Here is a 72,089-nt window from a genome sequence, read left to right as displayed (position 1 = left end):
TATGGTAGCTCTGTTTTTAGTTTTTTAAGGAACCTCCATACTGTTCTCCATAGTGGCTGTATCAATGTACATTCCCACCAACAGTGCAAGAGGGTTTCCTCTTCTCTACACCCTCTCCAGCATTTATTGTTTGTAGACTTTTTGGTGATGGCCATTCTGACTGGTGTGAGGTGGTACCTCATTGTAGTTTTGATTTTCATTTCTCCAGTAATTAGTGATGTTGAACATCTTTTCTTATGCCTCTTGGCCATCTGTATGTCTTCTTTGGAGAAATGTCTATTTAGATCTTTGCTCATTTCTTGATTGGGTTGTTTGTTTTTTTGATATTGAGCTGCATGAGCTATTTGTATATTTTGGAGATTAATCCCTTGTCGGTTTCATCATTTGCAAATATTTTCTCCCATTCTGTGGGTTGTCTTTTCGTTTTGTTAATGGTTACCTTTGCTTTGCAAAAGCTTAGTTTAATTAGGTCCCATTCATTACTCTAGGAGGTGAATCCAAAAAGATATTGCTGCGATTGATGTCAAAGAGTGTTCTGCCTATGTTTTCCTCTAAGAGTTTTATAGTAGCCAGTCTTACATTTAGGTTTTAATCCATGTTGCATCTATTTTTGTGTATGGTGTTAGAGAATGTTCCAATTTCATTCTTTTACATGTAGCTGTCCAGTTTTCCCAGTACCAGCTTTCAAGGAGACTGTCTTGTCTCCATTGTATATTCTTGCCTCCTTTGTTGTAGATTAATTGGTCATAGGTGTGTGGGTTTATTTCTCGGCTTTCTATCCTGTTCCATTGATCTGTAGTGACTTGGACTCTAAATCCACAACAAGGAGCAGAGAAAACAATACTCAAAATTGGGTATTTTTAGAAATATGGGGATCCTTTATATATGTCATCTGATGATATATTTACTAGTAGAACTAAGAGCTTCTTATTAGGGTATATGTGAACTTGTAGAGAGATGTTAAAGCTGCATGTTTATTAGCACCTATTAGTATTTGTTATTGCTAATATATCAATAGAAGAGAGCATATTTTCTGTGACTGTACTGAATCCGTTCTCTGACTTTTACTTTTTAATGCTGGGAGAAAAATTAGATACTTATATTTATATGAAGTATACTGAGTCCTAATAGATTTGAGTTCACAATCCAGTTTAGCCATTGACTATCTAAAAATGGGCAAAGTAAGACAATATCTCAGTTTTCTCATATGTTAATCTCAAATTCATTCTGTCTATCTCATAAAAAATACAATAGATAATTTATGGAAGGCATATAAACGCATTGTCTGTCACAGAAGTGCTTCCTAAAATATTATTATTATGCTTGGAGTTGTGGAAATTACAAAGGATATGAATATTGGAATAATAAAGTTGAGAAAAGAAATAAGTAACAGAGGATCTCATATGGCATGTTACCAATGTCCAAAACAAAGAATGCTAAGCAAGATGTTATGTAGACAATAAAGAATCTGATTCAACTATAAAAATTAAGGCAAGTGAATAAAGAACATAGTCAATTTGAAATTGTATTTATGTGTAGAGAGATGGTGGACAGAACAGGATAGGAGCACATAGACTAAGTAAATCATTGCCAATGTATTAGTCCTCAGAGGAGAGGGCTAAACTAGTGCCAATCTTTGTGATTCTTTCTGTCTGTTTACCTGAGTTCCATAAAAACTACAAAAGAAATATGATTAAGTTGCTGTGAGAAAAAAGGATATGAAAAGTGATTGGCAAGGGAATATTTAAACATATTTTTGAAAATCTATTATTTCATAAAAGGATGAATTCAATATTATATCTAAGTTATTGGTCCTGAAAAACTCTTTTCAAAAGTCTAGGGCTTCCCTGGTGGCGCAGTGGTTGACAGTCCGCCTGCCAGTGCAGGGGACACGGGTTCGCGCCCCGGTCCGGGAAGATCCCACCTGCCGCGGAGCGGCTGGGCCCGTGAGCCATGGCCGCTGGGCCTGCGCGTCCGGAGCCTGTGCTCTGCAACTGGAGAGGCCACAACAGTGAGAGGCCCGTGTACCGCAAAAAAAAAAACAAAACTCTATAACAAGAGAATTGCAGTTGATTGTTCATGAATGAAAAATCTATAGGCCAGTTATCTAGATGTTCAGGATCTGACCTGCTTCAGGTTCTAATGATATTTTTGGAATTTGAATGCCTAGGTCTAAAAAGTTTGAAAAGGGCACAATGTTCAGCTAAAGATACGTTCTGATAAAATGAATATATTTGAGCAATTGTAATTCATTGCTTTAAAATGGTTCTTATCTAACAAATCCTATGAATGACTCTGAACTAAAATAGAATTCCTGCCAAGAACATGATTTTATTGAACTTCTCTGTCACAACCTGTACTATTTTTTCCAAAGTATTTGACTTAGAACATTATAACATTATAGACAGATACTTTTTAGGTCAGTGAATTCTTCTTTGATTATTAAATGATAAATATATTTTAAAAGTGGATGATTACTAAAATTATTTTGGAAGGTTTTCATTTTTTAGATGCCTACTGTCCAGGTTTTTTCATCCGTGGCACTGTTGACATTTGGGCCAGAAGTTCTTTGTTGTGGAAGGCTTTTTCACTTACTGAAAGGTGTCTAGCAGCACCCCTGTCCTCAAAGCACTAAATGACAGCAGCACATACCAGATGTGACAATCAAAAATGTCTCCAGATACTGCCCAATGTTCCCTTAAGGGCAAAATTGTTTCTGTCCCTGCTGAACACCACTGCTATAGTGATTAGACTCTCAGGTAAACATTTTCAACTGTATGGGAGAAGAAAGTCCAAATACAGATGGGATTTCAAATTTCAGAAAACAGGTAGTATAGAGTTGAAGGAACAATGTGATCGATGTTTTCTTAATTTCTGTAAACTAAGCTTCTTAAGTGACCAATTTTAGGCCAGTCCTGACCTTAAAATGGGGAATGAGGGAGAAAAGGGTTGAAGTGGCATCTGATTTTAGACGCATAATCTGTGAATTATAAGACATTAATTTGAATCATTCACCTCTCATTCTGGGTGATATACTCACCTTGAAGGAGGAGCTGCTGAAACCTGAGATGAGATGGTCCCCTGGGAAGAAAAGATGTCCTTTGACTCTCACTACTGGCTGCTGTGGGGCCCTCCTCCTTTGCTCCAGCCAGAGAAAATTCAGCAAAATTAATAACTTTTTTGAGTTGTTATGACAGAGTTTCTTAGAAGTAATAAGTAAAGCTCAGATGAAAAAATTACTTCAGAAAAAGAAAAACAAACCCTGTAAGAATTTTAAAAATATCAGATGTAGGAGAAACTCAACTTTCAGAACATTTCTTTCTTACAAAGATAAATATTGAGCACCTACAATATGCCAGGAACTGAAAAATGTGGAATGCAGCAAAGAATAAATAAGAAAAACAATCTATTTGTAATGCATACATTTTTCAATAGAGACATACCAAAAAATAACGAAATTGTATACAGTCAGCCTTCTGTAACCTCAGATTCCTCAACCACAGATTCAACCAACCGGATTTTGCACTAAATTTGTGATTGGTGGTTTTGAGGAATCTGTGGACTTGGATCCTGAGGATATGGTGGGACAACTATGGGACTTGGGCATCTGCAGATTTTGGAATTCCTGGCGGGTCCTGGAACTGATATCCCACTGATACCTAGGGATGACTGTGGTACCTCAGAAGGTCATACTTGCTATGTAGAGAAGGAAAAATAAGGAGTGATAGGGTAAGCCTTTGCAGAGCTTTAATAAAATCACTCACTGAAGAGTTGATATCTACACAGACACTAAAAGGAAGCGGAGGAGAACATCAGGCACCAGCAGGGGCAGAAGCTCCGAGTGGGCGTGTGCCTGGGACTCTCCAGAGAACCACAGGGAAGGCAGAATTGCTGGACTGGACAGTCTGTGAGTGAGGATAGTAGATGATTATTAGGTCAGAGAGGTAACCGTGTGGTGCTGTGAAGGTCATTGTAAGGATAGTGGGCTTTACTCTGAGTGAGATGGGGAGAAATAGAAGGTTCTGAACAGAGCTTAGGCATGATCTGATTTATATCTTGTAGGTTCATCCTGGCTTTTACCCTGTTGATTACAAATGGAAGATGTGTCAAGGTTAGAAACAGGACTACTCTTGATACTCAAGAGGTATAGCAAGAAACAGGTGAAGCATTAAGGAGGCTTAAACCTGAGTTGTAGCAGTGGAGGTGATGAGAAATTTATGAATTCTGGCTATATTTTGAAAGCAAAATCATTTTATTTGCTGATAGATTGGATGGAGGAATGAGAGAAAGGACACTCCAAGGTTTTTGGCTTTAGTAACTAGTAGGTGGAGTTGACATTGTGGTATTAAGGAAGATTGCAGATGGGGCATACTGTAAGAGGGAGAGGTGGTGTCCACCTTTGAATCGTATTAGAGATGCTTACTAAACTTCCAAATGGGGTTTTCAGGGAGATTGTTCAAATGAGTCTGGATGTCAGCATATAAACACTTAAGCCAGGGTCTGGATGGTATAGACGTAAGAGAGCACGTATAGATGGAGGAGGAGGTTTTCGAGTATGGAGCCCTAGGACCCTCCGCCATCAAAGGGCAGACAGTAAGGAGGACAGCCAGAGCGTGTGGTCTCTTCGAAATCAAGTGAAGGCAGTGCCTCAGTGCCATAGGAGTGGTACACTGTTTCAAATACTGGTAATAGTTCAAATAAGATAAAGAATGAGAATTCATCTTTAGGTTTAGCATTTAGAAGTCTTTGGTGAGCACACATTAACAGAATCTATGTTTTGATGCCAGCGAAAGCCTGACAAAAGTAGGTTTATAAGAGAATAAGAAGAATTTATTATATAAATTGACTTGAGGATTTTGCTGTTAAGGAGAACAGAGGAATGGAGTAGTTGCTGAAAGAGATATGAACTAATGGGAGTGCTTTGTCAAGACAGAAAAAAGAGTGTGATTCAATACTGATGGAAGAAACCTAGTGGACCGAGAAAAATTGATTATGTGGGAGAATTGTGGAATTTTGTTTTTAAGTAAATGTGGCGTGAAAGGGTGTGGACGTTCTCTGCTCATTGTTTCTATTTTACTGGTAATAATAATAACAATAATAATAATAAAGCAACTTTCTTAGTGCAGAATAAAATGTTGAATGCCTGAGGAGAGTGGAGGTAAGAATTAGTCATCTAGAAAAGGAGGAAAGTGACTGACCAAAGAAACGTAATATTACGAGCAGCATTAATAGTCGCATGAATATAATAGTCACAGTTCTGTATTATTCTCCAGCTACATTCAGTTTCAGGGAAACAGGCTTGGAGTAAGTGACAATTTGCATTAAAGCAAAACAAAAGGAATGGCATCATTTTCTTGACAAAGCCAGGAAGGGCAAGGAAGTTAAGGGAATGTGGAAGGGAGGATTACAGTAATTGACTATGAATTTTAAAATGAGGAAAGAAAGAAGCGAGGACATGTGGCTGTCTGTTGTATACTGAGTTCAACTTTGGGGTCATATGTTCATTTTCTATTGACTACTTATATTTAATTGACTGGATCAGATTTTCTTTCTTTGTATATATATTTATTTTTATTGAACACTGGCCGCTGTGGAGACTGTGGACTCTGTTTTCTTCTTTTGAGCATCTTGATTCTTATTCACATGGCTGGTTAAACACTTTGAATTTGTGTAACCATAGATTTATACTTTTAATGTGAATCTGTGTAAAGCTCAAGGTATTGCCTGAGCTGCTCAGGACGCACTCACCAGAGTCTGTCTTCCATAATACCTGATTAAATCTTTATTTTAAGCTTTGTTAAAATCTAGTAGAGTGCGCTCTAGGAAATCCTTACTTCCCTAGTAAGGATTTTCTCTTGTCTTAATTGCTTTCAGAGGAGTTAAGGAGGTTTCTCCAACCTGGCAGGGACAGAATCCATGTCCCCAAGACTGCTCTTTGTTCTAGTGTCTCTGTTCTGTCGTTAACCCAGAGCAGCTACTATCAGGAAAGCCTTACAGAGTTTCCCCCGGTGCATTTAGAGCCCAGCCCTGAGCCACAGCTGTGGCCCCATTACAAACATTAATTATTAGAATCTAATTCTTGTTACTTGAGTGGGAGTAAGATTGTATTTCGTTATGGTTTTTTATAAAAAATTCATTGATTAATCTGTTTTTATTTGGGTTTTTTCTTACTGATTTTTGGGCCATTAATATTTTACATTTCATGATAATTGTCCAAACGTGAATTAATTTTTTTCATTGTCTACTTGTATTCAAATATATGAGTTAGAGTACGTGTTAGAATTAATGTTCATGGATAAAGAAGAGAAATACTTCTATAAAAATAATTCTAGTCAATCAATAACCATCTGCTTTTATTTAGCTTCCTTTTGTTTTAAGTAAACATACTCTTTTTATTAAAATATTAATCTACATTTAGAGTTTAACCCTTGTGTGTTAGTTCTAGTTACTTCCAAAAACTTTTATCATTAAGTCAGGGGAACAATAAAAATAAATGGTCTAAAAATGCATTCACAGATTTTAAAGATTCATATTTAAATACTATAAAAATGCCAGTTAAAACCAACTCACCCATTATATAATTTTAGCCCTTGAAAAAATATGGATGGGGTATGTTTGAAGAGTGTGTTTTTTTTTAAAACATAGCCTCAATCAAAAATTTATCTGCCTTTATAAAAAAATTATCTGCCTTTATAATATATTAGTCTCTCTATGTCAAATAAAAAGTATTGTCCTAAAACAGATCCTAATAAATCTGAATGATTGTTTTGTTTCCTTCACCAGGTGATTGCACAGTAACTCTTCTCGTTATATTATATTGAAAGATGCAAGCTTAAAATGTAGTTTATTGTAAGCATGCATATTGATATCATCAATAATAAGCAGATAGTTCTATAACACAGTGACTTGTGACTCATTTCCCATGCAGTCAGTCATGAACGTTTGAAATATGATCTCTAGACTTAGAAAAATAAAGAAAACATAATTTCTACTGATTTTCTTTCTCTCTGACTGTAACTTGTATTCATCCATCAAGTTTTTAGGTATCACAAAGCAGCTTCTGGCTAAGTTCGTGATTCCCACATCACTGCATTATGAATGTCTTCAGGCTTCCTCATCCATTCTGTACTGTTAGAATTAGGTTTTCATAACCCTCACTTTTATGACTAATTAAAGATTTATCTAGCAAATCAGGAACAAGATAGCATTTGTCTCTCTCCCTTTCTTTCTCTCACTTTTCCCTTTTTTCCCCTTCTTCTTTCCTTTCTTATTATCCAGTCTCCCACAAGGAAGTTGATTTTCCCTTTGTAGGAAGGTTAAGCTTGCCTGGATTCATTATTGTTCCTTAAAAAGCCCAAGCTTCGTAAGACTCTTGATATTCCAGGAGGATTAGATCTCTAGTCATCTGTCTAGCTAATTAATCTGACAGAATAATAGAATAATATTAACCTGTAATAAGTGCTCTAAAGAAACAAAAGAAAGAAGGAATAATAGAATTTATCTGTTCACAAGAAGGCCAAATAGTTACAGCCTGGGAATAAGCTCCTTCCTTAAGCCTCCAAGGTTCCAGGAAGACTGGAGGGGCCTAACCTTGCAGGTGTTTACATTTCAAGGTTCTTGGAAACCTCAATATGTCCTAAAAGAGCAGACACTTGGGGATATCTGTTTTTAAAGCAATTTTGATTGTACACTAAAGGTCTGGGTTAAGGAGGATATATTTTCAGGAACTGGCGGGCATGACTGCCCCTTGATAAGCAGAAAAAATCGTATTTTCCTCATCTCTCACCTAACATGGTGTCCAACTCCTCAGGTAAGACGATTAGCTTGGCTCCAGATTCTGTAGATTAATGTGGTTTCCCATTTCGTGGTGGTGAAAGCCATAGTGTCAACCATAAATCTTTTCCACTAAAATTAGAGATATATTGGAAAGTTACCAAGATTTTAGGGTAGCCAGATGCAATCCACAGTTAACTGTAGACAGAACAATCTCTGCTTCTGTCATCTTAGCTATAGAACCACTGCACTCTTTTTTTTTTTTTTTATGTAAGTGCTGAGAAGATTTTAGATTTGGGTAGAGAAGAGAATCAGGGACTATGGCTCTACTTGCATTTAACAAGCAGATGTGGCTCCCAAGCCTTGTTATTCCAATAGCTTTGCTTTAGTTTGGCTGTAAAGATACTGGAAGCCCAAAGAGCTGCAAATAAAAATGCCCATCAACCTGAAATCAGTCATTAAGAGATCATCCTATGCAATTCATTTGCTCCTCTCATCACTAGTAAATGGAAATTGGGATATTAAAGTTACCCATTGGTAGAACTTTAAACTGTAAAAGGAAACTGCTACCAACTGTGGCAGCATCAAACTATGTATGGGGTTAATAATGTATGTCAAAATAAAAGTTACGACAGCAATCCCATAACAGATAGGGCAGTCAAGTGATGAGTTTGATACCGTCGAGTGTGAGCTACCAAGTTGAAAGTATAAAGAGGTGTGTCTTAAATGTAATTAGAATCTGATAAGAAAAGGATGCACATTGTTAGCTCAAGATTAGTCACTAATTTTTCAAATCGTAGTTAAGAATATAAGAGAGGAAATAAATGTAGCGCTCTAAAAGCTAATAATTCACTCTTTACATAGCAGGTTAGTCAGGACACACAAACATTAAGACCCCTATGCAAGATCAGACCCTGCTTCTTTTAAATGGGAGATTTTAGTTAAGTCAAATCACATTCTGTGTCTCACTTTAATAATCTGTAAAAGGATATATTAGGACTTTTCCCTTACAGACCTAACTTGGAGATGACCTTGAAGATGAAATGAGAGAATGTGAGTGAAAGTTTTTCATGTGTGAAATACCATAAAGTTGAGCTATTTTGGTGTTATATTTTTTATTATTTATGTTAATATTATTACTGCTAGTATACTGTATAATTCTTTATTGACACATTATCCTCTAAAGTATGATGAGTTAGGAAGATTCTGTTCCTCTTTAATTAAGAATTTACTAGAGTCCTTTTCAGTAGAAAAGGGAGGAAAATTAATCATGAAATAATCAATTAAGCCATCAGACAGGCTTTGGCCTGCAATTAAAAATATTGATATTCGGGCAATTGCTGCCATTGAAAGCAGAAAAAAAGAAGAGGAGAAGAAGAAGGAGAAGAAATTTATCCACAAATACAGTCATCAGGCTAAGATCGAACTCTGTAATTGAACGGAAGGTACTACAGGCCTGAGCCCTATGATAAACTTGCAGTTGAGCTTAAAAGAGGGCATATAAATAATTAGCTTCAAACTTATGAGAAAACTACATTTTCAAATGGAAAAAATGAACTGGTTGAATTAGCCTCAGTTGTAGAACATATTAAAATGTATTATAGTCTTTCATACTTACAGGATACGTTCATGAAAATCTTGAAGCAGATTAACATTTTAAGAATGGAAACATATCCCTTTTTAAAGCTAACATTTGCAAAGTGAAGCACAGAGTTCCAGATGGTGAGTCGTGGTCCAACAAAAGACCACAAGAGAAATTGAAGTAGAGAAGTTTATTACTCACGGGTCCTGGAGGAAGTACATAGCACACCTCAGGGCGTCACACAGCGAGGTCAAGGCAGGGAAGAGAGTGGGCAGAGAGAGACAGGACCTGGGGCACATTCCTTTATTGGGTTCACAAGTGAAGTGCATTGGGGTTCCTGGGCTAAGGCTGGGTCGGTCAATTCAAACCAAAAACAATGTGGTTTTCGTAATCTCGTGAGGGTCTTATCTAAGTGGTGTATAAGGAGAAGGCCCTGGGAAGTGGGGAAGGCTGTTTATTACAAGGGCTGTTGGGAAAGTCATTTAAGAAACGTACATTTCTTGTGCCTCTGTGGCCTGTTTCCTAGGGTTTGGGCTTGCATGAGGGGGCTTGTGTCAGTTTAAGGTCCTCACAGTCTGCTTGATCAAACAAAGTGGATGCCAAAGCAGCAGTACCATGGAGTAATTTAGCTGAACTCTAGACAAAACAAAACCCAGGTTCAAACTTGATGACATGAGCAATTCTGGCTAATGGATTAGAAAAGATTTCATAAAGCAAAAGGATTTCTACAATAATTGATGTTAAAGTCAAATATGCTTTCTGGGCTTCCCTGGTGGCGCAGTGGTTGAGAGTCTGCCTGCTGATGCAGGAGACACGGGTTCGTGCCCCGGTCCGGGAAGATCCCACATGCCGCGGAGCGGCTGGGCCCGTGAGCCATGGCCGCTGAGCCTGCGCGTCCGGAGCCTGTGCTCCGCAACGGGAGAGGCCACAACAGTGAGAGGCCCGCATACCGCAAAAAAAAAAAAAAAAAAAAATGCTTTCTGATGAAGGAAAATTTAAAACTTGCTATAGAACTTGCTAACAGGCAGGAATTTAACAATACTGTTGGAGACTTCTCTAGTGAGGTAGGATAACAATGGTGACGCAGGATACCTGTTGGGAAACACTGTGAGACAAAAATACAACTGGCATGTTCTTTCATGAGACACCGCTTAGCCTTCCAAGAGAGCATGTTAACACAAAATGCTGAAGACCTATGTATGATCCAAGCTAACAATGCCTCCAGAGAGCAATCTGGTAATTTTTTGACTCCTGGGTACCTACAGAGTGCTTCCAGAAAGCACTGAGTGTCTACGGCCTTAGTTGGGAAGTATGTGAACCAAAATGCTATACTGTTCCACCAGGACCTGCCACTAACAATTGAAGTTACAGTGCAGAAGCAAAAGTATGTAAATCATTAACAGTGATAATCAAACAGATTATCCAGATGGATATTAAGGCAAGTACAATGATGTGTGCTGCAAGGGGTATATATAAGTAAAATCTCTACTCATCCCTCAGTGTTGCTATGAACAACTTCTCTAAAAAATAAAGTCTAAATTTTAAAAATACATATTGAGTTGTTTCTCACTGGAATTGACTCAGTGATCCAGTGTAGAATATTTGTGATGCAAGATGAGCCCAAGGCACTTCAAACAGTGTTTCCCTAAATATGATTTATTTCAACTGATTTTGTTATAAATATTATTTTGTCAGTATTTACATGTGTCCTTTTCTAACAAATATTTAGAGAGCTGGTTAAATATAAACTATATGACTAAGCAACTGCTTTGACACCAACATTCTGGTGTACACTGCAGATGGTGTTCAGACTGAACCAATATTTTAATAACTTATAATAAGTGAATAGCCTGAAACGCATGTACAAACAGAAGTGTCACATTTCTGAGATCCAAAAATTAAGACTAAGTGCCCATTAAACTATTTATTGAAACTCTTTAATATTTATATCCATATTGTTAAAGCTCCAGGTCCAGAACAATTGTTGGAAAACCAAAGAGGTTTCATAATATGATTTGGCAATGGAGGGAAGCCTCTTGCACTCTTGGTGGGAATGTAAATTGGTACAGCCACTATGGAGAACAGTATGGAGGTTCCTTAAAAAACTAAATATAGAACTACCATATGACCCAGCAATCCCACTACTGGGCGTATACCCAGAGAAAACGATAATTCAAAATGACACACGTGGGCTTCCCTGGTGGTGCAGTGGTTGAGAATCTCCCCAGGGAACACGGATTCGAGCCCTGGTCTGGGAAGATCCCACATGCCGTGGAGCAGCTGGGCCTGTTAGCCACAACTACTGAGCCTGCGCGTCTGGAGCCTGTGCTCCGCAACAAGAGAGGCTACAGCAGTGAGAGGCCTGTGCACCGCAAGGAAGAGTGGCCCCTGCTCGTTGCAACTAGAGAAAGCTTTCGCGCAGAAACGAAGACCCAACACAGCCAAAAATAAATAATTAATTAAAAAAAAAAAAAGACACATGCACCCCAATGTTCATTGCAGCACTATTTACAATAGCCAGGTCATGGAAGCAATCTAAATGCCCATTGACAGACGAATGGATAAAGAAGATGTGGTACATATATACAATGGAATATTAGCCATAAAAAGGAACAAAATTGGGTCATTTGTGGAGACGTGGATGGATCTAGAGACTGTCATACAGAGTGAAGTAAGTCAGAAAGAGAAAAACAAATATCGTATATTAATGCATATATGTGGAATCTAGAAAAAAGGTACAGATAGATGAACCTGTTTGCAAGGCAGAAATAGAGACACAGATGTAGAGAACAAACGTATGGACACCAAGGGGGGAAAGTGGGGTGGTGGTGGTGGTGGTAGTGGAATGAATTGGGCGATTGGGATTGACGTATATACACTAATATGTATAAAATAGATAACAGCCTGCTGTACAAAAAAAATGAAATCCAAAAAAAATAATTTGGCAACAGCCATAATTAAGAGGCAAGCTGCTTTTTTATTGTCTACTCCTTAAAAAATATCAGTTTTTATAGAATGTAATCAATGGGAATACAAAGGTCATCCAAACAGCATCTTGAATAATGAGAAGGTCAAAGAAGCACAATCCTCAATCTTTAATATTTCAAATATAAAGCATTTAGGGAATTGGAACATTTGACTTCAGATGTTCTCTGTTCGTGACAATGTTATAAGTGAGGGAGGAAAGTAGAAGCACAGTATCCTGACAAAGATTGTAACAACAGTGGAAAAGGGAACATTTCCTATGCCAGTTTATCCTGGATCTTTTAAAAATGTTCAGATAGAGCACAAATGAAAATTAGAACCCCAAATATTTTATTCAAAGTAAATTGTAGTTAATATGTCAGACAAAAACAAATACCTTCGTATGCATGGGCAGCATTTTTCAACTTCTTATTTTGAACTAATTTTAGATTTATAGAAGAGTCACAAAAATGTAGAGCTTTCCTATATACCCATCATCCAGCTTCTCCTTATGGCAGCTTTTTACATAACAATAGAATCTTTATCATAACTGAAGAATTAATTTTGGTACAATAATATTAATTAAAGGGTAGAAGATTTTGGATTTTACCAGCTTGTCCACATTACAGTTTGTTGTAATTTCCTCCTAGTTAACTCTATTTTTTTTTTAACATCTTTATTGGAGTATAATTGCTTTACAATGGTGTGTTAGTTTCTGCCTTATTACACAGTGAATCAGCTATACATATATCCCCATATCTCCGCCCTCTTGCATCTCCCTCCCACCCTCCCTATTCCACCCCTCTAGGTGGTCAAAAAGCACTGAGCTGATCTCCCTGTGCTATGTGGCTGCTTCCCACTAGCTATCTATTTTACATTTGGTAGTGTATATATGTCCAGGTCACGCTCTCACTTCATCCCAGCTTACCGTTCCCACTCCCCTTGTCCTCAAGTCCATTCTCTATGTCTGTGTCTTTATTCCTATCCTGCCCCTAGGTTCTTCAGAACCATTTTTTTTTTTTTTTAGATTCTATATATATGTGTTAGCATATGGTATTTGTTTTTCTCTTTCTGACTTACTTCACTCTGTATGACAGACTCTAGATCCATCCACCTCACTACAAATAACTCATTTTCGTTTCTTTTTGTGGCTAATATTCCATTGTATATATGTGCCACATCTTCTTTACCCATTCATCTGTCAGTGGACACTTAGGTTGCTTCCGTGTCCTAGCTATTGTAAATAGAGCTGCAATGAACATTGTGGTCCATGACTCTTTTTAAATTATGGTTTTCTTAGGGAATATGCCCAGCAGTGGGATTGCTGGGTCATATGGTAGTTCTATTTTTAGTTTATTAAGGACCCTCCATACTGTTCTCCATAGTGGCTGTATCAATTTACATTCCCACCAACAGTGCAAGAGGGTTCCCTTTTCGCCATACCCTCTCCAGCATTTATTGTTTGTAGATTTTTTTGATGATGGCCATTCTGACTGGTGTGAGATGATACTGCATTTCAGTTTTGATTTGCATTTCTCTAATGATTAGTGATGCTGAGCATTCTTTCATGTGTTTGTTGGCAATCATTATATCTTCTTTGGAGAAATATCTATTTAGGTCTTCTGCCTATTTTTGGATTGGGTTGTTTGTTTTTTTGATATTGAGTTGCATGAGCTGCTTGTAAATTTTGGAGATTAATCTTTTGTCAGTTGCTTCATTTGCAAATATTTTCTCCCATTCTGAGGGTCATCTTTTTGTCTTGTTTATGTTTTCCTTTGCTGTGCAGAAGCTTTTAATTTTCATTGGGTCCCATTTGTTTATTTCAGCTTTTATATCCTTTTCTCTAGGAGGTGGGTCAAAAAAGGATCTTGCTGTGATTTATGTCATACAGTGTTCTGCCTATGTTTTCCTCTAAGAGTTTGACTTTATAATTTCTTTCATCAGTGTCTTATAGTTTTGTGCATACAGGTCTTTGGTTTTCTTAGGTAGGTTTATTCCTAGGTATTTTATTCTTGTTGTTGTAGTGGTAAATGGGAGTGTTTCCTTAATTTCTCTTTCAGATTTTTCATCATTAGTGTATAGGAATGCCAGAAATTTCTGTGCATTCATTTTGTATCCTGCTACTTTACCAAATTCATTGATTAGCTCTAGTAGTTTTCTGGTAGCATTTCTAGGATTCTCGATGTATAGTGTCATGTCATCTGCAAACAGAGACAGCTTTACTACTTCTTTTCTGATTTGGTTTACTTTTCTTTCTTTTTCTTCTCTGATTGCTGTGGCTAAAACTTCCAAAACTATATTGAATAAGAGTGGTGAGAGTGGACAACCTTGTCTTGTTCCTGATCTTAGTGGAAATGGTTTCAGTTTTTCACCATTGAGAATGATGTTGGCTGTGTGTTTGTCATATATGGCCTTTATTGTGTTGAGGTAAGTTCCCTGTATGCCTACTTTCTGGAGGATTTTTATCATAAATGGGTGTTGAATTTTGTTGAAAGCTTTTTCTGCATCTATTGAGACGACCATATGGTTTTTCTCCTTCAATTTGTTAATATGGTTTATCACAGTGATTGATTTGAGTATATTGAAGAATCCTTGCATTCCTGGGATAAACCCCACTTGATCATGATGTATGATCCTTTTAATGTGCTGTTGAATTCTGTTTGCTAGTATTTTGTTGAGGACTTTTGCATCTGTGTTCAACAGTGATATTGGTCTGTAGTTTTCTTTTTTGTGGCATCTTTGTCTGGTTTGGTATCAGGGTGATGGTGGCCTCGTAGAATGAGTTTGGGAGTGTTTCTTCTGCTGCTATATTTTGGAGGAGTTTGAGAAGGATAGGTGTTAGCGCTTCTCTAAATGTTTGATAGAATTCGCCTGTGAAGCCATCTAGTCCTGGGTTTTTGTTTGTTGGAAGATTTTCAATCACAGTCTCAATTTCAGTGCTTGTGATCGGTCTGTTTATATTTTCTATTCCTTGTCCAGTCTTGGAAGGTTGTGCTTTTCTAAGAATTTGTCCATTTCTTCCAGTTTGTGCATTTTATTGGCATGTAGTTGCTTGTACTAATCTCTCATGATCCTTTGTATTTCTGCAGTGTCAGTTGTTCCTTCTCCTTTTTCATTTCTAACACTATTGATTTGAGTCTTCTCCCTTTTTTTCTTGTTGAGTCTGGCTAATGGTTTATCAATTTTGTTTATCTTCTCAAAGAACCAGTTTTTAGTTTTATTGATCTTTGCTATTGTTTCCTTCATTTCTCTTTCTTTTATCTGATCTGATCTTTATGATTTCTATCCTTCTGCTAACTTTGGGGTGTTTTGTTCTTCTTTCTGTAATTGCTTTAGGTGTAAGGTTGGGGGTTTTATTTGAGATGTTGCTTGTGTCTTGAGGTAGGATTGTATTGCTATAGACTTCCCTCTTAGAACTGCTTTTGTTGCATCCCATAGGTTTTGGGTCGTCATGTTTTCATTGTCGTTTGTTTCTAGGTATTTTTTGATTTCCTCTTTGATTTCTTCAGTGATCTCTTGCTTATTTAGTAGTGTGTTGTTTAGCCTCCATGTGTTTGTGTTTTTTACAGATTTTTTCCGGTAATTGATATCTAGTCTCATAGCGTTGTGATCAGGAAAGATACTTGATATGATTTCAGTTTTCTTTAATTTACCAAGGCTTGATTTGTGACCCAAAATATGATCTATCTTGGAGAATATCCCATGAGCACTTGAGAAGAAAGTGCATTGTGTTGTTTTTGGATGGAATGTCCTATAAATATGAATTAAGTCCATCTACTTTAATGTATCATTTAAAGCTTGTGTTTCCTTATTTACCTTTTGGATGATCTGTCCATTGGTGAAAGTGGTGTGTTAAAGTCCATTACTATGATTGTGTTACTGTTGATTTCCCCTTTTATGGCTGTTAGCATTTGCCTTATGTGTTGAGGTGTTCCTATGTTGGGTGCATAAATATTTATAATTGTTATATCCTCTTCTTGGATTGATCCCTTGATCATTATGTAGTGTCCTTCTTTGTCTCTTCTAATAGTCTTTATTTTAAAGTCTCTTTTGCCTGGTACGAGAATTGCTACTCCAGCTTTCTTTTGATTTCCATTTGCATGGTATATCTTTTTCCATCCTCTCACTTTCAGTCTGTATGTGTCCCTAGGTCTGAAGTGGCTCTCTTTTGGACAGCATATATACGGGTCTTGTTTTTGTATTCATTCAGCCAGTCTATGTCTTTTGGTTGGAACATTTAATCCACTTACATTTAAGGTAATTATCGATCTGTATGTTCCTATTACCATTTTCTTAATGGTTTTGGGTTTGTTATTGTAGGTCTTTTCCTTCTCTTGTGTTTCTTGCCTAGAGAAGTTCCTTTAGCATTTGTTGTAAAACTGGTTTGGTGGTGCTGAATTCTCTTAGCTTTTGCTTGTCTGTAAAGGTTTTAATTTCTCCATCGAATCTGAATGAAATCCTTGCTGGGTAGAGTAATCTTGGTTGTAGGTTTTTCACTTTCATCGCCTGAGTCCTGTCACTCCCTTCTAGCTTGCAAAGTTTCTGCTGAAAGATCAGCTCTTAACCTTATGGGGGTTCCCTTGTATGGTGTTTTTCCTTTGCTGCTTTAAATATTTTTTCTTTGTATTTAATTTTTGGTAGTTTGACTAATATGTGGCTTGGCATGTTTCTCCTTGGATTTATCCTGTATAGGACTGTCTGCGCTTCCTGGACTTGATTGACTATTTCCTTTCCCATATTAGGGAAGTTTTCAACTATAATCTCTTCAAATATTTTCTCAGTCCCTTTCTCTTTCTCTTCTTCTTCTGGGATCTCTATAGTTCGAATGTTCATGCATTTAATGTTGTCTGAGAGGTCTCTAAGACTGTCCTCAATTCTTTTCATTCTTTTTTCTTTATTCTGCTCTGCAGTAGTTATTTCCACTGTTTTATCTTCCAGGTCACTTATCCGTTCTTCCACCTCAGTTATTCTGCTATTGATTTCTTCTAGAGAATTTTTAATTTCCTTCATTGTGTTGTACATCATTGTTTGCTCTTTAGTTCTTCTAGGTCCTTGTTAAACGTTTCTTTTATTTATTCTCTTTCCAAGATTTTGGATCATCTTTACTGTCATTACTCTGAATTCTTTTTCATGTAGACTGTCTATTTCCTCTTCATTTGTTTGGTCTGGTGGGTTTTTACCTTGCTCCTTCATCTGCTGTGTATTTTTCTGTCTTCTCATTTTGCTTAACTTACTGTGTTTGGGGTCTCCTTTTCTCAGGCTGCAGATTCATAGTTACCATTGTTTTTGATGTTTGCCCCCAGTGGGTAAGGTTGGTTCAGTGTGTTTAGTAGGCCTCCTGGTGGAGGGGACTAGTGCCTGTGTTCTGGTGGATGAGACTGTACGTTGTCTTTCTGGTGTGGAGGACCACGTCTGGTGGTGTGTTTTGGGGTGTCTCTGACCTTACTATGATTTTAGGCAACCTCTCTGCTAATGGGTGGGGTTTTGTTCCTGTCTTGCTAGTTGTTTGGCATAGGGTGTTCATCACTGTAGCTTGCTGGTCGTTGACTGGAGCTGGGTCTTAACGTTGAGCTGGAGATACCTGGGAGAGATTTCACTGCTTGATATTACGTGGAGCCAGTAGGTCTCTGGTCTACCAACGTCCTAAACTTGGTCTCCCTCCTCAGAGGCATGGGCCTGACCCCCGGCTGGCGCACCAAGACCCTGTCAGCCAAACGGCTCAGAACAAAATGGAGAATAAAAGAAAGAAAAAGAATAAAGTTATTAAAACAAATTTTAACTATAAAAAAATTAAAAAGTAATTAAAAAAGAAAAGAAAGAGAGCAACCAAACCAAAAAACAAGTCCACCAATGATAACAAGTGCTATAAACTATACTTAAAAAAAAAAGGACAGAACCCTAGGATAAATGGTAAAAGCAAAGCTAGACAGACAATATCACACAAAGAAGCATACTCATACACACTCAGAAAAAGAGAAAAAGGAAAAAAGAAAAAAATATATATGTATTCATAAAAAAAAAAAGAGAGCAACCAAATCAATAAACACATGTACCAGTGATAGTAAACTGTAAATACTAAACTAAGGTAAACATAAAACCAGAAACAAATTAAATCCCAACTGCAAACCCCAAGTCTGCAGTTGCTCCCAAAGTCTACCACCTCAATTTTGGGATGATTCATTCTTTATTCAGGTATTCCACAGAAGCAGGGTACATCAAGTTGATTATGGAGGTTTAACCCACTGCTCCTGAGGCTGCTGGGAGGGATTTCCCTTTCTCTTCCTTGTTCGCACAGCTCCTGGGTTCAGCTTTGGATTTGGCCCCGCCTCTGAGTGTAGGTTGCCTGAGGGCGTCTTTTGGGCAGTCTGATATCTTCTGCCAGCGTTCAGTAGGTATTCTGTAGGAATTGTTCCATATGTAGATGTATTTCTGATGTATTTGTGGGGAGGAAGGTGATCTCCACGTCTTACTCCTCTGCCATCTTGAAGGTCTCTTGCAATTCTTCCTCTCTTGTCCAGGCACCACAGATAGAGATCTAGGAGAGCCGACTTTAGGAAGAATTCTCACCCTTTGCTGTTTTCCCGGGCTGCTGTCTAGAGGATCCAGAGTGAGTGGGGTGTCCCAGTGAGTCGTATCCTGCTTGCTTTTTGCTCCTGGGGGCTCTCGGTGTCGTCCTTTGGTTCCCTCTTCTGGTACCAGGACTGTTAAAAGATAAAGTGCCCCTCCTAGCTAACTCTTAATTTATAACTCTTTATTTATTTATTTTTTTATTATTTTGACTCTTGACGATAACTGGTGAGATGTTTTGTGGAATGTATCTCAACTTGTGTTTGAATTTTTCATGATTAAAATTAAGGTTATGCATTATTGGGAAGGATATCAGAGAGGTGATATACTCTTCTCATTGTTTTAAATTAGGGAGTATAATGATGTCAACATTCATTACTGGTAATATTAACCATAACTACTTGGATCTTCCAGCATTCTCTGATTGTCAAGTTAGTATTTTTCCCTTTGTAATTACTAAATGTTTTGAGGGAGATCCTTTGAGATAATGCCAATATCCTGTTTCTGCTCAAAATCTCACCCACTAATCTAGTATTCGTAGTAGTGTTCTAATGTGTTTTTCTGTATCCCTCATTCCTTCTACGTTTAATCATTGGAATCCATCTATAAGGAAAAGTTATTATCCCCCAGTTATTTGTCTTCAGCATTGATTTAAATTGATATAGATTTATGGATATTTATTTTGTTTTTAGATTATCCAATACTGTTGTTACTTATTTTGTGGCTCAAGCCATTCCAACTTTGGGCATTGGGAACTATTCTTTTTCTTTTTTTCCAGTTTTATTGAGATGTAATTAACATATGATATCTGTGCCCTTTCAATATACCTTTACCAACCCACTCACCACACACCCCAACACAAACTTATTTATTTCATAACATCTTCTATCAGTACAAGAGGCTCCAGGCTCATCTTGTACTTCCGTTGCTGTAGTTCTGGATCTTTTTTTTTAATTGCAGTGTGATATTTAGAAACTGAGGTTTGAGAGCTACAGTGCTTGTTGCTACTGCAGTGTCACTGCTTCTTACCTTTCTTGTGAATAGAGCTAGGAAATACATGTATATGTACTAACTCATACATACATGCACACACACACACCTCTGTTTGTACGTATATTTTAATAATATATTCAGGAGTCTGTATTGACACCTCTACCTCAAATTCAACATCCCAGTGTTCATTCTACCTTTTGCCCTTTTCCTTATTTGTAACTTCCTTTTCCTGCAGCGAGAAATGTTAGATTTCTTATAGAAATCTTATCTATACTGTATTTACTTATATTTTCCAACCTATTTTAAAAATAAAGTAGTTTCAAAAATTCCTCAACCAGGGCTTCCCTGGTGGCACAGTGGTTGAGAGTCCACCTGCTGATGCAGGGGATGCGGGTTCGTGCCCCGGTCCGGGAGGATCCCACATGCTGCGGAGCGGCTGGGCCCGTGAGCCATGGCTGCTGAGCCTGTGCGTCTGGAGCCTGTGCTGCGCAACGGGAGAGGCCACAGTGGTGAGAGGCCCGCATACCAGAAAAAAAAAAAAAAAAAAAAATTCCTCAACCATACCTGTTTGAAACAGATTTGCTGACTAGAATACAGAGTTTCTGTGCAGTTCATTTTGTCTTTTCCTTTACAATATCCAATCGAAACATTATTTTCCCATTATAGAGGTTAGCTTCTTTCTTTCCCATACTCTTCAATTTAGTTTCTGATTTATTGGAAAACAGTTTGAATCATTTGTCACAGTTAATGTTCCATTTTCTCCCCCACATCCTATTGATATTTTACAATTTAAAATAGAATAAATCTCATTTTTTGTGGTGCATTTTTCTGTCAGTGTTGACAAATTCAGAGAGTCATGTAGTCATGAGCACAGTTTTGTGCAGAGGGATGTATTGACTCTCAAGTCCCCTGTGCTACCTTTCTATGCATGACACCTATCCTCCCAGTCCTTGGCAATCACTGATTTGTCCATTTCCTGAGCTCTGCCCTTCCTAGAGTGTCATAGAAATGGAATCACATGACATGAATCCTTAGATAGCCTTTCAGTTAGAGAAATGCATTGAGGATTCATGTGCATGTCATTGCATGTCTCAACTGCTGCTCCCTTTTTGTTGTTCAAGTATCATTTCCTTGTATAACATGCCATGGTTTGTATACCAGTTGAGGGACATTTGAGTTGTTACCAGTTTGGGAAAGTTATGAATAAAGTTGCTATTCTATTTAGTCATATTTGAATCTTTACACTCTTTAAATATTTATTTGTGTTGTGATGGTAAAACTGCATTCTAAATGTCTTTTTATTTAAATGAAAGAGAAAATTTCTAAGGAGTTTCTTTCACTTATTTTATTAATACATGGTTGTGCACTGGCTTCAGAGCTACTCTAATCAAAGTTTGCAGACAAACTTTCTGTGTCACTTTAACATCTTTTATGTCAAGATAATTTAAGAAGCAACTAAGGTTTGACCTTCTGTGGTTGTAAATATTTTAATTTTCTCAAGAAATATTGACCATGTTTTAAAAGATTATTGAAAATAATATTTATAATGATTTTATTATCTCAAACACTAAAGTTAGTTTTTAATTATTTAGCTACTGCATAAAAGTCCAAATTCTTTATACAGTTCCGTATTTGTATTTAAAGTAGTTCAGATTCCTTGTGTATATTTTGAATTAAATATTTCTGAAAGTTAAATTACTTTATAAAACCTATTTCATTCCAATTCCCCAAACTATTTTGGGAACAGGAAAGATAAGCTTTCTCTTCAAAAACTTAGTCACTATCTATCCTTTTCCTCCTAAAAGGCATTTGAGAAAATAAAAAAGATTTTTAAAAAGCTGGTTACTGTTTCACAATGGAGCCGTCTAATAACTTTAAAAATTACACCGATTGAATGGTTACAAGACCAAGAACTAAGGAAAGATAATTTTAATAATCCTTCCTTTATCTAGTCACACTGGTGCTTTTTATTCCATAAATGAAATTTTACATTCATTAACATTGTAATACGTAAAATAAATGCCTTTGTGGAAACTAACATTTCTCAGCTTCAGTTAAACTTCAGCATTACTTCTGTGTTAAGGACGTTGACAGAAAAGATAAATCAATTGTGTGTGTCTGTACACACACACACACACACACATATTTTTTTACCGACTTCATAGTTCTTCGTATTGCTCTCGTTCATTTTCATGTGGTAAAAATTTTATTAAATTTATGTGTTTTTTGGCATTTTCACTTTTAAAATGGGTAGATCTATTATAAGTTTTGGTTCTAGTTAATGTTATTTAAAAATAATTAATTATAGTGTGTTTATTTGTTAGATATAAACAAAAATAAGTAAAAGTTTTCAGATGATACCAGATGACCCATAGATCCTTTTAATTTTGTATAAAGTGAAATAATAGCCCATTATCTAATGGAGACTTACTGAACACTGGAGAATTTCTAATTTGTCATTTTCAAAATTAGGCAAATTATTTAAAGATCTATTACTGTTGAATTGTCTTTGAGTGTTGGGGTAATACTACATGAATTCTGTAAGTGTCCCAAAGATTTATAATACAATCATCTAAATTCTTATAAATGATAAAGTTAGATATATTAAGCACAATTTAGCCTAGGAATTTCCCCTTAAATCTATGTATTTACATATACATATATGTATTGGCTTGGCCAAAAAGTTCGTTCGGGTTTTTCTGTACGATGTTATGGAAAAACCCGAACGAACTTTTTGGCAAACTCAATATATAAATATTTCAGTTCAGCTAAAATTAAACAATGTTCAAAACCCCTATAATCTAAGAAATACAGTATATGTCTGTTTTTGAATAACTGACACCAAGTAATGGGGATAAAGATAATTGCCCACTGACAAGAGATTAGAATAATCCATTTACTCTAAAACACTATTAAATCATGAGTTCATATCATAATTATGAGTTCAGTCATAATGGAAAACTCACTTTACATTCAGCCAGGCTATCTCTCAGTGTTTTTCTTTTTAAATATATTATTGTCAGTATTTAAAGCAAACACTAATATTATTGGTATTCTTAAGATATTTAGTCTGTAATAATCTCCCCACATAATTCATTATTGTGAATAATGAGTTCCAGAAATTATAATCAGCAGTCACATGCTGACATACCTGGGTGGTGTGCTTAATTAATTTCATTGGATGCTCGGTGTGAGTAACAAAAGTAACTCTACTTGATTGGAAACACTATCAAATTTTGTAGTGTTCACATTACTCTTTTCTTTATCTAATAATAGAGAAAAATGAAGATAGAAGATTAATTCTGCCATCTGAAAATAGTATTTTTATATTAAATGGCTCTAAATATTGTAAGATAAGCTAATAGAAATGATTTCCCAAATTTTCATAAACTCACTTGATGTTCTTCTAAAAATGGCATATATTGAGAATAAGCAATGTAAAAAAAATGCATAAGTTTCCTTTACACTCTAGTCTCAGAGTTTTGTTTTTTTGCTATTCTTTTCTGCCTCTTTAATTGCACTGGTAGGTGGTCTCTGTCATTTCAATTGCTTTCATATAAAAAATACCAAATTACAGTTGTCAAATTGTTATAATTATAGAGTATTTGTGAAAGACCCTTGTCGGCAGCATCTTGGATCTTTTGTTCTTAGCCCAAATGAGTTACAACTTAGAATGTCTCATTCTCGTCATCTTAAAAACATTTTGCCAAATTTCTTAATAACTGACTGAAATGGTCTAAAATTTATGTGTTCTTTCTCTGCTGAACTCTTTCAGCTTCATTAATTTAAAAACTATCTTTTCTTATTTCTAAGAACATTAAAAACATCTTGACAATGCTAAAAAATCTGATTGTAGATTCTTAGGTAAGAAAAATATACATTTTGGAATGAAGATTATAGTCTTAAGGTTTTTTTTTTTAAATTTCCTGAGTTTCACAGAGTGAGCAAAGATGACTTTTATTTTTTTACACTATCATATAGTCCCCAAATTCAGTGATTATATGTTCCTATGTTGGAAATTTTTACTGTATGGCTAGCGTCTTTCCTAAATAAGAGCATAACATGGCATCCTTAACCTTTAAAAATCAACAAAAAACCTTACTCCTCAGTTCAGTCAATCATTTGCTTTCATTACTGATTTACAGTTCTTTGTAATTTGATTTTCAATTGTAGGTTTCTGATATTTTGATGCAATTCCAGTGTTCGTGACTTTTCTGTAACTTCTATTGCCAACACTCTAAAATCCATGACCGTCCCCCTTCCGCCTTGGAGCGGTAGAGAAAGGTATTTATTGTCCTTGTCTAAGAAGTCGGTCTTCAGTGGAGAGGCAGCCGTAGTGGCAGCCTCTGAGCAGTCATGCAGTATACGTAAAGGTTTCCTTTAGGATCAGAATGAAACTTAGGATATGAATGATCTTCATTTCAATATCTGAAATTACATAATGTTACCCTCCTTTTAATTAAAAAAAACGCCTCATTTTTAAAGTAAAAAAAAAATTTTTTACGTTGAAGGAGGAAACTTATTGGCACAGCTATTTTGTTTTTCCTTGTTAACAGGATAAAGCAGTGATTTTTAAGCAGTAGAAGCTTGTCTCTCCCAAACTAGTTTCATTATAGGATTAGAGGTATGTGGCATCACGTTAGAGAGGTTTTGGGGGACAAAGGAGGATGGGCAGGTAGTACTGAGTAAAAGCCTATCGCTGGTTGGGATATGAATCTTTTTCTGTGGCTGACAAAATATACACCTTTTACTAGTTCACTTTGAGTCTACCTTAAATCCTGCAAGCTCACTTCAGTCCCAGTGTCTATTGAACAAGCAGTAACTATGTCACAGTTTCAAGGCATGTCTCAAAGCTGGAAACTTGCTGAATTTCAAAACGAACTCATCATCTAGATCTGCCGAATTCCTCCAACTTGGTCTATTTTTCTTTATCCTTTTGCTTTATTTTCTCTCATCTCTTCTTCACTGAGTTTCTTGGGGGCAAATATGAATTCCATCTATAATATACATCTTCTACAGAGCTGGAAAGCACAGCTCTCAGTGTTGCGTGTGTGCATGTATGGATACTTTTCCCATTTGGAAGGTGATGTATGATATTCATAACTATAGGCTATATTAATAAATTGTACAAGAATGTAACTTTCTTATTTTAAAAAATGAGTCTTTAGCCCACAAATGTAGCAAAGACTTAGTATCAGCCAACTAAGTGACTTGATCCTTTTTCCTGAGATTACATCTATATTTTCAGATTAAAAAAATAAAGGCATTGGGGGAAGAGACACTAAGACCAGGACCTGGCATCTGCTGAGACTTATGTAGTTTCATCCCCTCTTTGATCTGGGTCCAGTCAGGTTATTGTTTTCTTCCCTCCAGATACAGTCTTCTTTACATCCCTTGTCTTCCAGTTTTCTCTTTTACTTTCTGTCTCTGTCTCTCCTTCTCCCTCTTCCTCCCCCTCTCTCCCGTTTTGTGTGCCACATACCACTTAAGTTCATAGGAATGAAAATGACTGAAGCAGAACTACCTTAAACAACATGAATGTACTTCACAAACATAATAGTGAACAAAGGAAGCCAGACACAACAGACTGTGTACTGTATGATTCCAATTACACAATTTTCCAAAATAGGCAAAAGTAACTTACGGTGTCAGAAGTCACAATGGCAGTTAACTTGAGGAGAGGTTATTAACAGAAGAGAAAATGAGGGGTGCTTCTGAGATCATGGTCCCTGTTGATTTGGATTCTGGTCACCTTGGTTTGTTTATTTTTTGAAATTCATTTAAATATACAGATGGATATTGACAATACATACACATATATATACATATATATATATACACACAAGTCATACATACATACACATATATATACACAAGTCAAACTATCAAAATTATTTATATCTTCTAACTAGCAGGTGGTGATTTTAATCAGAGGACCAAGTCCTCCACATTTTCTACAAAGCATTTAAATCCACAGGGAAGGAGTGGGGAGGCAGGCATCTTACCCTGTATTCCAGTCAGCAATCCAGGGCTTGTTTGCTACATTAGCAATTCACTCTTGCTACATTTAGGCAGATTTACTAATACGTGAAACCTTGTATTCGATGCTCTTACCGTCTCTAATCTTCACCTCTAATATCTGTTTTTCTTAATTTTCTCTTATCTAGTGTTGCTTAATATTAGACACATGAGTTGAGAATGAACACATTTCATCACATGGTGTCATGAATCTGCCTTTTTACATTCTCCATTCCACATCCTTTTCCTGTTTTGTTTTAGTGTTCCAAGTGGAAGTATATAATCATAATATAGATCCTTACAAGATTCCAAATTTAAAACGTATGCAGCAACAGTAGTGTACCTAATCTGGCGTTGATTATATTTCCTGATATCTGACAAGTCTTCTCAATTTTTTTTAGGTTTTGGTGGTAATGATGGAAGGAAACTTGTCAGTAACAACTCAGTAAAAGAGAGAATAATTAATTCTCAATTTAATTTATGAGCAATCAGGACCACGTTTGGGGTATATATTATTTGCTGGGGAAATTGAAGAAGACATTGTCTCAAAGGGCGTTGTTAACAAGGCTATCCGATTCTTAACTCTTTAATTAAGAAATCAGAATGGTCTTTTCATATTGGCTTCCTCATAAAAGGAGTTGAAAGCCCTCTTTTTAATTATCAGGGAATTATGTGGCAAATCTCTTTTCTCAGTAAGTTTTGGAAGAACTCACTGGAGGCTCAGGTTTTCTTTGGCAGAAGATTTAATAATGAATTCGGTTTCTTCAAGAGATATCAGACTAGACAAATTTTCGATTCCTTCTTCTGGTCAGCTCAGTAAAGTGTATTTGTCATCCAAATGTATCAGCAAACTTTTTGCCAGCATTTTCTTATATCTCCTGCCACGGGGCTCACTCTTCTGAGGAATCACCCCATCCCCACACTACTTTCTATAGGGCTCTCTATACTTAGCTGCTTTGGGCAACTGTTTTTGTATTACTATTATTTTTTTAATATGTTTTATCTTCTCTGAGATTAACTGAAAATGGGTTTGCCATTTGTTTGTCATTTCACTTTTGCACAACATGCAAGATGAGAAGGATATTTCTGTCTCTAACCACTCTGTTCACGACAAAGGTTTTCCCTGTTCGTTTTGGGAATAAAATTAAGGAAAAAATTTTCCTTACCCAAATCTCTTCAGTGTTTTTTCTCTAAAATAGTGCCCACAGTTACCACAAATTCAGGTTATTTGTGAAAGTACCATTTCCCAGATTCAAGAATTTGCCTTGAACAAAGAAGTAAATATGTGTGAGAGATAGTATTAAAAATTGGGGAAACAAGAATGAGAGTAGGAAATAGCAGTAATAAAACAACAAACCTGAGAGTATTGAAAGCATGAGCTGGGAAATGGGAGAAAGAAAAAGAAAGTTAATGTGGCAAAGTTTTTGCTCAGAATGGCTGTGGCAGTGGATTTAATGCTTCGTAAGGTGCTTCTTCAGTCAACTCAGGAATTTAAGATGACTGTAGACCAGTTTCCCAAGAGAAGTTAATCCCTTTACAAGAAAATTTCTATTCTTTTAAAATAGACTGTTTATCCTAGATATACTAATATCTGATTACTTGGAGCTACTATGCCTTCACCTCTTTTTCCCTGTCTTTCTGTGCCATTTTGATGATTCTCCCTTTGTTTCCTTATCACCTCTGTTTCTTCCCAATTTCCAGGACAGAAGCTCTCATTTATTTTATTTTACGTTTTTAAAAATTGAAGCGTAGTTAATTCATAATGTTGTGTTAGTTTCTGGTGTACAGCAAAGTGATTCAGATTATATGTATGTATATTCATATTGTTTTCCACTGTAGTTTATTACAAGGTATCGAATATAGTTCCCTGTGCTATGCAGTAGGACCTGGTAGTTTATCTTTTTTATATGTAGTAGTTTGTAGCTGCTAATCCCAAACTCCTAATTTATCCCTCCTCCTCTTTTCCCTTTGGTAACCGTTAAGTTTGTTTTCTGTGTTTGTGCATCTTTTTCTGTTTTGTAAATAAAAATTCTCATTTATACTTCAGAGTTCATTTAAAATTATGTTACGTGTCATTGTACTATTCATATTTTTGCCATATTTCTAAGAAAAAATCATGAAAAGCTTAGTATCCTGTGAATAAATCACAAGTATCACTGACAGGCGAGTGATTTATTTTGGGCTTTGAGCCCTGTTTTGCTATTTAGAATATAATACCAAGAAAACTGTCATTTATGTGAATGCTCGCACTGCTTTTACCTACAAGGTAGAGTGCTCATCAAGTAGAACTGATTCTTTGGGGGTGGCAAAAATACGCCTCTGAAAAGATACATCAGCAAAGTACAATTACAGTGCCAGCAGTTTTCATGCTCTGTACTAAGTACTGGATTGCTTTGTTATGCTGTATTTCCCTCCTGATGGTGTGGACATTGATGGGATAAAGCGTGTTGTTTTAAAACACTACCAACATAAATTTTTCTAAAATGAGATTTAACATGAACTCTACTACACTGTCTAGCACGATTACTGTATTTACCAAATATAGTAATGTGGTAAGATATTACTTATAATATGGTAAGATTTACCAAATGTACTAATTCATCAACAAAAGAGAAATATTGAAATATTCATTTCAAACAGAAAGGTTTATGTTTTATTTATTCAATTAAACTCTTATTCTCTTTTCTTTTCTCTGGAAAAAGAACAAGCCTAGAGGCATAAAAGAGGAAGCTAAGATTATAAATTCCAAAATATAATTCCAAGTACAAATTCTCAATACCATATTCACATCAGAAAATATGATTTCTCTGAAGTGTGCTGTCAAAATGCAAACTTCAGAAGCTACGTATTCCTTATATCTGCTTTGGATGTTATTTCAGGACATTCAGAATAATCCCTTCTTATCTTTGGAACTCAAATAGAAGCTCGTACATTTTTCCTTTTCTATACAAAGAAATGTTAAGGAAAGGTTATATTTTGAACATGTTTTAAATAAAAATATTTTAAAAAGAAAACCTAATGAAATTCACCCATTTATGTATCTATAACTGTCATCACAATGAAAAGACAGTAGTTAATTTTATCCTTGTGCATCTATGAATATATATTCTGATAAAAATCCGTTTTTGAAGAAAATAGACATGGATAGGGCCCATATTGGTCTTTTATAATTATTTCTGCCTACAAATAATTAGGCAGATTATTTAAGATTCTTCATGATTCCAAAAAGGAGTGGCACATAAAAGTTACTACTGGTGATTAACTTGATGTCTGGCAAAATCTCACATTATTGCTATCTCATCTATTTCCTATAATACTCTGACAAAGGACAATGTGAAAACCTAAAATAGCATTATAAACTAGGACTTAAAGGAAATGATACAATAGTACCAGAAGAGTTTTCCTAATTTCAATGCCAATCAATTGTGTTAAATAAATAAATGGAAGAGCCCTTTATCTCTGTGAAAATTGAGGTTTATACTAAGCAGAAAACTTGTCTCATTTCCTCTGCCTTGTAGTGTATACTTAAATGACTGTTCTTTTATGCATCAAATTAGTTATCCTTCCCATTAGAAACTCTCATCCTCCATATCTTTTTATAAGACATTTTTTAAAAAGAAGTTTTAGGTTTACAACAAGAAATAAGTACAGAGATTTCCATATCCTCCCTGCTGCCACACATGCATAGCCTCCCCCATTATCAACATTAGTCACTCACATGTTATTTTATGATATTTTATTTACCAAGGATAAACCTACATTGACATATCATGATCACCCAAAGTTCGTAGTTTACCTTATGGTTCACCCTTGGTGTTGTACACTCCATGCATTTGTACAAATATATTATCACATATATACGTCTTTATGATACACAGATTATTTTCACTGCTCTAAAAATCGTCTGTGCTTTGCCTATTCCTCTTCCCTTCCCCCTTTCCCTCACAACCACTGATCTTTCCCGTTGTTGCCATAGTTTTGCCTTTTTCAGAATGTCTTGTGGTTGAAGTCATAAGGTATTTAGCCTTTTCAGATTAGCTTCTTTCATCTAGTAATATGCATTTAAGCTTTTTCTATGTCTTTTCATGGCCTAATAGCTTATTTATTTTCAGTGCTAAATAGTATTCCATTGTCTGGATGTAACACAGTCCATCCATTTACCCACTGAAGCACGTCCTTTTTTTTATTATTATTATTAAAGTATAGCATATGTATAATACAACCCCCCACCCCCCAAAAAAATACAGTTCCAAGAATTTTTACAAAATGGGCTTATCCACGTAACCAAAACACAGATAAAAAATTGTAACATTAGGAAAACTGACTGTTTCCTTGTGAGAATACCTTCTGGTGACCATTGTGATCATCACCCTCCCTCAAAAGTAAGCCACTGTTCTGATTTCTAACAATATAAATCAGTTTCCTCTATTTTTTAACTTTATAGAAATGGAATCATACAGTATATATTAATTTGTACATGCTTCTTTCACTCAACAAGGTATTTGTGAGATTTACCGTTGTTATTGCATATAATTGTAGTTTGTTCATTCTCAGTGTTGGATATAGTATTCCATTATGAATCTGTCACAGTTTGTCCATCCTGCCATTGACAGAGATTTGGGTTGTTTCCAGTTTGGGCTGTTATTTTCAGATCCATATATTTCAGAGATCATAACTAAAAGTTCTGTTGAGTAGATACTGAAGGGTAAAAGTGCTGGGTTGCAGGGAATGTATATGTTCAATTTCATTGATAGTGTGTACTTCCATAGTAATTGTACCAGTTTACGCTTCCAGTGGCAGTGTATGAAAGTTCCAGTAGTGCAGGTTATTAATATTTTATTTTTTTATTGAAGTATAGTTGATTTACAATGTTCTGTTAATTTCTGCTGTACAGCAAAGTGATCCAGTTATAATATATATATATTCTTTTAAAAATTATTTTCCTTTATGGTTTATCACCGGATATTGAGTATAGTTCCCTGTGCTGTACAGTGGGACCTTGTTGTTTATCCATTCTATATATAATGGTTTGCATATGTTAACACCAAACTCCCAGTCCATCCGTCTCTCACACCCCCCTTCCTCTATGGCAAAAACAAGTCTTCTTTTTATCTGTGAGTCTGTTTCTGTTTCATAGATAGGTTGATTTGTGTCATAGTTTAGACTCCACATGTACGTGGTATCATATCGTATTTATCTTTCTCTTTCTGACTTACTTCACTTATGATAATCTTTAGGTTCATCCATGTTGCTGCAAATGGCATTATTTTGTTCTTTTTTTGTGGCTGAGTAGTAGTATTCCATTGTATATATGTACCACGTCTCCTTTATCCATTCATCTGTTGATGGACATTTAGGTTGTTCCCATGTCTTGGTTATTGTGAATAGTGCTGCTATGAGCATAGGGGTGCCTGTATCTGTTTTAGTTGTAGTTTTGTCCGAATATATGCCCAAGAGTGGGATTACTAGATTATATGGCAACTCAATTTTTAGTTTTTTTGAGGAACCTCCATACTGTTTTCCATAGTACCCACTGAAGCACATGTTGATTGCTTCCAAGTTTGGGCAGTTGTGAACAAAGCACTATAAACATCCATGTGCAGGTTTTTGTGTGGACACATGTTTTTAGTTCTTTTGGTTATATACCAAGGAGCATGATTGCTGGATCATATGGTAAGATTATGTTTAGTTTTGTAAGAAACCACTTCCAAAGTGGCTTTACCATTTAGCACTAGCAGTGAATGAGAGTTCCTAGTACCCCACATCTTTGCCATCATTTGGTGTTGCCAGTGTTGCAGGTTTTGGCCATTCCAATAGGTGTGTAGTGGTATTTCATTGTTGTCTCCATTTATTGAAAGACTAAAATTCTTATTAAATAACAGGGTGGAGATTAGATGTTTGGGCTGGTAGTGATGCATTTTTGAATCTTGACAGGTGAAATGCTCACTAAGAAGTAATACCAGAGGGAGTGGAATGATGGAGAGAACTGGTAGTTGAGCAGTTTGGGGACAACAATTAACACATTTGGTGCACTGCAAATGAATAGCACAATATTTAAGAATATTTGTTTATTTAGAAATCAAAAAGGCCTGAACTATGGTTGATTTTCTTTTACTTTTTAATTATATTGAAGTATAGTTGATATACAGTGTTGTGTTAATTACTGCTTTACAGCAAAGTGACTCAGTTACACATATATACACATTGTTTTTCATATTCTTTTCCATTATGGTTTATCACAGGATATAATTCCCTGAGGTATACAGTAGGGCCTTGTTATTTATTCATTCTATATATAATAGTTTGCATCTGCTGATCCCAACCTCCCAATCCTTCCCTCCCCGGCTCCCTCTTTCCCTTGGCCACCATAAGTCTTCTCTATACCTGTGAGTCTGTTTCTGCTTTGTAGGTGCGTCTATTTGTGTTGTATTTTGGATTCCACATATAAGTGATATCATACGGTTATTTGTCTTTCTGACGTACTTCGCTTAGTATGATAATCTCTAGGTTAACAATTTTCAAATTGTTGTGTATTTGGTCAAGTGTTTTAATCTTTATATGCCTCAGCTTCCTTATTTTTAAATCACAGTAATTAAATTCTTTCTCATGTGGTTGTTGCTTAGAAGAGGTACACAAAACGTTTAGTCCAGTGTCTTGTATGTGCTGAACACTCACTACATGGTGGCTTTTTTATTTACTTTTTTATTCTGTTTCAATCCAAGTACTTTAAATGTTACCAGTCACTGACATGTGGGCTATGAGCTGGGCATATTCATGTTCAGTTATGAGCTGAACAATCCAAGAAAGGAGTTCTACCAGGACCCATGTAGATAGAAATAGACTTGAAGGATATGCAAGTTCGTGCTATACAAAATCCTGAATGTGGGGAGATACCTCCTATTTTGAGGAAACACTTTTCTAATGGAACCTATAGAAATACTACCAAAAAAGGTACAGGAAAATTCACACAGGATGTGTACATCTCTGATAATGTATTGAAAGAACAAGGGAAAAAGAACAAGGATGGCAGTATTCTCAAGGATGTAGGGATACATTACCTCTCAAAATCTCAGCCCAAAACCATCAGAACAGAACAGGAAGAAAATAAATATTAAAAAAATTAAAAAAAAGAAAAGCTGAGATGAAAAGCTTCAACGAGAGATAAGGAAATACAAAAATAAAATAGCAAAATATAAATCCACAAAATAATGTTGATACTAAGGACAGTTAAAATTGTGAGGTGAAAGAAAAACCATAGAAATTCCTCTGAAAGCAAAATCATGAAAAGATAAAAGTAAGGGAGGAGATGACAAATTCTATTAATTCATGCTTTCTTTAAACATATATTGAGTGTCTATTTCAGGAATGAAAGCACATCCATAAACCAATTGGTCACAAATAACCTTCATCCTGAAGTACTTTTATTAAAGTGGGAGAAACAGATAATAAACTATCCATAATAAATACCTCATACGGAATACAAAAAGAGCTTAGAAAGTAACATTTGAGCAAATTCCATTAAATCTAAAAAGAGAGGTAGCATATGATTATCTAAGCGAAGAACTTTCAAACATAGGCTATAACAAATAAAAAGACCTTGAGTTGGGAATATTTCTGATATGTTTAAAGAAAAGCACGATGCTTGTATCTAGTTTGAGAGGAGGAGGGAAAGAGTGAAAGAGCTGTGGTTGTTTTAAGACCTTGAAGGCCATTGCAAGGACTTTAACTTTCACTCTGTGTGACTAGAGTTTATGTGAAAGTCTAAAAAAGAGGAATGAAATGAAGGACATCTGGCTGTTGTGGCAAAAATAGGTTAGAGAGGTAAGATGACGTAAGGGTGGAAGCAGTATTATAGGAAAGAGATGCTGATGGTTGGACCAGTGCAGTAGCTTTGGGAGAATATAAGTGGTCAGAATCCAGAAATCGTTTTTAAATAAAACCAATACAATTACTTGACAAAATGTGCATGAAAGGTGAAAGGGAGAGAAATAGGAGTCAAACCACTGTCAACTGATACGGAAAAGATACTGTGTGGAGCAATTTGAAGGGGAGGATTGGTTCAGTTTTGGCCTTATTGATTTGTGGAAACTTTAAGACATCCTAGTAGAGGTATGGAGTTGGATATACAAGGTTGTAGCTCATGTTTGGCTGTAGACATATATTTGTGCATCAAGAGTAAATGGGTGATATTATAAACCATGAGGCTAGATGACATCATCTAGGAGTGAGTATAGATAGAAAATGAAGGTCCATATAAGCAAGTTGGATAGCAAAGGTGACTGGCAAACAGTGATGAATTAGGGGTTGACAGTTTTATTTTTTTCCAGCGTTTAAAAAATATTGTTCTAGCTTCTAGCTTCCATTGTGTCTAGTGAGATGTCAGTAGTAATTTGGGTCATTTGAATCATTGTTCACTGCATGTGATGTGTTATTTTTCTCTCATTTTCAATAGTTTCCATTCATTTTGGTTTTCAGTGTTTGACTGTCATGTGCTTAGGTTTGGTTCCTTTTTATTAATTCTCTTTGGTATTCACTGAGGTTTTGAACTTATAATTTTATGTCTCTCACTAAATTTTGGAATCTTTTGAGCGTGCTTTTCATTTAAAAAATTATTATTTGGTTCTTTTTAAAGAGTTTATATTTCTCTGCTGAAATTTTCTCTTTTTAAAATTTAAGCATATGTTTCTTAATGTCCTTGAGCATAGTTATAATAGTTCTTATCTAGTAATTTTTTTTGTATGTTAAATCATTTTGGAAGGTAGTCTCAAACATTTCAAAAGATATGCTATATAAAGTCTGGATTCTAAAAATTATCTTTTTTTAATTGGTATGCAGCTAATCTGGCTAAAATCAAACTGTTAAAGCTCTGTTTTCAGTGTCTGGTAAGGCAAATTTCAAATTGGTGATTTTTATCTTAGCCAGGGTACTTGGAATCTGCCCTGTTCACCCCTGGTTCAAAGGTTAGTTAAACATTTGGATAGAGTTCCTTTCCGGAAATTTTCACCTTATTCTCCAGTGTATGTGTTTGGCCCTGTTTTTTCAAGTACAAGACTTCAGTGTTTAACTATGTTATGTGGCCCCACTAGGGTCTGCCGTGATGATAAAATCTATAGAAACAGGAAACTCATACTGCCATTCACAGCCCCAAGTGTTGACTCCTTTCCAGTATCTGTTTGCTTTGTTCATTCTCCATGGACTCCACTGCCTTTTGCTCTTATTTTTTAGCATGTAGATTTGTCATATGTTAGAAGCTTGGATTGATCAGAATTATTTGGCCACACTGAAAGTAAATGTTTAATTATTTTCCTTTCAAATCTTGTTTTTAACTGTGAAATGAAAGCCTTATGCCCCTAATGAGGGCATTAAAGCCTCATCAGAAATCTTGCCAATGACACAGTATACACTGCAGTTTTTATTAATAACACTTGGTGATAAAAGAGAGAAAAAAAGGTTTGGCCTTCCAATGCAACATACCCCTCATTATCCATTTCATCATTGACTTATTCATTCAACATAGTTACATTTATGAGCCACACATTTATCTATGTACTTAGGATAGAACTGTTAAAAATATAACATCTGTCCTTATGGAGTTTATGTTGTAGGAGAATGACAGAAAGATAAAACAGTAGGCAATAAGTAAGAAAATTGTCTAGCATGGTAGAAGGTGAAAAATGCCATGTAAAATAGGGGGGCCTAGAAACAAAAATGTGAGAAATAGTAGTACTTCAGAGTTTGCAGCTGTAAGTAAGGTGCTACTTCATTGAGAAGTAGAGTTTTGAGCACAATCATAAAGGAGACAAGTGAATTGCTACCCAAGTGGATATCTGGCTTCCAAGAAGGGGCCATGCTCTTTGTAAGAGAGGCCTCTAGAACCTGCAAGGAGCTCAGTGTATCTGGAACAGGAGGTGAGTAGCAGGAATTGAAGACAAAGGCATAACAGGGTGAGAAATTACATAGGGCCTGTTTGCACACTGTACGGAAATTAGTTTTCGGAGTGAATGAAAAGAGTAGCCATTAGAAGGGTTCAGGCCTTGGGCTGACATTATCTTAGACAAATGATCAGACTGGCTGCTTTATTAAAAATAGACCATAGAAAGAAACTTAGTGTGAGGTTATCAGAGTAATCCAAGTTATCCATGTTGGGGAGTCATACCAGGCTACTGCATGGTACAAGTAGGAAGCAAGTCCAAACTATAGATATATTTGAAAAGCAGACACAAAAGGATTTCATGGTGGATCAATATGTGTGGGGTGTAAGAAGGGTAGAGGGGTCAAGATGACTCCAAAATTACTGGCCTGAGCAGCTAAGATTATTAAAATAAGGAAGCTTATTAAGGGACGTGACGATGGAGTAGGTGTGAGGGGGGATGATCAAGAGTTCAGTTTTTTTTTTGTTGTTGTTGTTGTTGTTGTTGTTTTTTGCAGTACGCGGGCCTCTCACTGTTGTGGCCTCTCCCGTTGCGGAGCACAGGCTCCGGACACGCAGGCTCAGCGGCCATGGCTCATGGGCCCAGCTGCTCCGTGGCATGTGGGATCGTCCCAGACCGGGGCACGAACCTGTGTCCCCTGCATCGGCAGGCGGACTCTCAACCATTGCACCACCAGGGAAGCCCAAGAGTTCAGTTTTGACCAGGCTGAGTTTGAGAGGTCTTATTCGGCATCAAAGTGGAGAGGTTGAATAGCAGTAGATATGTGAATCTGGACTAAAAATCTAGATATATGAATCATACAATGGTGTGAACTAGAGATATAAATTTGAGAGTTATGTACAAATATACACTATTCCAAGCCATGAGGGTGGATGCCAAGGGAGTGAGTGTAGTCACAGTCTAGAGGAGACCCCCTGTGCTCTGGAGCTCTCCAACATTAACTCATGGCATCTTCAAGTTTTCTCTGCATAAATCTATGACTCTATCAGACAGAACATGAAAAATCACTGATTTGCGTAAGATCCTCATTTTACTTATGAAGGGTAAGTTTATCAAATGATTTATCCAGTGTCAAAACTAATTGGTGATAGAGCCAAGACTAAATGCCTCAGTTATCTGACTAATAATTAAAAGACTATTTGTAAAACAAGAGGGAATAAGGCAGCAAGTGTTTCTTCAAAGACCCAAAGAATAGATGTCTCTGTTTATTAAATAATTAATTATAGAGTCCTGTGCTTAATTAAGCACAGACTTTGCAAGCCTTGCTAAAAGACACTTACCTATAACTCCGTCTTAAGAAAATTCAAAACTATCCAGTTGAGGGAGTGTGGAGTGTCTTGTGTGTATTCAGCGCCTTTCACCACACTTCCTTTACCATTTCTTATCAGTAACAGAATAAAAGAGAAAATAAAATTATATTGTCATTTCAGAGAAAATAATATACACAAAGGAATAGTCAGTGATGGTCTATTTGAATTTTATAGGAATATTTGCTGAATTTCTGGTAGACGCATGCTTGAAGTCCTAAATTCTCCTTTTATATATTAGATGGAAACATTCTGCTATAAATACTTTATTTTTGAATATTTTTGAATAAAGCTATCCAGATAAAATAATATTTTACAATTATATGGAAACTTTTATATTAAAGGATATTTTCCTAACTTTGTACACAACATCATTTCACATACTGCTGGATTTCAGCTGCTATTAGGACACTTGGCATTACCACCAGGCAATAATTCTCAGAGTGTAAAAAAAAAAAAGGTAATACCACATCCTATTTAGTGAACTGGGATCCTAAATACATGGAGCATATTTACTTTTAACCCTCAAGCAGTATGCACCCAATGAAATGTGAGCAATAATGTTATTTTCAGGAGTAGATATCTGTGTCTAGAAGAGTGAGTTTGAAAGTAGAAATGGACATTTTTCATTCTCAATTGGATGACTGTGTCATACTTTCTAAGTGCAAGACAGATTTCCTCTGCCTTTCTTATTCATGCAATGTGCTTCAGTTTATAGAGTTTCAAGATCAACATTAAGCTACTAAGGAAATAATGCAGCAATGGATGACCAAATAGCCATGGTGAACGGTTGAGTGGAATCATCCCCGCTCATTTCACTAAGATTCTACTGGGAATTGTTATGACATCTCTGACCTACCAATATTTTCCATAATTTCAGCAATGAATCCTTCAGTATTGCTTGATTTTATTAGTGTTCCTGCATTAGATATATCAATTGGTGGGAACAAAGACAAGTTTAAATGATAAACCCAAGGTAGAAAAGGAGAACTTTTACTTACTGTCTCCAGTCTGCCTTCTTGAAGCTTACAGATTCCTCTACCTAGGGTCCATACCTGTGGTTGGAAATAAAAGGTCACTACATTTATTCTCTCCCCAACTAATCAACCCGAGTATTAAGTTATTTTTTTTTTTTTTTTTTCATGTGTGAAAAGTTATCATGACATTTTTTTTTTTTAAGTTATTTTTATCTTAAGTTTGATCTATAATATATTTATCCTTCATGAGAACCCATTCTTTCAACATGTTCTCATTGTTTCACTCCACCTTTCCTAAGGCACCATTTCTATTCTGATTTTTTAATATGGTTCATTACTTACGTATCCAAGTTTTTGTGCAGCTGGCCCCTTTTTGGTTATCAGGTTTCACACTAAATTGCAAACAAAGGGATTGGAGAAAAACAGGGATTGTTTGTTAACACTAGTGTTCTGGGGGTCTCTATAGCATTAAGTAATTTTTAACAATTTAGTCATTTTTTGTCTTACATAGCACTTGATCAGAGCCCAGTTTTAAAAAGTCAAGAATAATGTTTCTTCTACACTTCCAAGTGTGATTCGTAGACAGTAGGTGCTGTCAACCAAAGTGGGATTGAAGTACACGACACGACTAAGCTTCTTCCTTGAATACTTCTCACACAGTCCTTCTAGGAGGAAAATATTATTTTCCAGATAAAATAAGTGAGGATAATAAAATATAAATAAGTTGCTTTTCTTTTAAAAAGTATATAGCATAGGTAATATAAAGAAACAATGGAGTCTGGGTCTTTAACTCATATTTTGCCCTTTGCCCTTATTCCTTTTTTTTTTTAAATGCTGTTGCCACTTGCCTTTTTCACCATAGATTATTCTGAATGTTTTCATTTAATCCTGTCATTTATATTGTGAACGTGTTTTTGAAACTTAGCATTGTGTGTGTGTGTGTGTGTGTGAGAGAGAGAGACAGACAATAGATTGGTCACGTGTACCTTTAATTTTTGTTAGTTTCTTTAATATTAATAAAAATTTAGATATCTCTTAGTTAAAAATCCTCATAATGGGTTAAGTGGGTGAAATTACTTGTCCAGGGTAATTTTACTAAGATATTTACTGGCATAGACAAGAGTTTCCTTTTTGTATTCTACTGTATGTTTCTTTATGCTTCCCTATGATGAGTTCATTTTTGAATATTAGAGTGATAAATTACTCTGTGTTTCAAATCTAAAAGAAGAATGTGAATAAAAACAAATTTATTTTCTGTTCAAAACAGTAAGAGCAAATTCAGAATGGGAAAAGAAAATGTGGGAGAGAGCTAAAATATAAGAAAAATCAGCAGATCATAGTCATCTGAATGACAGAAACATACGTTAAAAATATAAAGTACATAAAGCTTTTACATTTACTTTTAGAGAAACTTTTAGTTTGTTATTTCTAACTTCTCTGAATTTCTCTGAGATTTTATTTTGCCACTATCATAACATTCATATATCTTTAATGTAGAGTTGTATATATTTATTAAATTCCCTTAGCTGACCAAGTTGCCTTCAAGTCAACTTGTATATCAAGTGGCTCACCACGTTATACAGCTGTTCTTTGTATAAAGTAGGAATTCAATATTGCCTGACATTGTTGTTAATAAATATTTTAGAAAATGAATGAGGGAATAAGGGAGTGAATTTATCCATAGGCTAATAGTTCCTGCCAAGTGTCGTTAGAGGTAAGTGGTTAATACTGCTGATGGAGGTACCATTACTGATTTATGATTGCCAACCTCAGCTGGGGCCCCAGAGACACTGGGTGATTCTGTGTAAATTTCTACCACTCCCTTCAAATTCATTATCCAATTTACCAACCCTGTGTTACGTAGTGAATATTAAAGTCAGTAAACCGGAACTTCCTTAACTTTCTTACTTTCCCTCCATAGTCACAGTTCCAAGATACTGTATTTCATTGTGTGTGTGCATATACTTCAATTTAGTTATTGTGTTGTTAATAGACAATTGCCCATTGTCCTTATGTTCATATCTCACATAGGTATAACACAGTTGTAGTATGGACATTCTTATATCTTCCCCAGTGTTTTTTTTTTTTTTTTCCTGTACGTGGGCCTCTCACTGTTGTGGGCTCTCCCGTTGCGGAGCAGAGGCTCCGGATGTGCAAGCTCAGTGGCCATGGCTCACGGGCCCAGCCACTCCGCGGCATGTGGGATCTTCCCGGACCGGGGCATGAACCCGCGTCCCCTGCATCGGCAGGCAGACTCTCAACCACTGCTGCACCAGGGAAGCCCTTCCCCAGTGTTCTTGGGCAAGAGTTTAACTAGGTCATACACCTAGCAGTTGGATTTCTGGGTCAGAGGATGTGCACAGCTTCAACTTTATGAAATAATGCCACATTGTTTTCCAAAATTGTTGAAGCAATTTGCATTCCCGCCAATGGAATGTGAATGATCAAATTACTGTTTGTCTTTGCCAGTAGTTGATGGTGTCTCTAATAATTTGTGAATTTTACCAATCTGGTGTTGTGGAAGTTACTTTATCTGCTTTAAGTGTACAGTCCCCTGATTGCTAATGAAGGGCGACATTGTTAAAAAATCCTACCTATTGAGAATTCTGATTTCATCCTTTGTGGAGAGACTGTCCATAATTTTCTTGTGTCTTTTATTGCTATGCAGACGTTCTTTATATAATCTTGATACTTAGCCTCTGTCAGTTTTAAATGTTGTAAATATATTTTTCCAATTTGTCTTTTGTGTATTCATTTACTTTAGGGTGCTTTTGATGAATAACATTCTTTATTTTAATGTAGTTCAGTGTTTAATAATTATTTTCCATTATCAAATTATCTATAACTTGTGAAATGATGCCCTGCATTAATTTCTGCAGCTATAAATTACTCTTGATGTTGGATAAGGCAGTTAATTCTCACTTTTACACTTAATGGCAATTAATGTAATTTAGTGACAGTTATTAATTCCACTTTGTCCGTTTAGTGATCACAAAATTTTCTTCTTATTCTCAATTAAAATTATTCCTTTTCCACTTGGATTTCTATTATTAATCCCCTTTAAGTTCCTTAGATTCCTAAAATTAAACTACCATAAACATGACATATCTTTCTGTATTTTGTTTGCTGATATTTTGTTCCAGAGTTTTTCATCTATTGTGGCAATGAGATTGAGCACCAGGTTTTGTCAGGGTTATGCTGGCTTCATAAAATGGGTTTCTTTCTCTTCCTTTCTCTCTCGCTCTCTCTTTTCTATTATCTGAAAAAAAAAAAAGAGGTTAGTTTACTTCTTAAATATGTAGAAGAATTCAACAGGGAAATATCTGAGGCAAGTGTTTTCTTGGTAGGAAAGTCTCGGTTTTTAAAATAATTTATAGGTTTGGGTTTCTTTATAATTTTTTTTTGTTTTTTTTTGCTGTACGCGGGCCTTTCACCGTTGTGGCCTCTCCTGTTGCGGAGCACAGGCGCCGGACGCACAGGCTCAGCGGCCATGGCTCACGGGCCCAGCCGCTCTGCGGCATGTGGGATCCTCCCGGACCGGGACACGAACCCATGTCCCCTACATCGGCAGGCGGACTCTCAACCACTGCACCACCAGGGAAGCCCCTATAATTATCTTTTTGATCTTTTTCATTTACTCTATGTAAGTTTGAATGCATTTTATTTTACTAGAGATTTATCTATATGTTCAAATTAGATGACATAGTTATTTAAAATGGACTCAAAATTTTTAATGTCTAGAGTCAAAAACAGTATTTTTTTTTATTCCTTATGTGGTATATTCTTTCCTTTTCATTGTTCAGGCCTAATAACAGCTTATGAATTGTATTAATTTATTCAAAGAATCATCTTACATGATCCTATTTGTTGTATATCCTATTTGTTGTATATTTGTTTTCTATTTCCTGAATTTCTACTCTTATCTGTATTGTTTCTTTACTTCCACCTTCTTTAACTTTAATTTGTTATTTTTTCCTAATTTCATGAGAAGGTTGCTTAACCAATTTATTATTAACCTTTCTTCTTTTATAATATGTAGATTTTAAGCAGCAAGACCTGAAGCACATGTTTTCTTTGCAAGAAAGTTGGCTTTTGTTTTTGTTTTTCCACCATAGGTTTTAGTTTCTTTACAGTACAACATCTTTTAGGCTATGTATTCCCATCTATGTATACTTTGGCTATATCCATCATATCTTGAGATATCTTACTTTTTTATTGAATGAAAGTTTCTGTGAATTTTATATTCAAAAGTTTCACACAGATGATTTCATATAATTCCATGAATCCCTTTTTTTCCCTACCCCTATGTTGTCCCTCCCCCCATTTCCTCTCTCCATTGGTAACCACTAGCTTGTTCTCTATATCTGTGAGTCTGTTTCTTTCTTGTTTTATTCACTAGTTGTATTTTTTAGATTCCACATATAAGTGATAGCATACAGTATTTTTCTGTATGATGTATTTCACTTAGCATAATGTCCTTCAAGTCCATCCATGTTGCTGCAAATGACAGATTTCATTCCTTTTTCATGGCTGAGTAGTATTCCATTGTGTGTGTATGTGTGTGTGTGTGTGTACCACTTCTTTATCCATTCATCTGTTGATGGACACTTAAGTTGCTTCCATACCTTGGGGCAATTGTAAATAATGCTTCTGTGAACATTGGGGTGCAGGTATCGTTTTGCATTAGTGATTTTTAATTTTTTTTTTTGAATATATACCCAGCAGTGGAATTGCTGGGTCACATGTTAGTTCTGTTTTTAGTATTTTGAGAAACCTCCATACTGTTCCATAGTGGGTGCACCAATTTACACTCCTGCCAACAGTGTACGAGGGTTCCCTTTTCTCCACATCCTTGCCAACATTTGTATTTTTTTTTTTTTTTTTTTTTTTTGTGGTATGCAGGCCTCTCACTCTTGTGGCCTCTCCCATTGCAGAGCACAGGCTCTGGACACGCAGGCTCAGCAGCCATGGCTCACGGGCCCAGCTGCTCCGCGGCATGTGGGATCTTCCCAGACTGGGGCACGAACCCGTGTCCCCTGCATCGGCAGGCAGACTCTCAACCACTGCACCAACAGGGAAGCCCTGTAAAGGTTTTAATTTCTCCATTGACTGTGAATGAGATCCTTGCTGGGTAGACTAATCTTAGTTTTAGGTTTTTCCCTTTCATCACTTTAAATATGTCCTGTCACTCCCATCTGGCTTGCGGAGTTTCTTCTGGAAGATCAGCTCTTAACCTTATGGGGATTCTCTTGTATGTTAATTGCTGGTTATCCCTTGCTGCTTTTAATCTTTTTTCTTTGTATTTAATTTTTGTTAGTTTGGTTAATATGTGTCTTAGTGTGTTTCTCCTTGATTTATCCTGTATGGGGCTCTCTGTGCTTCCTGGACTTGATTAACTATTTCTTTTCCCATTCTAGGGAAGTTTTCATCTATAATCTGTTCAAATATTTTCTCAGTCCCTTTCTTTTTCTCTTCTTCTGGGACCCCTATAATTCGAATGTTGGTGTAGTTAACATTGTCCCAGAGGTCTCTGAGACTGTCCTCAATTCTTTTCATTATTTTTTCTTTATTCTGCTCTGTGGTAGTTATTTCCACTATTTTATCTTCCAGGTCACTTACCTGTTCTTCTGCCTCAGTTATTCTGCTATTGATTTCTAGAGAATTTTTAATTTCATTTATTGTTTTGTTCATCATTGTTTTTCTGCTCTTTACTTCTTCTCGGTCCTTGTTAAACATTTTTTGTATTTTCTCCATTCTGTTTCCAGGTTTTTGGATCATCTTTACCGTCATTACTCTGAATTCTTTTTCAGGTAGACTGCCTATTTCCTCTTCATTTGTTAGGTCTGGTGGGTTTTTATCTTGCTCCTTCATCTGCTGTGTGTTTCTCTGTCTTCTCATTTTGCTTCACTTACTGTGTTTGGGGTCTCCTTTTCGTAGGCTGCACATTCATAGTTTCCATTGTTTTTGGTGTCTGCCCCCATTGGCTAAGGTTGGTTCAGTGGATTGTGTAGGCTTCCTGGTGGAGGGGACTGTTGTCTCTGTTCTGTTGGATAAGGCTGGAACTTGTCTTGTCTTTCCGGTGGGCAGGACCATGTCCAGTGTTGTGTTTTGGGGTGTTTGTGACCTTATTTTGATTTTAGGCAACCCCTCTGCTAGTTGGTGCAGTTGTGTTCCTGTTTTGCTAGTTGTGTGGCATATGGTGTCCAACACTGTAGCTTGCTGGTCATTGAGTGGAGCTGGGTCTTAGCGTTCAGATGGAGATCTCTGGGACTGCTTTCACCATTTGATATTACATGGAGCTGGGAGGTGTCTAGTGGACCAGTGTTCTGAACTCTGCTCTCCCACCTCAGAGGCACAGGCCTGACTCCCAGCCGGAGCCCCAAGACCGGGTCAGCCACACGGTTCAGAAGAAAAGGGAGGGAAAAAAGAAAGAAAGAAAGAAAAAATAAAATAAAGTTATCAAAATAAAAAAAATTATTAAAATTAATAAGTAATAAAGAAGAGAGCAAGCAAGCCAAAAAACAAATCCACCAATGATAACAAGTGCCAAAAACTATACTAAAAACAAACAAAAAAAGGACAGACAGAACCCTAGGACAAATGGTAAAAGCAAAGCTATACAGACAAAATCACACAAAGAAATATACACACTCATAAAAAGAGAAAAAATATATATTTATACATTAAAGAAAAGGAGGAAGAAAGCAACCAAATCAATAAACAAATCTACCAATGATAATAAACTCCAAATACTAAACTAAGGTAAACATAAAACCAGAAACAAATTTGACACAGAAAGCAAACCCCAAGTCTACAGTTGCTCCCAAAGTCCACCGCCTCAATTTTCGTATGATTCGTTGTCTCTTCAGGTATTCCAGAGATGCAGGGTACACCACGTTCACTGTGGAGATTTAACCTGCTGCTTCTGAGGCTGCTGGGAGAGATTTCCCTTTCTCTTCTTTGTTCACACAGCTCCAGGGGCTCAGCTTTGGATTTGGCCCCGCCTCTGCATGTAGGTCGCCTGAGCGCATCTGTTTTTCGCTCAGACAGGACGTGGTTAAAGGAGCAGATGATTCGGGGGTTCTGGCTCACTCAGGCCGTGGGGAGGGAGGGGTACGCAGTGCGGGGCAAGCCTGCGACAGCAGAGGCCGTCATGACGTTGTAACACCCTGAGGCGCGCCGTGTGTTCTCCCGGGGAAGTTGTCCCTGGATCACGGGACCCTGGCAGTGGCGGGCTGCACAGGCTCCCGGGAGGGGAGGTGTGGATAGTGACCTGTGGTTGCACACGGGCTTCTTGGTGGCTGCAGCAGCAGCCTTAGCATTTCACGCCCGTCTCTGGGGTCCGTGCTGAGAGCCGCGGCTCGCGCCCATCCCTGGAGCTCATTTAGGCGGTGCTCTGCATCCCCTCTCCTCATGCACCCCTGAACAATGGTCTCTTGCCTCTTCGGCAGGTCCAGACTTTTTCCTGGACTCCCTCCCGGCCAGCTGTGGTGCACTAGCCCCCTTCAGGCTGCGTTCACACACCAACACCAGTCCTTCCCTGGGATCTGACCTCCGAAGCCCGAGCCTCAGCTCCCAGCCCCCGCCCGCCCCGACGGGTGAGCAGGCAAGCCTCTCGGGCTGGTGAGTGCCGGTCGGCCCTGATCCTCTGTGCGGGAATCTCTCCGCTTTGCCCTCCGCACCCCTGTTGCTGTGCTCTCCTCCACGGCTCCGAAGCTTCCCCCACGCCACCCCCCATCCCCGCCTGCGAAGGGGCTTCCTAGTGTGTGAAAACCTTTCCTCCTTCACAGCTCCCTCCCACTGGTGCAGGTCCCGTCCCTATCCTTTTGTCTCTGTTTATTCTTTTCTCTTTTGCCCTACCCAGGTACGTGGGGAGTTTCTTGCCTTTTGGGAGGTCTGAGGTCTTCTGCCAGCATTCAGTAGGTGTTCTGTAGGAGTTGTTCCATGTGTAGATGTATTTCTGGTGTATTTGTGGGGAGGAAGGTGATCTCCACGTCTTACTCCTCTGCCATCTTGAAGGTCTCCCCCCTGTATTGTATTTTTAAGTTTCCTTTTGTGGAAGGACCAAGAGGGTTCTCACAAATACAGTGTAGTCTTTGCGGTAGAGATTGGGAGAGACCAGCAGCATAGACTGAAGGTAGGCCTGTGACCTGCACTGACCGCTTACCATAGTTGTAGCAGAAATCGGAGATAGGTTAGAGGACATAACATGAGGTCCATAAAGCATCTGGTACTGTGCTTTGTTTGCTGTGCTCAGAACTTCTCATATTTCACATTAAACCTACTCTGTCACTAACTCTTAAGATGATGGTTGGAACTTATCTCTTAAAAACTTGTTATCTAGGAGACGGTGAGGCATAGGCTAAGATCTTTTCCTTTACAGCTGCTTCTGGGAATATAACTGATATTCATCATCTCCCTCTTCTACTACCCATTCTATGTTTCCCTCACCCTCAGCTAACACTTCAGCTTATCTGTTGAGGTGACCCGAACTTTCATTTCTAAGAAGTGTAAGCCTTTGGTTTCCCTGCCCTTTACCAGGTTGCAGTTGAAACTTCACTGTTATCCCTAAATGTGAAATCAGTAAGAGATGACTTAGTGAATCTTCCAAGTTTCAGACTTATTCTACTTTCCCCATATATCATCACATCTAAATCTTTATGATACCTAGTTTGATACCCCAAATAGCATAGATGTCCTTTGATGGTTTATTGGCATGAGAGGTCCAGATTGAATAAGTGGCAGTTATATGGATGTTCATATGTTCATCATCTGAATTTCAGGTTCATCAGAATCCTTTACTTGTAATCTGGTTAAGGTGCCACAATCTGGAAAACAGGATCTCTGAGCCAAAATATCCTCTAGTTGTAAGGACAGGAGACACAAAACCTATAATTGAGTCAGTGGAATGATGGTAGAAGAGTCCAATCCTATTTCTACCCTTCAATTTCTATATCCATATTTCTAGCTGTTTGCAACTCAGCAATCTACACTGACCATTGTTTTATCTTAAAGAACAAAGCCCTAAAATTAAATGCCAGTCCCATGCTGGCATCTTACTTGATCCATCAATAACCCATTCCAGTATTTTATGAAGCTGACCGTTTTAAGGCAATGCAGGATATGATACAGCCAATGGTTCTGAATATCCTACATCCTTTACGTAAAATCTTAGGCACAAAAATGTTAGATACCAAATTCCATGCTTATAAATCAGGCATTCTGAACACCAGTGGATAGTGATGCTGCCTGAAGCACTGTGAGTAGGAAAGGCTATAATTTGTGTCTGTAATTAGTGTCACTTCCATGAAAGACCAATGGCTTTGCTCCCCAGGGTTGAAGAGGTCCAGTATATTCTTCTTGACATCAAATAGCTATGTGGTCTCCAACTGTGATAGTATTATAGCAAGGACTCAGATCTGCTCTCCATTGATGGAGGGTCAGACATTCAGTAGAGGCAGATGCTACCTCAGCTTCAGAAAAGAGAAAGTGCATACTTTTGGTCTCAAGCTTGGCCCCAGTTGTTGGCACCATGGCTGCTCTATTCTTTATTCCATTAGGGTGGCTGAGGGCAGAATTTCTTTGACATTCTTTTATCAAGTCATCCTGTCCACTTGGTTTCTTAGTGTCTCCCTTACACTCTCTCATGAGTATTGACATGAGACAAAGTTTCACACATGAGTCCCTATATGCATCTATTTTTCATACTTCTTGGTCTTTAATTTTCCTAATTCCACTCTTTCAGGCCCTTGATCAGTTAGCCATGGCACCCTGTATATCCTTATTTCAGGCCAGTATTCCTCCACAGAAAGTATACATGAAAGAGTACTGCTGTATGTAGCCTGGGCGCTTTTCTCTCATCATTCACCATTAGAGCCCTCTTGAATGGGACCTCAGCAGGACAGTAGTCAGTTTTTGACTTACACTAACATATCATATTGAACTATTTCTAAACCAGTTCTAAGATTTTTCTCATTTATCGGCTGGTCACAGGGAAGCATTTATAAGGCTTCAGTGGTAGTTGAGGGAGATATTTCAGTGCAACAGAGGCAGATGAAGTATAGGCAAGGGCTATACTTAACGCTTGGATTAAAGCCACTTAGTCATGATGTACTATTCTGTTTCTTTATTGCTGGATGCAATTAGCTAACATATTATGTTTTTATTATTTATTTATTTTTGGCTGTTTTGGGTCGTCTTTGCTGCACACGTGCTTTAGTTGCAGTGAGCGGGGGCTACTCTTCGTTGCGGTGCGCAGGCTTCTCATTGCGGTGGCTTCTCTTGTTGCGGAGCATGCGCTCTAGGCACGCGGTGTTCAGTAGTTGTGTCTCGCAGGCTCTAGAGAGCAGGCTCAGTAGTTGTGGCACATGGCATGTGCCATGGCATGTGGCTCCGCGGCATGTGGGATCTTCCCGGGCTAGGGCTCGAACCCGTGTCCCCTGCATTGGCAGGCAGGTTCTCAACCACTGCGCCACCAGGGAAGTCCTGAGCTAACATATTATTGAATAATTTTAGCCTGTAGAATTATTTTTCTGTCTCCTTTTGTTATCAGGATAATGCAGCTTCATACAGTGAATTAAGGAGTGTTCTGTTATCTTTTATATTCTGAAGAGTTTGTGTAGAATTATTACTATTCTTTTTTTTCCTTAAATATTTGGCAGCAGTTATATGGCCTCGAGTTTTCTTTGTTGGAAAGGTTTTAACTGCAAATTCAGTTTCTTTAAAAAATAAAGGGCAGTTTAGCCTCTTCATTTCTTCTTAGTGAACTACAGCAGTTTTCTCAAGTAATTTGGCTGTTTCTTCCGTTTATTGTCCTGGAATTGTACCATACCCTTAACTTTCAGGTCTGTGTTGATGTCCTCTTTCCTGATACTTGTTAGCTGTGCTTTCTGTTTTTTTCATAGTCCGGTTTATTATCAATGTTGTTGATATTTTCAAACACATAGGTTTTGTTTTATTTACTTTCTCTATTGTTTTTCAGTTGTCAATTTTATTATTCCTTACACTTGCTTTTAGATTTATTTTTCTTTAAAAATTTTTTGAGTGGTAGATTATTGATCTTAATTCTTCTCTCATACAAGTGTTTAATGACACAGATATTCCTCTAAACACTGCTTTAGATACATTTCCAAAATTTTAATATGTATTTAGTTCTTATTAAACTAAAATATTTTCCAATTTTCTTTTTGTTCCTCCTTGATTCATTCATTATTTAGAAGTGTTTTGTTTAATTTCCAAATATTGTGGGTAGTTTTTAGCTAGCCTCTTTTTGTTAATTTTGCATTTAATTCCATTATTATCTCGAGAACATACATTGATTAATTCCAATTCATTTTTAAATGTGTGGTTTGTTATATGGAGCAGAATATGGTCTATCTTAGTGAATGTTCCATGTGCCCTTGATGTGAATGTATACTCTGTTGCTCTTAGGCTCTATAAATGTCAGTTAGATCAAGCTGGCTGATAGTGACTTTCTGGTCTTCTGTATCATTATTGTTTTTCTAGAGCTCTGATGTGAAGTTATATACATTTAGGATTGTTACGGATTTTTGGCTGATTTATCATTACCTACTATTCTCCTTTATCCTAGGGGATCTTTCTGTGCTGAAATCCATTTAATCTGATGTTAATATAACGATTCCTACTTCCTCTTGATTACTGTTGGTTTCATATATACTTTTCCACTTTTTTACTTTTAATGTCTTTATATTTGAAATGTGCGTTGTGGGATCTGTATGTGTGTTTGTTTGTATGTGTGTGTGTGTGATCAAATAGACAAATGTAGTTAGGTTTAACTTTTTTACTTCTTGATTTTTATCTGATGATTTCTGTATTTTAATAGTTTTTTTTAGTCTATAACATTTATTGTAATTATAGATGTTGTTGGATTAAAATCTACCATCTTGCTAGCTGTTTTCTATTTGTTCCATCAAGTCATTATTGAATTTTCCCCCGTTTTTCTGCAATCTTTTTAATGAACTAATTTTAGCACTTCATTTTAATTCCCATAATCTTTTTACTTAATATATTTTTAGAAGTTTTTAGTGGTTTCCTTAGTATTTACTTCTTTATGAATGAGTCTGCCTGCAAATAATATAACACTTCATTATAGTTTAAGCAGTTTACAGTATACTTTCAATTCTTCCCCTACAACTTTTGTGATACTCTTGTTACATATTTTAGTTATACTTGTGCTATAAATATACACTAAAGCATGACTATTTTACTTTAGAGAGTCAATTATCTTTACATGCATTGAAAATTAAGAAAAAAGGAAATTTGTGGTTATCTCCACTTATTTCACTTCTAGCACTCTTTATTCCTTTATACAGGTCCAGGTTTCTATCCAATTTGTAACTGCCTAAAAGAACTTTCACTAATATTTTCTATAGTCCAAGTCTGCTGGTGAAAAATTCCTTCCATTATCATTTGTAAATGAAAAAATCTGCTGTGATCTTTCTCTTTATTTGCCTGGATGTAATGCATTTTGTTTCTGTGACTGTCTCAAAGCTTTTCTCTTTCACTTGGGTTGTGAGCAGTTTATATATGATATGCCTAGACATGCTGAGGTTATTTGTTGTTTTCTTTTGTTTGTTTTTTAAATCCTGTTTGGAGTTATCTGAGTTTCTTGGTTCTGTGAAGTTCCTATTATTAATTTAGTAAAAGTTATCATCTGTTATTTCTTCAAATATTTATTTTGCCCTTTCTCTCTTCTTCTGAAATTTCAATTACATATATTAGACTGTTATGAGTCCACTGACATCATTCTTTTTTCTGTTGCTGTAGTTTTTTATTTCTAGCATTTCCATTTGATTATTTCTTATCATTTTCATCTCTCTGTTAAAATTACCTATCTGACCTTGAAAAATCTACCTTTTCCACCAGAGCTCTTAACATATAAACCATAGTTATTTTAAAATCTTACAATGCAGGTGGAATTTCTACAGGGTCATCTCTAATCCCTTTCTTATTTCTATAATAAATATTGCTCAGGGTCTGATATATATATATATGTGTGTGTGTGTATGTGTATGTATATGCATATATATTTGCATTCTTAGAGAAAAATTAAAATGCATGCTCAAAATTAGTGTTGATTATTAATGGTTTCAACAAAATTAAAACAGCATATAAATATTATAATCGTGAAGCAGGTACGAATAAAATCTCAGTCCTAACACTCTTTGATTTATGTAAAGGAAAGACAAATTATACGTGGAATTAATGAGGTGGCCACTATATATCTACTTAATCTGGTTTTAAATTGACAACAGTGTCATCTGTCAACTTCAGGAGAAAATAATAAAACATGCCAACAAGCAGAATTGGTCTGAAATTTATTTATATAATTTTTGCCTTCTGGTTATGGATTATAAGTACAAAAATTAACTATAAAATATAAAAAGTCAGATATGTTTGATTTGATTATGAGCCTTGATTTAAACCATTTTTCTAGTGATGGATTCACCACACATTTTACATTTTTCTGACCTGACTGGGGAAAATAAAATTGCTCCCAGTGTTGGAATCAGACTTCCTTCTGAAGGATACAACACTCATGGCAATCCTTTATCTCTATTACCAGAGAAACGCCCTGGCAGAGAGTATGTTTGCAATTCCATTTTTATCACTCAGAATACTAAACGTTTTCTTTAAATATACAGCCTTAAGCTTGGAAGATTTTGTTTTATCTTTTATACAAAACATGAAAGGTTAGGATGGAACTGTTTATTCTATAGCGTATTTCCTATCTAGTGTATATGACCAGTAAAATTTGAAAGGGGTAGCACGTTAGTAATGTTCTGTTTTGAATTTTAAAATTAAATCTTGAGGTAGTTTTTTCATTTTTCTTAAAAGTCGTCTAGCAATAGCCAGGGAGCTTAATACTGTGGAGCCAAATACTTGATTCTCATATAGTACTTTGCAGTTGACCATTAAGTATACCACTTATCGCTTCTAGTTCTGATCTTTTTCTCTGGGAGAAAGAAATTTTATTATGATAATTAAGTCTTTGCTAAGCATCTCTGGAAGGTAAGGCTTTATAAAACATGTACATTTTGGCCTTTATATTAAATTGCTATAATCACTGATTTTTATTACCTTGAACTTTAATGGATTAAAATTAAATGTAGGCAAGAAAACATTAATACTATCATTTCACAATATGATTTGCCAAGTTATGTGGAGTCTCCCCTCCTATTAAGTGACAATCCCTTCAATGAACATGGAAAATTCTATTTTTACTACCGACGAAGCTCTAAATGTGAATGAGGACATTGCATTTACATACTATTAACAGTCTAAATATGAATGAGGGTGCTTGAATATCACCTCAGATTTCATTGTCTTGTCTGGCTGAAGAGATTTTGAGTAAGGTTGATAAAATTAGAACATATGACAACTTGATCATCTTAGTATAAATTTTGTAACTAAGAGCATAATAGGACCTGATTCACTAAGAGCATAACAGGGCCTGGAAAATTTCCTGAGATGCTAAAAGATAAGGTAACTGAGAAAAGTATCCCAGAGTAAAAAGAATTCTATGAGTCGAGGGCAAATGTATGAGAGTTTTTCCTGCTACAAAAATTTTACAGCATTATCCCTGTTTCTAAATCCTGAACACTGGTCCTTTCATCATAATTAGTAATTATCATCATAACAATAATACTAGTTACGACTAGCACTTATTATCATATTTGGTATACACATCTCACTGACATGACCCCTCATCCCTCCCCCACATTTCTGAAAGACAAGAATTTCAATTTTGAAACTATTTTGTAGTTAAGAAATAGAAGCCCGGAGGATAAGTAACTTGTTGAAGTTCACTCAGGATCTAAACACACTACTTTTCTTTACAACATCATGTTTTATTTTAAAATTGGAATAGAGGTAATGGGGATAAATATGTCCTCTAGCTTAAACAATTAAAATTCCACTTCTGCACCATATTAAATTCATCATCATTTTCCCTGTTTTACAAACTAGCAATTTTGAAAGAGTCATTGACATTTATTCACCTCATTTCTTATTTGTACTATCACCAAAATACTGTTATTTCTTCCTTTGAAACATCTGTTAAATGTGTCCTTTTCTATTTAATTCCATCACACTAATTCATATACCAATCTCAGAACACCATAATAGTCTCTCTCTGCCTCTAGCTTCAAATTCATACTCCTGCCAGCTAAATCCTTCTAAACTGTCACATTCATCAGATGCCCCCCATGATTGAATATCAACAAAATCTCCAAGATTCCTGATATAGTTTATGCCTTCATTATTGTGTCTCACACAAACTAATGGAATTATTCTCATGGTCTACAGTTTTTGTTTTTTTTTGCGGTACGCATCGGGCCTCTCGCTGTTGCGGCCTCTCCCGTTGCGGAGCACAGGCTCCAGATGCGCAGGCTCAGCGGCCATGGCTCACGGGCCCAGTCGCTCCGCGGCATGTGGGATCCTCCCGAACCGGGGCACGAACCCGTGTCCCTTGCATCGGTAGACGGGCTCTCAACCACTGCACCACCAGGGAAGCCCCATTATCTCCAGTTTTGCTCCCTTTTACTATACAAGTCACCCTGTCTCCATAGTAACTTTATTGAAAGGCAAATTTGACCATGTTTTTCCCTTATACCAATGATTCAGTAACTTCCAAACATTAAAGGTTAAATCCAGACTGTTCTGCATGGTGAAGAAGTCCTGGATATCCTGTTGGCCCTTTCACAATCGTTCATTATTTTTCTCAAAAGTCATTTGCCGTCTTCTAACATTGTATATTGATGATGACCTCTGTGCATTTTCTCATGGTGACTTCTTAACCAAGAATATTTTACACCACCCTTTTCCCACTTGCACTTCCTCCACATTCCCATCTCCCTTCCCTTGTACACACCTTATTTTTCAGGGCTCAAGTTAAGGCATATCTACTAAATGAAGCCTTTCCCCATGACGCAGATTGGATTGACTATTTCTTTTTTTTGTATTAAGGCAAAATTCATTGAACATTAAGTTAACCATTTTAATTGTACAATTCAGTGGCGTTCGGTACATTCACAATGTTATATATTCATCATTTATACCAAGTTCAAGGGTATTTTCATTATCCCCTTAAAAAGCCATTAAACTTGAGCAATTTGTGTCATATGGAGAATCTGTTGCCAAACGCAAGGTCATGAAGATTTACCCTTATGTTCTCTTCTAAGAATTTTGTAGTTTTACCTGTTACATGTAGATCTGTGATGCATTTTGAGTAATTTGGGGATACGGTGTGAGATAGGGATCCAACTTCTTTCTTCTGTATGTGTATATTCAGTTGTCCCATCACCATTTGTTAAAGAGACTAATTTTTTTTCTCATTGAATGGTTTTGGCACCATTGATTACTTGGACATAGATGTATGGGTTTATTGCTGGACTCTCAATGCTGTTCCATTGGTCTATATGTCTCTTCTATGCTAATAACACATTCTTCTGATCACTGTAGCTTTTAGTAAATTTTGAAATCTGGAAGTGTGAGTCCTCTCAGTTTTTATTCTTTTTCAGGATAGTTTTGTTTAAGAAACTCTCTGTAATTCCATATAAATTTGAGGACCAGCTTTTCCATCTCTGAAAAAAAAAAAAAAGACTTAAAATTTTAATAGAGATTTATATCACTGAATCTGTGGATATATTTGAGTACTGTTGCCATCTTAACTCTTCCATTCCATGAACACTGTTGTCTTTATTTGTGAAGGTCTTCAATTTCTTTTGGCAATGTTTTGTTTTGTTTTGTTTTTTGCGTTACGCGGGCCTCTCACTGCTGTGGCCTCTCGTTGTAGGGCACAGGCTCCGGACGCGCAGGCTCAGCAGCCATGGCTCACGGGCCCAGCCGCTCCGCGGTATGTGGGATCTTCCCGGACCGGGGCACGAACCCGCATCCCCTGCATCAGCAGGCGGACTCTCAACCACTGAGCCACCAGGGAAGCCCCCTCTTTTGGCAATGTTTTGTAGTTTTTCATGTATGAATCTTCACTAGGCTGGATAAATTTACTCCTAGGTATTTCATTCGTTTAGATATTATTGTGAATCAAGTTGTTTTATTAATTTCCTTTTTTGGATTGTTCATTGCTAGTGTACAGAAATATAACTGATATTTATGTATGGATCATGTGTCTTGCACTTTGCTGAGTTTGCTTATTAGCTGTAATAGTATTTTTTATAGATTCCTAGGTTTTTAAAAATAGCAGATTATGTTACCTGCATACAGTTTTACTTTCTACTTTGGATGCATTTTATTTCTTTTTCTTGCCTAATGGTCTAGCTGGCTAGAACTACCAATATAATCATGAAAAAAGTGGTGAAAGTGGGCATCCGTAAATTTTTTCTGATTTTAGTGAGGCTTTCAGTTTTTCAATGTTGAGTGATATTATACATAAACTTCTCTTAAATGCCTTTAATGAGGTTGAGGAAGTTCCCTTCTATGCCTAATTTGTTTAGTGTTTTTATTATAAACGCATATTTTCAAATGATTTTTCTGCATCGACTGGGATAATTATTTTAATGCCTAATTTTTTGTGTCAAATGGACTGAGCTAAGCCATTCCCAGGTAGCTGATAAACATTATTTCTGGGTGTGTCTGTCAGAATGTCTCTGAAAGAGATTGGTATTTGAACCAGTGGACTGAGGAATATCGCCCTCACCAAGGTGGGTGAGCATTATCCAATCTGTTGAAGTCCTGAATAGAACAAAAAGGAGGATGAAGGATGAATTCACACTCTCTGTTTGATCTGAGACATCCACCTTCTCCTGCCCTCAGACATTGGCCCTCCTGATTCTCGGGCCTTTGGACTCAGACTGGGACTTACATTATCGGCTCCCCCTACTCCCCAATTCTCAGGCCTTCACACTCAGAATGAATTGTATCCCTACCTTTCCTGGCTTTCCAGCTTTCAGATGGCAGATCATGAGACTTCTCAATCTTCATAACCATGTGAGCCAATTCCTATAATAAATTTTCTTTTATATACATCAATATATATCCTATTGGTTCTGTTTCTTTGGAAGACTCTAAGATAATCATGTGTTACTGGTTTTCTTTTTTCCTTTTTTCCGTTAATGCAGTGTATTACAATGATTGACTTCTATGTTGAACCACCCTTGCATTCCTGGGATATTTCTGGCAAATCTCACTTACCATGATATATAATCATTTTAATATGCTGCTAGATTTTGGTTTGTTAACATTTTGTTGATGATTTTTGTAATTATATTTATCAGTGATATTTGTCTGTAGTTTTCTTGAGATAGCTTTGTCTGGCATTGATTTCTAGTTTTATTCCATTGTGGTCATAGAAATACTTTATATGATTTCTGTGTTTAAATTTATTGAGGATTGTTTTGTGGTCTAACATGGTCTACCTGAGAATATTGAAGTCTCCAACTATTATTATAGAACTATTTCTTCCTTTAAGTCTGACAATTTTTAGTTAATATGTTTTGTAACTCTCTTATTTGGTGCATATATGTATAAGTATTGTCCTCTTGATGAATTGACTCTTTTATCAATATACAGTATCCTTATGTGTATGTTGTAAGAGTTTTGACTTAAAATCTGTTTTGTCTAATATTAGTGTGCCCACACAGTCCTCTTTTGATTATTATTTGCATGGAGTAGCTTATTCCATCTTTTCATATTCAGCCTGTCAACCTGTCTGTCAACCTGTGTTTGGATTTAAGTATCTTGTAGTTAGAGACATTTAGTTGGATTGTTTTCTTTTTAAAAGAAGCCATTCTGCTGATATTTGCCTTTTAATAAGAGAGTTTCGTTTATTTATATTTAAAGTAATTACTAACAAAAACACAACTTATGCCATTTTGCTATTTTTTTCTATATCTTTTTTGTTTTTCAGTTCCTTGGTTCTGGTCTTCTAATGTCTTTAATTTTAAGTTTTTGTAGTGTACCATTTCAATTACTTTCTTATTTTACATATTTTTTAGCTATTTTCCTTGTGGTTACCTTGGGGACTAGATTTGACCTCTTAAACTTATAAGAATCTATTTTGAGTTAATATCTCTTTAGCTTCATAGTGTACAGAAACCTTGCTTCTATATAGCTCCTTTCCTCCCCCTTCATGTTGCCAAAATTATTATACTTTATGCATGGTGTGCCCCCTAACATAGATTTGTAAATATTGTTTTGTGCGTTCGTCCTTTAAATCACATGGCAAAAAAGGAGTTACAAACCAAAAATGCACTAATACTGGCTTCTGAATTTACTTACGTAGTTACTTTTACTGGTGTTCTTTATTTCTTCATTTGCCTTCAAGTTACTATCTAGTGTCCTTTTACTTGTTCCTGAAGGATTTTCTTAAACCGTTCTTATAAAGCACGTCTACCGGAAACAAAGTCACTCAGCTTTTGTTTACCTGGGAATGCCTTAATTTTTTCTTTAAGTCTGGAGGGTAGTTTTTCTAGATATCGATTTCTTGGTTGATAGTTTTTTTCTTTCTGCCCTTCAAAAATGTCCCTCACTGCCTTCTAGCCTTGGTTTCTGCTGAAAAATTGGCTGTTAATCTCTTTAACAACCAATTATAGGTGATTTGTCACATTGTTTTGCTGATTTCAGGATTGTCCTTTTGCACGTTTTTTTCTGTAAAAGTCTGTACTCTGTTGTGGGCAGTCTCTGAAGTCTGTTTTTTCAGCTTGTGGTCAGCTAGTGTCTTGACAGAGATTTCCTGTAACAGTTGGAGTCCAAACAAGACAGAAAACAAAAGAAAGAGGAGAAAAAGAAAGAAATGAGAAAAAATTCTCTCAGTATTTGCAAATTAGCTCTGAGATGGGGCACTCCTTCAGGGCTTAGGAGGGCCGTGTAAAACTCTGCCTTAGTCTCACTGCTTTCCCTGAGACTAAATTTCACTCAGAGTTGAAAGATTAAGTATAGCTCAGTTCTCTTGGAGTGTGCATCCTGCTCTGGGCATAGGCATGGATTTTTAAACTTCCTGGTATACATAGTGCCTTCAGTATTCTAATTTCCCAGAGACACACTCTCTCAAGCTTGTCCTCTGAGACGTTTGGCATGTTTGTTTTCCTCAACTGTACACTTCTGCTCAGGGTTGCATTGGTTCATTCATTTGCCTCCCAGTGTTCTTGAGGAATGTCCCTTATGTGGCCACACTTCCATCCTGAGAAAGTTCCAAGGTAGGTAAAACAGTGTAGTTCCTAGACAGTTACAAACAAATGCATTTTTGTCTACAACCAGAGACCAGGAACCTACACTGGGAACGTGGGCTACCCCTACTTGAAGACTGTCGCAAAGCTAGGGTGGAGGGTGGGACTAGAGCAAGTAAAAATGCTATAAAGCTTGCCAACAATTTTTAAATGGTCTTTTTCTTGATTTAGCATTTATTTGCTTTGATGCCATAAACCTTTGACTATTTTTCAGACTTCAGACAAAGTTGGTTCTGACAGTTTTTGCTCAGTTTTTTTAGTGTATCTGTTGAGCTACCTACTTCACCATTTTCACTGATGTCTACCTGAGTTGACCACTTTTGATTGTGTCCCAGCTTTTTCCCAAAATCATTTCTCATTTTAACTTAAACATATTCTTAATTGCTTTACACATCAGTATTCCACTAATGGCCAATAACTTTCTTAAATGTAGGATCTGTCCTGAATCTAACAAAATGGCATATTGTGGGTGCTCGTGGATGTTTAGTAAATGAACTAACAAGTGTGACATATAATTGACTATAGCAAACAAAAACGCTCTATACATTTTATCATATGTAAATTTATCATTTAATCAGGTTATAACTGTTGAAAATATTATCACACTCAGAGTTTGAAATCAGATAAATTTGGTGAATAAAGAAATTCTATCATGGATTATGAAGTCTAGTAAGGTTTAGTTCATATATCAGATTGTTGATACAGGTAAAAATATGCCTCTGAATTTGTAGTGTTGGATTATAGCTCCAGTCGTTAAGCCACGCTCTCTATAAAGGTTAGTATGTTTTACTCCTAAAACATCAGTAACAGTCTTTCAAAAATGCAAAGAATTAAAATTGAACAATACATTTTGTAGATATAATCTTATAATTTGATCAGTGTTGAGATTGCAGTTATTTTTCTTGAAAACATTAATTTGTTTTAAATGTTGAGATTTAACTTTCCCAATTATAATAGGTTTACTAGCAGCATCCATTTTTAAAATTTAGTTCCTTTTTCTTAAGTGAGTTTTACTTAAAAACAGATGCTGCTAGAAAATATTTTGTTTTTCAGACTCCAGATTTTTTCAGGCCTAGCAAAATTATTTTATGAAAATTGTCACACTTGTTTTGTTCAGTCTCAAATCAAATCACATGTTTATTTGCAAGACATTATAGCAACAGTAACAAATCAAACGTATTTTCTTTTCCTCAGGATATATTTATTTTATATGGTTTCATATATTTACATTTATATAATATTTATACATTTAATCATCTCTACAAAGTTTCTTTTGTTATTTTGAACTCTACATAAATAGTACATTATTTAACTTCAGATTTCATATAGACCTTGCAAAATTACCCAAAACCATTAACAAAATAAATCTATCAAAATTTGGGATGATAATGAAGTTAGACTTCAGCTATTGATGGCTGATCCAAATCTGATTCACAGTTGTTCCTATATTGTGTCTCATTAATGGTTCCAACTCAAAGCCTAAAGTGTTAAGTAGATCATCACCCTCTTGGTGCAGCCTAAATTCTCTTCTGCTCATTTCCCACAGCCCAGCACTGTGAGATTGCTGAGCACTTTAGGCTCTCAGTCTCTTAGTGGCTGCTTTGAATTGACTTAGGACCTTCAGAGAGAGCTCTCTTTGTAAATCTGTTCTCCATATTGCCTTTTTCTCTTAAATCTTGTCCTTCTAGCCCTAGGTGACTTGATATCCCAGATATTCAATTTCTATCTCCTCAGTCCTAAGAGACTGCAGAATCTTCGGTTAGCAGATACTTTTCTGAGCTTTTCAGTCACTCATTCTATGCTGTTTACAAATCAAAATACTTTTGAGTATGAGTCTTACTTCTGAGTCTATTCTTTCTTTCTAGAAGCTTGGCTCTTTAAAGCCTGCCAACTTTGGTAGCTCTCTAATGCTTTCAAACAGAATTTTTGTTTTGTTATATTCAAATTAGCTACTTCTTGTTGGAGGGAGGTGTTGTTTGTACAAGATACACCATCATATACAAGGAAATTTTTGTTTTGTTTTTCTTCTTGAATGTTTATGCCAAACCTATTGTAATCTTCCATTCAGAAATCGTTTTAAAAAATTTGGGGGTATAGAATTAGAGTAATATGTGTGTGTATACATGTTAATTCTGGAGTGTAATAAACGTAGAGTAAAAATGTTTCCTATGACAGCATTGAGCAACAACAAAACTTCTTTTAATTAAAAATATATCTATAAGTTTACAACTAATCACTCTTTCTAGCAGTGAGTTTCCTCTTTTTGTTTATTTCTTCTATTAAACCAGTTGTTTTCATAGTCAGTTTAGAACCAAAACAGTTCAGATATAAATTTGTTTGATTTTCCTTTATATAGAATTCAAATTACCTCCTTCTTACTAATTAGGCATGTAACTTAATGTTTGAATGTGGCTTACTAGTAAGTTAATGACCATACCTATAACATAGTTTATATAACATAAAATTCTTTCTGCTCTTTTTGATGAGCATCTATCTCAGAGTAACCATCTGATGAGGAAAGCAAATTACTTGTTCTCTTTAAATATCAAATTTTCCAGTGTCTCTCATAACGTGAATGCTTCTAATTCACAGTGTTGGGTGTACTTCTAGAATTTAAAAACTGATAATATTTATTATATATTGTGCATTAATGTGTTCATTACATATAATATATGTTTATTATATGTGTAATAATACTGTCTTAGCAAGACTTTATTATTTCAAACTCTAGTAACACCAATTGAAATCTGTTGTATTTTAGGCAAATTAATTGACTTCTGTGGACCTTAAAATCAGAACATAATAGCACCTTAGTATAAGTTATGGTGAAGGTTAAATAAGTAAATATGCATAAAGTATATACAAATTTCTTAGAAGAAAATCTGGTATACAGTAAGCACTGATATCTGTTAGTCATCATCATTATCATTAGCATAGTATTATACAGGGTTTTTGATGCAAATCATGTAGACTTAATTAGATAATTCAAAAATATTTAAAAGATAATCTTAGCTGCACACAATTTTTAACCTACAGGCCAAATGTAGAACTGGTCCCCATGTAATATAGGATTCCAAAGTAGTAAAATTATTGACATTGTTGTCACCATCATAATCATATCCGAGATTCAAGAAGCATTTTAGTTATATTTTGAAGTACATCTGAAAATAAATGGATACACATGCTTATTGCAGGGTGGAGAAGACCAGGAAAGCATATTGTTTTACCTATTGTTCAGTGTTGACTAAATGTAATATTTAATTTCTCTAGGTAAGAAGCAGGCCTAGATAATTGGATAAAACAGATAATACGTAATAACAAATATATAACAAGTGTCAAATAATTTCCAATACTGTAATCTGGGTCTTTATTATTGTACTTTGTGAGGTGGTAGTACCAGCATGATCTTTGATCTTTTTTCCTGTTTTTTTCTTCCTCAAGTAACAAGAAACTCATCAACATCCGTAGCTGCCTACCACTAACAAATCTCTCTTCTTATTCATATTTACAGAAATTCTTAAACATTAATCATAGCTAGAACTTAAAAGACTATAGAATAATAAGCTATGATATTCTGTAGATTTTTAATAATCCAAAAATTATTTGAACTATTAAAAGAGATACTTCATAGTGTAACTCTGTAGCATTGCTTCAATACGTTTTTTTCCTAAATATGATACTGATTTCTCCTTGACTGTGGTGCAGTCATGTCTTGTTTAACTCTCTGTGTTATACAGTAGGTCCTTATTGGTTATCTATTTTAGACATGGTAGTGTGTATATTTTAATCCCAAACTCCTGATTTATCCCTCCCCCCTTTTCCTCTTTGATAACCGTAAGTTTGTTTTCTCTGTTTGTGAATCTATTTCTGTTTTGTATATAAGTTCATTTGTATAATTTTTTTTGATTCCCCATATAAGCAATATTATATGATATTTGTCTTTCTCTGTCTTCATTTAGTGTGTGATAATCTGTAGGTCCATCCATGTTGCTGCAAATGGCATTATTTTCCTCTTTTTTATGGCTGAGTAATATTCCACTACATATATATATATATATATATATATATATATATATATATATATATATATATATATACACACCACATCTTCGTTATCTATTCATCTGTCGATGGACATTTAAGTTGCTTCCATGTCTTGGCTATTGTAAATAGTGCTGCAGTGAACATTGGGGTGCATGTATCTATTTGAATTATGTTTTTCTGTGGACATATGCCCAGGAGTGGGATTGCAGGATCATATGGTAGCTCTGTTTTTAGACAAACAATCTTAAAGGGTTGGTGGATCAACATGTCCATCCTCTGATTTTCTTTACTTCATATTTTGCCATATTTGCCCTATCACATTTTCTTAATGAGGTTATAGTCTCTGTCAGATTAATATAAATTGCTTAATTAATTCCCCTCATATCATTAAAAATAATGAACTTCATTAATGCCACTGAGACTGAAAATAAATACGACATTAGAAAATCAAAACTCTTGTGAATCTCACTGTAGCAATTGTTGGAATAAAATATTCCAAGTAAATAATACTGGCCTACTTTGTGTAAAGTCTTCAATGTGTCTGTCCTTTCATAGTTGATACACATTTGTGTTATTTCATATTTTTAGCTATTATGATTAAAGTTTCTATAAGCAGTATAGTACAGACTATTGTACAGACATGTAATTTTATTTCTCTAGGAAAAATACCTAGGAGTGAGATTGGGGATCGTATGGAAAGTGAATGTTTAAGTGTATATGACAGTAACAAACTGTTTCATAAAGTCGCTAACTCGTTTTGGACTACCACCAAACATGTACGAGAATTCCAATTGGTACACCTTCTTGTCAACACTTGGTATTTTCGGACTTTGAAAACTTAGCCATTGGTCATTTTAATGGATGTGTAGTGGTATCTCTTTGGAATTTCACTTTGTCTTTCCCTGAGAAATAATTATGTTGAATGTGTATTTCATTTGTTCACTTCCTATCCATATATCTTTCTTGGTGAAGTATCTGTTCCAATTTTCTGTTGGGTTTTGTTGAACTTCTTAGGAATGTTAAGAGCTTCCTGAAGTCTGGTGCTAATTTGACCCATCTACCTAGGAGAGATACATCTAAGGTTTTTCTAATTTGCCTGGTAAGAATGAGACCTTTCACAGCTTTGTATGAGTTCCAGGGATTGTTCAGCCTACTACTTTCTTGTGTCATTTTTTTACCCGGCCTCAGATAAATTCCTTTCATTCATGTGTAGATCTTTAATACCTAAAGGACTTTTATCGGTACAGAAAAATTTACAGTTCATAGTTTGGCTAATGCTCACTTTCTTAAGTTCATAAAATATTGTCTTCATTATTTAATTATAAATTTTACAACTAATAAACTTGTCAATAAATCTCATTAATCAATTCTTAAACATCGATTTAAAGCATAATTAAATCTCTCAGAAATCATGATTATTGTATAATTAAACTCTTCTAAGTATTTAAAATACCAGATTAAAAAATAAATTACAAAAGTGTGATTAAAGTTATTATATCTGCTACTGTCATTGCACACTGTTTTATTTCTTTATTATCCCTGTAGTCATTTAAATCTTACTGACATATTGGAGTAGTTAATGTTTATATATTCAGGCTGAAGAAATAAGAACATTTGTTTACGGTTTCTGAGTTGGCAAGGCCAGAGTGATTTTCACTTTATGTCCATGGTAGGAAAAAAGGATTGCTTGAGTCTTCCATGTTAATTTGAATTTATGGTTTGTTAGACTATTCTTACTTAAATAACCAAGCAATGTCCATCTTTTGTAATGTCACTAAAACTTTTCAAGCCTGTGGCATTTACTCTAGTCTGCTTCCTTCCCAACTTTACCAAGTCATATACATGATATTTGACCCCAGTTTAATATTTATATCATTATTACTCTTTGTATCACAGCGTTCATCAAGAGGTTTTATCTCCCAGAAAGAGAGAGGCTGATTTTGTTTATTTCATCTCCATCTAGGTACACTTGGATAATTTCTTTATTTGCTATAATCCACATACCTGAACACAGGTTTATTTCCTATACTCCTCCATCCCACCCAACAGGTTCGTTTATTCACAGTTCCACATCTCTCTTTACCCATCTAGGAGAAAATGTATTTATAGTGTATAAGTGATGTATAATTAATAAAAGAAACCAAACACCTGCATATTATAGCATATATATATATATGCATATATGTATATAATTATAGCATAATTGTATCTTCGTATGGTTAAACTTTATATCAAAACTCTTTTTGGTACTTTTTATATTTATTTTCATGATTTGATTATCAAACTATTCTCACAGCTTTTTGTACTCTCAACTTCTTTGAATAAAGTATAGTTATTTTCAATATTTGATGTCAAATTATAACAGTTTGAACAGGGGGAGGCCCTATTGGTGGACCCTTTGTCCTTCCAAAATTATTAGAGATTTAAAAAAATTTTTTTGGCACTAAGTACATATGCTAGATGTACATCTCTTTTTCTTGCATCACAACATGTAATGAGCTACTCTCCAAGTAATGGACATTTCTTTTAGAAGAAAATATTATTTCAAACCAAATCTTGATGATAAGGATATATAATAGATTTATTTCATTTAGTAAGCATTTATTTAGCATATATTACACAGGGTTGTTTTATGCAAGACACAACCAAATAAGATCCTTTTCTCTTAATTTTATATTAAATTTAACTCAAGTGGAATTATCTTATAATTTATTTGTATTACTATTATTGCTGTTGCTGCATTTATTAATCAATTTATCATAGTACTATGTTTATTTCCACTTATAGTGCATAATATATAAAGAATTTAGGGTTATTATATGATCTTAATATTTGCATACTTTCATATTTCAAGAACGAATACATGTTTTAGGGCTGAAAGTCATAATTTCAATCTGTTATTTCTTGTAAACTAGGACTTTACGCAAAACAAAAATGTATTATCACTAATGTGTAGGCAATTACTTAGCTTGCCATGGCATGTTGCTTCAAATTTCAGGGTATCTCTGAAATAGCTGAAAGAATTAGAAATTATTGATATGCCTTCTGGTGCAGCAACTTGGCACGTTGATAGATTAGTATTCCCAACAAAACACCACTGTAATCACAAGGGTCAATGTACAGATCTTTTTTTTGATCGTGCTTTATATCTTCTGCCTTGCTAAATCAATAATTTAATATGGAACCCTTATCTTCAGAGAGCGAAGCTCATCACCTTGCCAATTTATTGGTCTACCTATGCCTACATAGCAAGTAATAATAGAAAGAAAGATTCGGAAAAAAAAACAAGCAAAAACGCACAAAGAGGCTATCAGAGATTTCTTTTTCTTTGTATTATTCCGTATGTATTTATTTGTCTTGAGTTTTGTTGGGGAGAAGGAGATGGGAGGATATTGGCCATTGCATTGCTCCAAACTCAAAAATAGAAAACATTTGCTAATTGAGAGCAGTGTTTCTAGTAATCTAGTAAGAAGTATAGAAAAATAGTAATAATAAAGTCTTCTTTTCCTTCATTGTAGATAGTCGTAACTCAGCTATTTGCATTTAAACTGTATAAATATCCCAACATTTCTCATAAAAGGAAATCAGAAATGAAATCCTCACAATTGGTCAGATTTACTCTGATGGCAAACAGGTTATAAATGAAAGTTAGTCATACATTGCTTAATTCCATTCTTAGAACACATAGCATAATTAATATTTTTGACTCTTTAACAGGATAAGATTTGGGGGTATTAAGATATTCCTGCTGAGACTGATTTGAGTAGCATGTGTGGCCACATATACTGGGAACAGGCAAACCTGTACTGTGGTCCATCATTTTTTTCCACTAACTAGAATATCATTTTAATCTCCCAGTGACTTAGTTTCCTTATTTATAAAAGGTGGTTGATGAATTAGCTAATATTTAATATTCTTTCATATTTGATCATTCTGTTTTTAAGTTTTCGAAGAACTTCTGGTGAAAGTAGGTCTGAAAGAGAAGGAAATGGAGAGGCTGATTCAGGATGGTGAGATGATATTCCAGCCACATGTCAAAAAAAAAAATAGTCCTCAGTTTAAACTTTTCAATTCTATATTTTATTTGTTCTGCAATATGTAAGAAAATTGCACACTTAAATGTATGTCAGGCCACAAAATATTCATCAGTAAAGTAGAAGAAGAGGAAAATGTACATGTAATCAGTGTAGCTACCCAGATGAGATCTTGTTACTATTAAGAATTATATTGCTCCTGTATTTTTCCTCTAGTCATGCCTTTAATCATCCCAAGCCCAGATATATTTTTCTTCTTAAAGTATTCAAGCTCTAATTCCATGTCAAGTAGATAGTCCTTGAAACCTGATATTCCAAATATTTAATTCCAAGTATTTCTCACCCACCTATTTCCATAATTATTTCCATCGATTAATCTATTAAATACAAGGTCTTCGAATTTTGAACATCCCTCACACTTATGAGTCTATTACTGGGGAGTATTTTATTATCAAATTTGGCCTCAATCCATTGACAATAATCTTACTTGCTTACATCCAGACATTACATATTTACACTTAAACCAACATATGTGATGGAATAGAATACTGTGTGGCTGGAGTGTGGCGATGTTGGAGGGTAGTTTAGGATTGTAGCAGCTAGAACTGAAATGACACCTGGTGGACCCAATGCATATGCGATCCAGATCAAATCTTCTTGAGCCCCCCCAACCAATCTCATGGCCTATGAGAATCCAGGTCTTCCCTGAAGATTTTTGCTAATTTCATCAGCACTTTCGTTCTCCTGGCCTCCTCTGCTTCTCAGGTGGTGACTTCTTAAATTGTCACGTTTGTTCTGTTCCGTGCTGAGGCTCACATGAATTTTAGTTGCTGTTTTTGTTCTCTCAATCAAAAAATATTCACATAAAGCAATCATTTATTTAGTAGATGTACTTAATATTTGGCGGGAGTTTTGCATGGAATCATACATCATATTACTTGCATCAGAAAGGCTAAGCCATCTTTATGAAACCCACAGTTGTTGGTTCCTTGCTTCTTTTCTCTTCACAGTGTCCTTCTGTTATGCAGAGCAGTTCAATTCTTAACTGACTATACATCCTTATTTGCAGGTCCACGTAATTGAGGTACACAGCAGGAAAAAATTATCCACAAGCACCACTCTCTTACCTAGTGTATTCCCTAGTGTGCAATACACTAGGGAAGAGAGTGGTGCTTGTGGATAATTTTCTTCTTTCAGAGACAGTATGTAAAAGGGATTAATTATTATCAAACAGAGCTGGATCCAAACCTGATTATACTGAGGGGAGAGAGGCTGTAGTTATGGACATTTGTGTATGATTTTTAGGAGCCAATCCAAGTAGAAATCCTTAACGAGACCAATGTCAAAGAGGCTATTTCTAACTCCTGGTAATTAACGTACACTACAATGACTGAATGATTATACATTGGCCTAGTTTCCTAGCAGTTAGGCTTCCTATAAGCATGTTAACTGAGATTAAGACATTGGCATTGGATTCCATCATAAGATCTCAGAGAAACAGAACACATTAAGCTACAATCAAAATTGATCAGTTACTCTAATCCCAGTGTTAAGTATTCTTTCTCCTAAAGGTGGATACTTAACTGCTTCTTGTCACTGTAGTGTGTGGTGTGCAGAAGGAATTTGCTTCTTTCTTTCTTTCTCTGTTCTGTCCTCAGGATACAGAATGACTGATGTGTCTGTGTTTCAGAAGGGGTCTTTCTCAGTTTGTGAGATTTTATACCCAATTCCCAATCTTTCTTGTAAGCATTCTGTCATGGCCCTTAGGAAAGAGGTAGCAATTGGATAGAGATTTACCCTGAATCTAGGACTCCCAGAGAAACTAAACTGTAATTCCAAGCTGTACTTGAAAGTTGAAAAAAATTGTTAAAAGTTGGTATGCTTTGTTCTCTCCAGTGTTTGGTGACTTCCCTCTCCATTTATTGCTGCCAAAGATGAAAGTTATGTGTTACATCTTTTCTGAAAGGAACTTCTCATATTTTGGATTTTTAGTAATTAGGTGGTCTTTTTTTTTTTTTTTTTTTTTTTTGCGGTACGTGGGCCTCTCACTGCTGTGGCCTCTCCCGTTGCGGAGCACAGGCTCCGGACGCACAGGCTCAGCGGCCATGGCTCACGGGCCCAGCCACTCCGCGGCATGTGGGATCTTCCCGGACCAAGGCACGAACCTGCGTCCCCTGCACCGGCAGGCGGACTCTCAACCACTGCGCCACCAGGGAAACCCTAGGTGGTCATTTTGCCTAAGATCTCTGATTGGTTTAATATTTTTGTTTTTGGATTAATCTTAATTATTCTCACTTTTAGTGTTGAAGTGACATTTCCCTGCATATTTCTGTATTCTAATGGAAGCAGCAGTTTTAAGGCATGCTTTTTTAAACAGTAATCTCAGTTTGCAAAGTACAAATTTATCAATAGCAGGATATTTTACTAAAACATTCAAGATAATACAATATTTTAATATAAAATAAGGTGATCTCATGATAATGAATAACTGATATTCCAATATCATAAGAAAATAAAATTTTATAAGAATATTAATTACATGAAAACATTAAAGATGACTCCTTCTGAATGAAATTCTCACATGTACTAAGTACAATATGGATGAAACTTGAAGACATTATGCTAAGCAAAATAAACCAGAAACACAAGGAAAAATACTGTATGATTCCACTTACATGAAGTACTTATCATAGTGAAATTCATGGGGACAAAAAATAGAAAAACCTCCCCTGGCAGTTGCCAGGGGAGAGTTATTGTTTAATGGGGACAGAGTTTCAATTTGGGAAGATGAAAAAATTATGGAAATGGATGGTGGTGCTGGCTACACAACAGTGTAAGTTATATAATGCCACTGAAATATACAGTAAAAATGATTAAAACACTAAATTTTATGTTTTGTATATTTGACCGTAATAAAAAAAAAGACAAAAATGTTATTTTCAAGTATGTATTAAACCCATTGACAAGTTGTTTTTTCTAAAGCTGAGATTAGGAAAATACAGGAGGAAATGAGAGCATCTTATTTTGCCAGAAAGTAATAAAGCGCTCAAGAAAAAGGAAGATGCAGTGTCAAAAAGACATAGAAGCCAGGCTAAAAACATTCCCAATGGCCAAAATTGGAACAATTTGAGCAACAGAGTAAATAACAGCATTGGATTATAACCCAAATAATAAAATAAATATGCATGAATCCATACTGATATAAGTAAATGATTGAATAAAGGCATAAAATGGTAGGAAAGGGACAACACCTCTTTGCAACATTAATAAATATAGAAAGAATAAAATAGAAAAACAACATTAGAAACCACCACAGTAATAATTGCTGCAGGCAAGATCCACAGATCATGCTAATACTAGAGGGTGAAAGTTTAAGGAGAAAATATTTCCACAGTTTCAAAGGATATTTCTCAATATATTTTTTGATTTCAGGTGGAAAAAAGATAACATTATATTGGAGAAACGTGTTGGATGATGTAGAGTTTGTATTTTTTCCCTTTGCGATACATATGGATAGATGTCACGTTCCCCTTGATGTCATGACTGAGAAGGGCACATCACTCCTGTAGTGTTCTCCCCCCAAATTCATGATGTCAACTGCCTCATGGAAAAAAAAAAAACCCTCAAAGCCCCACAAATTGATGGAATCTACAAAATTCTAAACCAGTAGTTTTAAAAATTGTTAAGATCTAGAGTGACAAAACTGAGGATCTGTCATGGTTTGGAGGATGAACAGATCGATGACAGTTGAATTTAGTGTGGATACTGAGTTGTATCTCAGAATAGAAAAAGGATATTAGTGAAAGCATGGTGAAATATGAATAAATTCTGTAGTTTAGTTAATAACTAATTTCTTAGTTTCAGTAATTGTGCCATAGATATATAAGATGTTAGAATTAGGGCACACTATAGCCTGTTTTTGCAACTGTTCTGTTAGCTTAAAATTATTTCAAAGTAAAAAGTTTTTAAAATATAAAAATATCACCCATTTATTAGGACAGGACTTTGGGAGCAATCATTTCTCTCTTTTTTGGGGGGAGTTATTTTCGATATTTGAAAGTAACTAAAGAGTATTTACTTGGGTGTATATGCATCCATTAATTTATTTAAGGGTATTCTAATATTTAATTTTCACTGAATTACTTAGGTTTTACAACATATAAATAAATATAAAATATTAGTCATCTTTTTAGAATTTTTAATTAGCATTTTAATGTAATATTTAACACAGTTTCTCATTTTGCAGTCTTAAATGCTATCACATGTGAAATGCAATATACATTTTCTCCTTTCAATAAGGACTACCCGGAAAAGTCACGTTAACATTGCTCTGTTAAAGTCTAATTCTTGTGTTAACTGCTGTTGGTGAGTAATTTAATTGTTAATAACTTACCAAAGCTTTATGAAGCTGATTGTTAAATTGTCATTATTTACCTTATTGTTCACAAAATGCTCAGAAAATAAAAAAACAGAATCTGAAGAACAGGACAATCTAAAAGGAATACTTTCTCTGCTCTCCTGTCTAGTGTTTAGTTACAACCATTTCTAAAATGAAAGAATATTTTCTAATTGTGAACTCAAAATCTACAATGAGAATATTAAAAGCAAAATGCTACCATTCTCTAACCAAACAAAAACAGATCTAATGCAGACATAACATCTTCTTTCCATTCAAATCATTTCCAATCATTCCAGTGTTCTTCAGGGAAGCTTTCAGTCGCTAATCTATCAAAGCATGAATTGATAGAGCACAAAACACCAAAATAAATAAATATATAAAAACACTTCTTTGGGAATATGGAACCATCTGTTTATATTGCATACTCTTAGTTGCTATAAGAGTGGATTTCTGAATTGAAAGATTCATTCCCAAGGGCTGTAAGGCTGTCTATCACTTTGCTCGACAAAGCAGTAGAAAATCTGACAGTTGTCAGAAAGGATTTCGATGAGCTTTTCCTAAAAATAAAAGGGAAGAGCAAACTCTTTTGATCTTTGTCCAGGTGATCTCAGCTCTAGAAAGTGCCAGTAGAGTGATTAGAAATGATCATTTAGGGCTTCCCTGGTGGCGCAGTGGTTGAGAGTCCGCCTGCCGATGCAGGGGACGCGGGTTCGTGCCCCGGTCCGGGAAGATCCCACATGCCGCGGAGCGGCTGGGCCCGTGAGCCATGCCCGCTGAGCCTGCGCGTCCGGAGCCTGTGCTCCGCAACGGGAGAGGCCACAGCAGTGAGAGGCCCGCGTACCACAAAAAAAATAAAATAAAATAAATGATCATTTCATTTTGAAAGATACTGCTAATTGATACTGAAATGATAATAATTTAGTCTCCAGAGTTAGCCTTGAATCAAAAAAGTAGATGACTTTTAAATCTGGGACTGTCAGTGGAGATTATTCTACATTCTTTTTTCACTCTACACTGGTTTCTAATTCTGCAGTCTTTGCACCTTATAGTGCTACCCCTGCAATTCTTTATTACTCATGTATACCTTTGTGTGGAAATTTGACTTGTGCTGCCCTTTGTTCCTCCCTTCTTTCCATCCTTCTTCTACTCCTTCCTTCTGAGAAGTATCTGTAGAGTGTTTACTCTGCACTGGGCTCTAGGCTAGAAGATCAGTACACCACTGTGAATAAAACAGTCACCGGTTTTAATCATACACAGATTGTGTGACTTACTGTCTAGCAGATAAGAAAGACTGT

The sequence above is a fragment of the Grampus griseus genome, assembly GCF_964374135.1.
Source record: "Grampus griseus genome assembly, chromosome: 9".
Taxonomy (NCBI): Eukaryota; Metazoa; Chordata; class Mammalia; order Artiodactyla; family Delphinidae; genus Grampus; species Grampus griseus.
The sequence above is the reverse complement of the archived record's forward strand: the minus strand, read 5'-3'. Positions refer to the sequence as shown.